Genomic DNA, 58,487 nt, shown 5'->3' with positions numbered 1-58,487 from the left:
GGCCTGGTAAGTACTTGGATGGGAGACTGCCTGGGAAAACCAGGTGATGTAAGGTTTTTGCGACGCTTTCAGCATATGGCGCCCTTTCCCCCTTTTGCTTTTGTCACAACGGCTATACCCACACAGCAGAAGACTCCTATACGGATCCACCTTCAAGTCGCCCAACCCGCGTTACTGTCACATTCGTTTTGGCTCCACCTAGAGGATACAGCTCCGCCTCTGAAAATTGTACGGTCAGACAGCTGATCCTGAGCGGACTCGTGTCTGATTCGCATACGCGGACGCGACAAAGTAAACCGGCGTGCGCCGCCTAGAGTTATAGGCTCCGCCTACGCGCGCTGAACCGCAATGTCTGCACCCGCAGACGTGGACGCGCCTACTAGCGTGTACGCGCATGAGCCAAGATCATCATTTCTGGACTTTCTTTGCTGGAACACGAACGGAAGTATAGATTTATTGATTTATTGCTACATTCGCAGTAAATATCGGCCTTTGTGTTTCCATCATCATTTATGTATGATTGTAATGACGTTGTTTGATATTAGGACTAGCAGTAAAACTTTATATTCTGTAAAAAAAAAGGCTATTTCCAGCGCCGCCTCCCAGAATGCTTTGCATGGGGACGTGCGTCTGACGTCACATATCCAGAAAATTCGAAATGGCTGCAGGTGAGGCCCGAGCGAAGAAAAGTGGAAAAGAGTGTTATTCGTCAAAAAACCCACACAACGACGGTCATTTTTTCGCCGTGCTATTGTAAAATTGTCTTTTATCTGTGTTTTGTGTTCCAGAATTTGAAAGTTTCCCGCGTGAAGCCGGTGAGTATGAACGTTTCAAAAGTTCAATACAGTTAACTTAGGCCATCTTTTGTTAGAGGCTGTGAATGTGTGTAGGTTACATGCTATGATATTCCACATATTTCCAACTGGTTGAAACGAAAGCGTATTACTTTATTGTCAGTGTTGTTTAGGCCCAGGTCACTAACGTTACTTCGTTAGTCAACAACGTAACGTTAACAGAGTGGAAACAGCCGTTCTTTGCTATTAATATGAGTGTGTATTATTTTTTTCTTTGTTCTTTAGTGGAGCTCGAGATCCTGTTTACTGTGGACTAGCTGTGTGTGACGCCCTGTTGTTTTTGTTTCCATTCAAAAAAAAAGTCTATTATGTGTTTTTTGGCATAGTAAATTGTAGAAAAAAATATAAAATGAGGTGATGTGAGTGGGAAAAATTGCTGCACATATTAAGGATCCTTTTTGTTGATCTATATTTTTGTTATTTGCTGATGTATATATTTTATATACTGTTTTTTATTTAATTAATTTATTAGAGACTATTTTATGCTTTATTTACCTTTTTTTTAATTATTATTTTATTTACTATTATTATTTCCACATGTAAGCATAAATAATTGATCATATTAGTACATTGTTTGATTGCTTTGCTTAATCCATTCCATAATTTAATTCCACATACTGATATACTGAAGGTCTTAAGTGTTGTACGTGCGTACGAATGTTTTAAATTACATTTCTCTCTAAGATTATTTTTCTCCTCTTTTTTTGAGAAGAATTGTTGTATATTCTTGGGTAGCAGGTTATAGTTTGCTTTGTTTATAATTTGAGCTGTTTGCAAATTCACTATGTCGTGGAATTTCAGTATCTTTGATTCAATAAATAAAGGATTTGTGTGTTGTCTGTATCCAACATTATATATTATTCTAACTGATCTTTTTTGTAACACCGTTAATGAATGAAGTGTACTTTTGTAATTATTTCCCCATATTTCTACACAATAACTCAGATATGTAACACTAGTGAACAGTAGAGAATATGAAGTGATTTTTTGTCTGGAACATGTTTTGCTTTATTCATTATTGACGTGTTTCTTGCTACTTCATGTTGTATATTTTTTACTTGAGATTTCCAGTTCAATTTATCATCAATCATTATACCTAGAAATTTGGTTTCATTTACTCTTTCAATTTCTATTCCGTCTATTTGTATTTGTGTTTGACTTTCTTTTCTACTGTTACCAAATAGCATTATTTTAGTTTTACTGAGATTCAAAGATAGTCTGTTTTTGTCAAACCATCTTTTTAATTTGTTAATTTCTTCTGTTATTATTTGTATTATCTTCTGTGTGTTCTCTCCTGAACAAAACGCTGTTGTATCATCCGCAAATAATACTAACTATAAATATTTTGTAACTTTACAAATGTCATTTATCTAGACATTAAATAATTTAGGTCCTATATTGATCCCTGAGGTACACCACAGGATATATTTAGCGTTGTAGACGAAACCACCACATTAATATTAAAGATATGGTTAACATTCTTAGTGCTAAAGATATTCCCCTCTCCTTGTATCCCTTCTCCCAGCTCCACCGTCTCGCCGAGTGCCAGCAAGAGTCATGAGTACTTGTCAACTCGACTCCTCAACTGGAGATAACTTTCTAGGTAAAGACTGATCTCCAAAATAATATCTCAGCATCCAGTAACCATGGTTAACAGATCACAACCATTTAATACCAATTTATCTCCCTTAGCACCTCACCATGGGGAAGGATGTATTCATATGCCTTCACCAGCACCGGCATTAAACATGCAGAGAGTTACACAAGGTAGGGACTGATCTCTGTATACACTACACCCATAATTTCAAACCCTACTTTACGATTGAGCTGAAGTTCTGACTATTATGACCTGTACTTTTACCTTTCTTATAGTTCTTACCACCTTGGGGCACCATTCAGGTAAAATCTCAGCTCATCTTACTTGCTTATTTGTATACACTAACACTTGTGCATGCTTTTATCCACGTTGTTCCTTTGACGATGAATAAATACCCCTTTTCTTTCTTTCTACATTAAGGGTGCCTTTTCATCTGATTAAATTTATAATGAACAGGGACATTGCGGTTGTCCCAAGTGGATCGTATGATGATAGGATGGTTTTCTGGCCCAGCTATAAAAACACCGACAGAATTGAAAGGGCCACTTTAAATGAGGAGCAGCATGAGCCAAACTGGCCAAGATTTGACGTTTCTGTTGTCCGAACTTGTGGTATGCAAATTCATAATCTTCTTGTTTAAAAATAACGTCATAGTTGCTTCTCTTTATGCTTGGAATAACCTATGGTGTCTATGTTCTGACCAGGTCTCTTGTAAGAGAGAATCCTGATTTATCATCATCAATAATAATAATATTCTGTTCAGCTCTACAGCTAATTTGAAACTCATGTTCATTTTAACATATTCAATTTTAGACAACTACAAAGACGCATTAAAAATAATGCAACAATATGGAAAGGGCTGCGACACCTCAGACCTGCAATCTGAGGCAGAGAAAGAGGAGCTGCCAGAAAAAAGGAACAGGAAGCCAGTGTACGTGTGTTCCGTCTTATTTTTGTCATGTTTCTACAGTAATAGGAAGGTTATTTCCGGTAGCATTCAAAAATAGACCAGAGATGCTTGTACTATATGTATATTTGGCAATTTTGGTATTGCAATAATCCTAATGATATGGTTACCCAACAGCCATCGTCTCGGGGACTCAGATGATAGCGAAGAAGACCCGGGAAATAGTGACCTCGCATCTCTGGGGTTGGCAAGCCAATTGCACAGGCAGAGTAAGGAATAATCTCTTAACATCGAAAAAAACGAAACCACCACATTAATATTAAAGATATGGTTAACATTATTAGTGCTAAAGATATTCCCCTCTCCTTGTATCCCTTCTCCCAGCTCCACCGTCTCGCCGAGTGCCAGCAAGAGTCATGAGTACTTGTCAACTCGACTCCTCAACTGGAGATAACTTTCTAGGTAAAGACTGATCTCTGAAATAATATCTCAGCATCCAGTAACCATGGTTAACAGATCACAATCATTTAATACCAATTTATCTCCCTTAGCACCTCACCATGGGGAAGGACGCATTCATATGCCTTCACCAGCACCTGCATTAAACATGCAGAGAGTTACACAAGGTAGGGACTGATCTCTGAAATATTAGTGTATAGATAGGCCCCTTGGGTATTACCAGTCATGGTTAACTGATGGCTCTCTCACAATGCCCACCTCACTAGGAACGGCAGTCCCTCCTCGACTCCCTCCACCCCCCTCACCAGCAGCCCTCAACATGTGGCAGACAGAGGAGCCTGGATCCAGCCTGGCCTACAGGCCAACATGGCGAGGGGGAAGAATGGCCGACAACATTTCCTGCTCTGGTGAGCAATAACTGACAAATACCGGATGGTCATTCTGTGCCACAAATTTTGGAAAAAAATTCAAATTCACAAGCAATCACATATTTTCGTCAAACTTTGTCAACAACTTTTGTCATTAACTAAGGTCAATAGCTAATGTCAGGATTATGAGTAATGAGGATAAACACTGAAACATGTTAATTTTATACTGCTGTTTGTCAACAGCGCCTGAGGTAATCCAGATCCTTAGCCTGCTGGAACATATGAAGCACAACCAAGACCAGCTGATTGCGAAGGTAAACTTCTTAAGCCTTGAATAGGTCAATAATTCATAATGACATTGATTTTGATTCATTATTATTTTTTAAAGAAAGAAACAGCCTACATGGCAGCTTTGTGTGATTAGAGTAAACATTGTTACATTGTCTTGTTACATTTCACCTGTTTGCTCTTTAAATACCACTTTTAATGTTTTTTATTTATTTCGATCATATTTTTAAAAAATGTGCCCTGGGGCTGTTAAAAATGACCTGCAGGCCGCAAATGGCCCCCGGGCCGCACTTTGGACACCCCTGGCCTACACGAATACAAACATAGAATGATAGTACAAATATAATGAGAAAACAATGTCAACCTCACAAAGTTTGGTTATGGATATTTATTTATGCCCCCCACCCTCAACCCCCCGCCGCCGTCATCCAACAGAGCCAAACAAGTACTCTGATCAAGGAACCAAATAACGATATTGTTTAAACATTTTGGATGTCTTGCACACCTATACCCTGATCACAAATTCATAGTTTACGCACCTTATTTTAACCACCTCCAGTAACTTTAAGTGATGTTTTTTTTTTCAAATGTAATCTCCTTAATACCTATCACATATTTTGTATTGTGTAAGCATACTTGGCTTTGGATGCTACATACCATAAACATAAACGTATCTGTCTTGTAATCTTGTTTGATTACAGGTCCTGTGAGTAAAAATGTGTTGACAAGGTCAGCCACGGACGCTGAGGTCACCAAACACACCATCAGGTGGTTCAACTTGGCGGGGGATCGGGCAACGAGGAGAGGAGTCCCGCTTCCAACTTCTCAGGAGGAATAGAGATGTATATGTATAAATAAACAACCTTTTATTGGACTTCTTGTCATTCACCAGTTATTCATTTTCTGATATGTTAGCTGTGCATGGAGCAGCGTTTCCTTGAAGTTGTAGCCTAATAGATTAAATACGTATATTTACTTTTTATATATATATTTATATATTATATATTTACTTTATAGAGTGAATAGACCATTTTCTGTTTCTGCCTATTGACAATTTTGTTAGTTTAAAAATACAAGGCAATGCATATGTAAGCCTATATTGCTGTAGTAGGGCTTAGTGAATTTTTTAGTTTCCTATTTTATCCTACAGCAAGAACAGAAGGGATTTTGAAAATAAGATAAAGGGGTCCAAAACGGCCAGATGAGAGAGGGTTTTTATGAGTCCGTTGCTGGTCCGCGGCGGGAGGTTAGGCTTTGATCATGGGTGCGGAGCGGATGCAGTGCGCCGTCACGGCGCACCCGCCGCGGAAATAAGGCTTTGATCATGGGTGCGGAGCGGATTCAGCGCGCTGCCACGGCGGCGGGTCGCGGATCTGCCGGATCACGTTCCTGAGAGCAAGTGGACGCCGATGCGGGTCCGTTTCGCGGTTCCATTCCGGAAAGCGCGATACCTCCGCGGGGGATCCGCCGCGGAGTATTTTTGCTGTGTGGGTAGGTACTTGCCATACTTGTCAATACAGCTACATATTGCTCGTCCAAACAAAACGCTGCTCTCCCCCCAAAAGATGTTTGTTTAGTTTTGACTCAGTTTGAGATTGATAGCAAGATTTGCAGTATCGCCAACAGTGACACATGTGCCTCAAAGCATTTCAGTGCTAACAGTGGAGAAAAAGTCCAAAGAGTTAGACAGGCTGAGAAAAAGAGCAGTGATTTTTGTATCACACACGCGTTGCTCATTGCAGAAATGTCTTGTCAACCAGCTTGTCACAATTAAAAATCTGATTTTGAGGCTTATTTCTCGGCTTACGGCCATCCTACCCTGAGCACGCCCGATCTCGTCAGATCCCGGAAGCTAAGCCGAAATGGAACTGAGAATAGAAACAGGTCGGTAGTTGCCAGGTTCCAATTTGCTTCCTTTTTTAAAGAGGGGAGTTACTCTTGCTATCTTAAAATCTTTTGGTACTTGGCCTTGTGAAATTGAGAGGTTTATTATGTGCGTGATGATTGGGGAAATGGTGGAGGCAGAGTTCCTGAGAAATCTGGAGAAAGAGCCGCTCCATTGTCTTCATTATATGAGAGGTGAGAGCCACTGGTCTGTAGTCGTTCAGCTCACTGGGGCAGTTCTTTTTGGGAACTGGAACGATGCATGACGTCTTCCAGAGGGTGGGCACTCTCCCCAGCTGCCCGCTAAGGTTGAAGATCCGCTGGAGTGGTTCACCCAGTTCTGCAGCACAGGTCTTTAGGAGTCGGGGGCAAACCTTGTCTGGGCCTGTTGCTTTCCTAGGCTGTAGCTTCCTCAGTTGACCTCTGACCTGGTCCGCAGAGATGACTAATGTCTGTGTAGAGGTGGTGGAGGGGGGTGCTGCCATGGCTGGGGGGGAGGTGCGTTGAGGAGAAAAGAAGAGGGGGTGGCTGCGATGGGGAGTGGGGGGTGGAGAGGACACTGGCTGGTTGAACCGGTTGAAGAAGTTATTCATCTCATTGGCCCTCTTTATTGGCCCCCCAACAGCTCTGATCTTTGTCTTGTGGCCTGTGATGGTTTTCACACCTTCCCAGACCTCCCTCATGTTGTTCTGCTGCAGCTTCTGCTCCAGCTTCTTCCTGTAGCTGTCCTTAGCCTCCCTCATGCGTCGTTTCACCTCCCGCTGTGCTGCTCTCATAGCCTCCCTGTCTCCACTCCTGAAGGCAGCTTTCTTCTTGTTGAGGACAGCTTTAACCTCTTGTGTTACCCAGGGTTTGTTATTAGGGTAGCACCGAACAGTCTTAGCAGGGCAGATCACATCCACGTAGAAGTTGAGGTAATCCGTGAGACAGTGAGTCCGCCCATCAATGTCCTCACCCTGTGGAAGCAGCACGTCCCAGTCTGTGGTGTTGTAGGAGTCCCTGAGGGTATCTTCCATTTCAGGGGACCACCTCCTCACAGAGCAAGTGTTAACAGGCTGTCTTTGGACCAGGGGGTTGTATTTTGGCTGCAAATGAACAAGATTGTGGTCAGACTTCCCTAGTGGGGGGAGGGGTGTGACCTTGTATGCATCCCTGACATTAGCATACAGTAGGTCAATTGTCCTGTTGTTTCTTGTGGGACAATCCACAGCCTTGTAAAAAGCAGCTAACATTGAGTCCAAAGTAGCATGATTGAAGTCCCCAGAAATTATGAAAAAAGCCTCAGGATGTTTTGTCTGTAGCCTTGATGTGATGGTGTGGATCATCTCACATGCATTGGCTGCATCTGCCCTCGGGGGAATGTAAACACAGAAGGAGATCACGTGACTGAACTCCCTCGGTAGATAGTATGGCCGGAGGCTAACAGCTAGTAGCTACAGGTCCGGGCAACACAAGACTTTCTTCACGGAGATGTGTGCGGTTGTTAACGTATATGATGAGCCCCCACCTTTGCTTTTCCCACGTGCTTTAGTGTCTCTGTCAGCTCTCACTGCGGTGAATCCCTGCAGGTCCACGATAGCATCCGGTACCAGGTGGTTTAGCCACGTTTCCGTGAAGACAAACAGGCTGCTCTCTCGATACGCACGCTGGCTTTTTAGTCCATGAAGCTTGTCGATCTTGTTTGGCAGCGAGTTAACATTCCCCATGATGACGGAAGGAATGGATGGTTTGTAGTGCCGTCGATTTTCCTCTCGCTTAGCCTTTAGCTTAGCCCCTGCATTGCAGCCCCAAGGATTCTTCCTCAGCTCCACTGGAATGGAGTGTCGTACACCAGTACGCCCCATGGTTTTCAGAGTGAGCAGCTCCTCTCTCGAATAAGAAAGAAAGCTGGCTCCTGGTCTTTTAAAACTTCCAAAAGTATCCATTGGATATGTACAGGGATTCACTGTCTTCAAGGAAAACATAAAAATTATAAAAGACAAAAGATAAAAGATCAAATATAAGTTTATAAGATCTAATAAATAATAATAATAATTAAAGATAAAAGATAAAGATAAAAGCTAAGTTTAAAAGATCTAGAACTACAGAGCTACTGGAGGTGCAGCCGCCTTCCACAGCGCAAAAAATAAATACATTTAAAAATATATATATATATTGTATCTGTATACATGTTCAAAATAAACGCAAACCACAACAAACACAACCTGAACTAATCAATACACAGTATTATAAACACAGTAACACTACTCTGTTCTGAAGTATTTAGGGTTGTTTCAAAATCATCTCCATTTCCTGTTTCTTATTGTATATACATTTCCCACTGTACTTAAATAATTTTACAATGATTTTCTATAAGAAAGCTATTTCTTCCTGCTGGTGTTGCACTGGTTTAGCTCAGTGGTTACTTCGACCAGCATCAATTCTCTCAGAATTCGCTGCTTCTCAATCCCTACCTGGGATCAAACCACAGGTGATGTCCAGTATTTTTGTTTGTTTTTAATATGATACAGTAGGGCTGGGCGATATGGCCTTTTATTAATATCACGATATATATCTCAATATTTTGCCTTAGCTTTGAATTCACACTTGATGCATATAATCACACCAGGATGATGATTCTATGTGTCTATATTAAAACATTCTTGTTCATACTGCATTAATATATGCTAATTTTAAACTTTCATGCAGAGAGGGAAATCACAACGAAGTCAATTTACTAAAACTGTATTTATTAAGCAGTTATTAAGCAGTGGCATAAACATTCATGTAATTTCAAAACAGAAAGTGCAAGATTGTCAGAGACATTTTAAAACAAGCTATTTGTGCACTTTTGTGCATGATGTCACTAAGATGACATGTCAAAACAACACTAAATTAACATGCACTTTTTGTACAGAACGCCACTACAATATTTTAAAACAAATACAGTGCACTTTTGTGCATGATGTCACTCAAGATATTTCAATAACTGTCAAATAAAAATAGCTGCATAATAGGAAATCAAATAGTTTGTCCTGCACTATGTGGTAGGTTTGATTTTGATTAGATTTGTATTAAAGGCCTACTGAAATGAATTTTTTTTATTTAAACGGGGATAGCAGATCCATTCTATGTGTCATACTTGATCATTTCGCGATATTGCCATATTTTTGCTGAAAGGATTTAGTAGAGAACATCGACGTTAAAGTTGCAACTTTTGGTCGCTGATAAAAAAAGCCTTGCCTGTACCGGAAGTAGCGTGACATCAAAGGTTGAAAGGCTCCTCACATTTCCCCATTGTTTTCAATGCAGCTAGAGCGATTCGGACCGAGAAAGCGACGATTACCCCATTAATTTGAGCGAGGATGAAAGATTCGTGGATGAGGAACGTTAGAGTGAAGGACTAGAATGCAGTGCAAGACGTATCTACGCTCTGACCGTAACTTAGGTACAAGCTGGCTCGTTGGATTCCACACTCTCTCCTTTTTCTATTGTGGATCACGGATTTGTATTTTAAACCACCTCGGATACTATATCCTCTTGAAAATGAGAGTCGAGAACGCGAAATGGACATTCACAGTGACTTTTATCTCCACGACAATACATCGGCAAAACACTTTAGCTACAGAGCTAACGTGATAGCATCATGCTTAACTGCATATAGAAACAAAAGAAATTAAAGCTGCAAGCAGCGTTGGTCGGGTCCGCATTTTGGCAGGTGCTAGTAACAATTGTAGTATTATTATTAGTAGTAGTTATAGTATTACTATTGTTAATAGTAGTAGTAATTGTATTATTACTACTACGAGTAGTAGTAACTGTAGTATTATGATTAGTAGTCGTAGTATGACTGTTATTAACAGTAATTGTTATAGTAGTATCATTAGTAGTCGTAGTAATTGTAGTATTACTATTAGCAGTAATTGTAATAGTAGTATCATTAGTAGTAGCAAAAGTAATTGTATTTGTAGTATTAGTAACAGCAGCATTTGTAGTAGTAGTAATTGTAGTATTTGTAGTATTAGTAACAGTAGCATTTGTAGTAGTAGTAGTAAGTGTAGCATTGTGACTAGTAGGCGTAGTAATTGTAGTATTAGCACTTATTGTAATAGTAGTATTAGTAGCAGCAGCAGTTATTGTAGTAGTTTAATATAAGTAACAGCAGCATGTGTAGTAGTAGTAATTGTATTATTTGTAGTATTAGTAACAGTAGCATTTGTAGTAGTAAGTATAGCATTGTGACTAGTAGGCATAGTAATTGTAGTATTATTAGCACTTATTGTAATAGTAGTATTAGTAGCAGCAGCAGTTATTGTAGTATTTTAATAAGTAACAGCAGCATGTGTAGTAGTAGTAATTGTATTATTTGTAGTATTAGTAACTAGCATTTGTAGTAGTAGTAAGTGTAGCATTGGGACTAGTAGGTGTAGTAATTTTAGTATTATTATTAGCAGTAATTGTAATAGTATTATTAGAAGTAGCAGCAGTTATTGTAGTATTTTTAGTATTAGTAACAGCAGCATTAGTAGTAGCAATTGTAGTTTAATTATTAACAACCACAAATGTATTCGTAGTAGTCGTAGATGTAATATTATCAGTAGTAGTAGCAGCAGCAGCTATTGTAGTCTAATAATTATTATTAGTAACATTTGCAATTTTAATAGTAGTAATTGTAGTAGTAGTAAAATCAGCAATTGTAGCATTGGTAGTGATAGTAATTGTAGTAGTATTAGTAGTAGCAGCAGCAGCTATTGTGTATTATTATTAGTAGTAGTAGTAACAGCAGCTATTGTATTAAGTTATTATTAATATGTGTAGTAGAAATTGTAGTAGTAGAAGCAGCTGCAGTTATTATTGTATTAGTTGTAATTCTAGTATGTGACACGTCTTGTGCCGTGGGGTTCTTTCAGGTCCGACAGACTGAATGCCAGACGGCTTTTCCAGGTTTACTATCTTTTATTTCTCACAATGTCTTTTCTCCGTCAGAAAGTATTTCTTCTTTTTCTTTCTCACAAAGTCTTTCCTCGCTTTTCAGTTCTCTTCTGTGGTCACCAACGCTGCTAATAAAGAGACAGGTGATTAGATAACTCGCTCCAGCTGAGATATCCACTCACCTGTCATCTCCTGCACATGCCCCGCCCGAGGCGGCGCGTGGACCACGTCCCCTCCACATGGTAGTATTATATATATATATATATATATATATATATATATATATATATATATATATATATATATATATATATATATATATATATATATATATATATATGTCTTAAATAGATTATCCAAAAAAAATAGTGCTCGATACCGTGGTAGAGCGTAATATGTATGTGTGGGGAAAAAATCACAAGACTATTTCATCTCTAGATGAAATAGTCCTGTGATTTTTTCCCCACACATACATATAGTATATATATATATATATATATATATATATATATATATATATATATATATATATGTATATATATATATATATATATATATATATATATATATATATATATATATATATATATATATATATATATACCTATTTGCTCAACATCCTCGGGTCACGCTGGTCATTACCTGCACATTACCTACCTTCTCTGTATCCTGGTATCTGTACATTTAAACCCCATACAAACAAGACGTGCAAACAGTCCTTGAGAGAATATAAACATGTACAGGTAGGATCATTGGTTTCCCCAGGTGAACGTGGGTACTGACAGGGGACGCGACGTGAACGCTGATCCATTGTCCCCCAGGCATGCAAACTTCGAACACGGAACAAAGCGAGTACTTTGTTCCGGCATGCAAAGGAAAGTGGCGTGAAGGTAAGGGTGCAAAGGAAAGGCGCGCACAAGGCGGAGACAAATAAAACTAACACTTAGCGTCAACTATAGACATGAAACCAAAGTCGCTAACTGTGGCTATGAATAAACAAAAAAAACTTACTCGGTGAGGCATGCAGCATGAGAAGAGCAGAGGCATTGCATGAAACAGCATGAACAGAGCAGGAAAAAAATCGACGACACCAGAAGGACCAACAGAAAAACCAGGGACATAGCGAGGACTGGGGTTGAGGTATGTTATTCCGGCATGCAAAGGAAAGTGACAGGAGATGGCGTGAAGGTAAGGGTGCAAAGAAAAGGCGCGCATAAGGCGGAGACAAAAAAAGTAACACTTAGCCTCAACTATAGACATCAAACAAAAGTCACTAACTGTGGCTATGAATAAACCAAAAAAAAAACATACTTTGTAAGGCATGCAGCATGAGAAAAGCAGAGGTAATGCATGAAACAGCATGAACAGAGCAGGAAAAAATCAGCAAAGACACCAGAAGGACCAACAGAAAAACCAGGTGTAAATAATGACAGGTGTGTGAGTTCAAAACGTGAGACAGGTGAAACTAATGAGTTGACATGGAACCAAAAGAAGAGGGTGAAAAAACAGAAACCAGTGGCGTTGTAAAGAAGCAGAACTAAACAAAACATGCTCACAAAACATGCAAACACCAAACTAAAAGCTGTGGTCAGGTGTAAGCCTGGCTCAGGGAGGAGGACGCCCCTGCCATGCAGAGCCCCCAGGGATTGTACCAACTAGTCCTGTCAACAAATTCAAATTCTACATCAAATGTCTATGTAAAATCGTCTAAAACATTACAAAAGTAAATGTTTTGACTGTCAGTAGTGCAGGATAAAAAAGCAATAAGGTACATATATAAATAAATAAATATATAAAAATACTATATAATAAATATATATATAATAAATAAATAAATAGATTACTGCACAGATAAATATATTGCACTTTTTCACATGCATGTTAAAAATGTCTTGTTTATTCCAGCAAGTTAATCCATCTTGGGGGTTGAGATGATGTTTAGGGACCCTCTTCATCAGCAAAATGCTCTGCAAACAACAACTCCAAATTAAACGTATCGCCTTCATCTTGACCACGAAAACCACACAGGATGGCTTCGTGGTCACTGAAATAAGTGGACAGCACTGCACAATCCACAGCATACTGCGTTGTTTTGACCTAAACATGGTCAATTAATGTCCCATTCTCTGTAGTCTCTTGTGTTACATGCTGAGAAAATCCATTTTGGCACATTAATTTACAAATTGATGTATGTTTGAGAAGGTCTTCATTAAAATCTCCCATTATAACAATTGTGTTACTGATTGGATTGACCCAATCAAGTAATTTAACCAGATTGGATTTAAAAAGTGAATTTGGATAAAATGGCGGACGATAAATTACTGCCATCAAAATGTTTTCTTTGGTAAACAGGCACACCAAACACTCCAGATTTAAATCGGGCACCTGCAGAATCTCACAGTCCGAATTATTTACAACATATAAACCTACTCCGCCATGTTGTAAATCTCTAATCTCAGCTAATTTGACATCATTGCTGCTGTAACACAAGGCTCGAGGACGACTGTGGAAAGTGTATCCCTGTATTTGGACAGTCTGTTGAGGATTGTGCACTGAGCCACGTCTCTGTGACAGCAATACAGGTAGGCTGTAAATGCTGCGTACAAGACATCAAATGAGCGGCGTGGCAAGGTAAACTTTGGACGTTAAGTAAATACACCGAGAAACTGTGGGTTTCTAACGAGGGCTGTGGCTGTTCAATTAGAAATGGGGGCATGCTATCCAATGCCTCCTTGACGGCGTCCTTGCAGTAAATGGCCTTTTCCCGAAAGTCAGTAATGACAAGGCCGGATATATCCCTAACACGGCTGAGGGCGACAAACGCCTGCCCAGCTGCAAAAACCTTGTGTAAACACACGACAGCCTCATCTACAGTTAGACTCTGCACTTTGTGAACAGTGCAGGCCCACGCGAGTTTAAGAGGAAACTGACGACGCAAACCGCCGCGTTTTGTCGCCGAATCCTCCTTGGGATCAATGGCGGTAGAATGCGGGCATTCTACAGCAGCATGGGAACGTTCCTTTCTCCTTTGTGAGCCTATTTTAGGATCATCAAATTTCACATAAACTGTGAGGGGGAAGTCTTTATCGGCTCCAAATTGAATATAAGTGACCGTTCCACATGCGCCATTAACCAGACCGTCTGCCACGGCAACGTTTTTGCAAAGCATTACACGTGCGTTCGGAGCCAAACACAAACTCTTGGCCAAACACGTGTACGACGTTTTAGCGTGATGATCAGCCACGCGCTCTAATTTACCCGTCTTCCTACTGTTAATAAAATCTTGGGCCTCGATTGTAACATAATCTGGACAGATTGCGAATAACCTCTCCAGATTATGGTGGCTGGTTTGCATATTCGTGGGATAAATATGCAAAGCTGCCCTCTCTTCCCCCTTGAGGATATCGACATCGCTTTTCAATAAGGGGGTTCCCTTCGACCGAACTCTAAGCCTATTTAGCAGCTCAGAAAAGACACTATCTTTTTGCCTCACAACTGTTGTTAGTGCTACTTTTGTAAAATGACACCAGAGGTCCACACCCACCTGACTGGTGTACAGCGGCCTCCCTTTAACGGGCGGCAACTGATAAAAGTCACCGACAGCTACAACACTAACGTTGCCAAATGGAGAAAAGTCCCCCGTGTGCTTCATTTGCCTTAACCGGCCATGCACATAGGCTAAAAGATGGTGATCTACCATACTGATTTTGTCAATGATTAGAATTTGTAGAAGCAAATTGAGCCCTCAAGGAGTTTATCTTATCTTCCCCCAGAGGGATATACGGTAAACTAACCTGTATGCCAATACTGAAGGTGTGGTGAATTGTGGCTGCATGTAAACTGTATGCAGCTATGCCTGTGGGAGCAGTTAAGAGTACGCAGGTTTCATCTGGTTGGTACAGACGCGACAATAGTCTCCCTGCCTCGTACTGGATAGCTCTAATCAAATGGCTTTTTCCAGTACCTGCCCCACCAGTTACGAACACATGGAAAGGTTCCGGGTTTTTCCCCCTCACCTTTTCTAGGCACCATTTCCTAATCCTATCCAAAATGCTCCTCTGCGTCTCATTGAGAGAATGGACCAGAGCTAAACCCTCCCTTCTAGACAAAATGTTGGTGTTTCTCTCAATCGTAGCTACTTGCTTACCACCAACAAACAAATCGGGGACATTTTCCTCCGATTGAACTAGCTGCTCGTCACTAATTTCCCCCTGCTGCTGCTGCCGCCTCTCCTCTAAACACTCCATGTGTTTGATTTCCTGTTCAGGACGAAGGTCCCCCCACGCATCCTCATCGACATTAGGACCTAACAGATCCGCAAGCTCCTGCGCATGCTCTAATCGAGGACAGTCCACTTCAAACTTTGCCCTGTTTTCATTGACGACGTCTCGCACTGGCCGCGCGGTCCCGCCAGCCAACGTCACATTACCTTCGTCGTGGAACTGTTTGTAGAAGTCAAAGCCTTCCGGCTTGAGTTCCAAATCAGTTCTATAAGGAAGGAACAACTGCAGCAAACTCTGAAAGTGGGCTTCCTCCTGTTTTTCTAATTTAAACCGCATGTAGCGAACGACGGCAAACTGAGTTCGTGTTCTCCGCAAGATGAACCCTAAACCCCCTTGAAGTGCAATTTTATTGTCCGAGTTTTTATTCTGGCTGAGAACACGATACTCCGAACAAAACATGGCTATGCACATATCGTCAAATACGACACCGTCGGGCCTGTTCTGATACCTCTCGACAACACTCGTCATCCACATGTTTTCTGACCTAAGACCCTCTGAGGAAGCCCTTTGCAACAACACACTGAGGGGTAAACTCATCCGCACAATGTTATTCCCTGTTGGAATAAACACCACCTTCCTGGAACATTCTTTCAAATGCATGCTCATTAGCCTATATACTGCCTCCTGAGCGCAGACATCTCTGTTGTGTAAATATACACTGCCCAGTTTATTTAAAGCCTCTTTAGCAGAGAGATTTCCTAGTTTATTTGCTTCTTTAAGGGCATTGCTCAATAACAGACCAATTTCATTCTCTGCTTTTGTGATGTACTTTATTATGTATATGATGACTGCGTAGGCGTCAGTGACAAAGCTAATGTCCATGTTAGCGTTCCAACACTTCAATAAATTCCTATTATACTGGTTAACCCAGGTGTCGTTTACCCCTCGCCTATAAACCACCTTATTGTTAGTCTCCAGCCGCAAATAAGCGAGCTCAAAGACTTCCTGGTTGATGCCCACACTGGCAAACAACTCTTCTACGCTACCAAAAGGCTCCTCCCTCTCCATGGCATCCATTACTCTCTCCATAAACATCTGCGCAACCTCCTTTCGCATCTTCTTGTCCTTATCCAAACAGGTGCACTTTGGCTTGTCTTCTGAAACGCTATCACCCTCTGTCCCCGTTCCCTTTTTAGGACAAACACATTCTGGGATTTTGCAGATGAACGTGCGTGCAGAGATGGGTTTGGGAAAATTGAAACAGCATTTGGTTTTATTTTTACGACACGACTTTGAATGCCGTTTTGAATGCGTTTGAACCGATGACACAACTTCCGATAGTGTGTCATCGGCAGAGGGTAGCTCACATGTCACATATTTATCAATAAACTCTGCAACTTCTAAATCGGTGTTTTTATAAAATTGGGGAGCTCCCTCAATCCAAAACAGCGCATGAACATGGGGGGACCCACGCTGCTGGAACTCAATGCGATAAAAGTGATCTGAAATATTGCCAATTGGGTTAGACGGGGACATGAGTACTTCCTTCAAAAAACAGTGCCACCTGTACTCAAACATCCTCGCGGCTGTGACCGGGTTGCGACGCAACAGCTCGCACCTATCGGCCCACTCTAACTGCTCTACTGTCTGCTGTCTGCCTTCCTGTCTCAGGATGCTGGCAAGGAGATTCTGCCAGCGCAAATCAGCAGACGAAAAGGAGCAGAACCATGTTGGAATCCCCAATTGGCGGACACAAGCCAAAAGGTCTTTCTGAACGGAAGACCAAAAAGCTGGCGTCCCGCTAATGGGCCGAAGGAAACGAAAACCGTCATCGAACTGTAGCAATCGCTTCAGAGACTCGTCGTCTTTGAGCATGTCCGGCAAAATCCGCTGAGAATGCTGACCCCCCTTACCTTTACGCATGGCGACCGAAATGCTACTTATGACTTGGTTCAATTCGGACATATACTGGCTAAAGAATATGTATTCCACGTCGACGGCCGTCAGCATGCATTACCCGGTTATTAAAATAGCGCGACAATGTTATACGATGCGCGCGGTCGGTGTGGAATGTATTTCTGCTGGTGGGAAACAGCGCAGGGAAACACTTGGCCTCATTTAATTTGTCAGAAAGCATTCTAACCGGACTATTACCTTCCGCGGGGGCCAGACATACAACATCCTTAAAATAGTGATCTAATGCTTCCTGACCGATATCAACGGGCATAAGACAAGTGTCCTGAAACATGCAGTGCTGTTGTCTGTCATGTAACATTTCATCTTGCACAATGTCTTCGGATTCCTCTTATGGGCCCCCTTTCTGCTCTACAGCCTCATCCTCACTGGACTGTGGGTCAACAACAACCTGGTCACCCTGACCAGCCTGACCATCCTCTACAACAACCTGGTCACCCTGACCAGCCTGACCATCCTCTACAACAACCTCTTCCTCCCTACAAAAATCATTTGACCATTCCTCGTTGAACTCAATGTCTTTATACAAGACATTGGTTCTCTTTAAGTACTCTATAGCACGCCTGAATTGATACTCGTAGTGTCCTTTGTAAGTCAACTTCCGCTTTAACTTCACTTGAAGCAGAGACCCCTCCATACTGGACCGCGGAAACACATTGGTGGTTTGTACAATGTTGGCCGGAACACAAGTAACGGGCCCATGTACATCAAGGGCTATATAAATAAACATTGATTGATTGATTGATTCTGACCACCCTTCGGCAACGCCACCGCCTCATAAAAGGGATGCGTAAAGCAATCAGGTGCTGCTCTAAGCTATTCAGACAGCCCAGATCTGGAGGAATGGGGTGTACAGCTATGTTGTTGCTCCAACATTCAGCTGGGATTTGACCTTTACTGATCTTACTATGACAACTAAAGCAAATCCACAACTGACCTCTGGACACAACAATGGGACAGGGCTCAACACACTTATCATCACAACTATGCAGATAATGCTCACTAATGCAATCATTTGCAATGCCAGCCGTTGCTAAACGTGCTGCATATACTTCCCTCTCACAGTGCAGCACCTGATATTTAAACAGCAGCCTATGACAAACACTACACACGAAATCCGGTCCGTGTCTAACCTTATCCAAAAAACTATCCATGACAAAACCAAAATCTACAGAGCTCTCCAGCCTCCGCTTCCGACTCACCTGTACACTAGCTTTCACTTGCTGCCTATGTTTTAAACTAACACTATACTGTCTTTTGCTGCCTAGTTTAACCCTGTTTCTGTGTTCTAAATGATCTCTGTACTTTCCTACACTGCGTGCTTTCACCCTGTGTCTGTGTTCAATATTTTCCCTGTATTTTATTTCACTCGTCACTTTACTCCCCAATTTAACCCTTTCCCTGTGCTCAAAGCTATATCTGTATTTCTCTACACTTCGTGATGTGCAGCTCTCCCTGAAGTTCAAGTCCTCACCATACATTTTCCTATAAAGCAGGGCACGTCTCTCTCGACGTCTAACATTCATTTTATCTTGCAGTCCTTGCCGTCTTTCCTTACGCTTTAAATACTTTGTCACACTAGAATCCCTACTTACTGTACTGCCCTCTACAACCTCTATAACATCTTTACCTGAATCTAGACAATCTATCCCATCTTTCACTGAAGACCTAGTGCACCTGCCTATATCCCAGCCTAATTTACAATAACCATGACAACTTGCAGTCCAGGCTTTAAAACACAAACAACGTAGTCAAAATGCTGGCCCCCGACATTCTCCAAGTAAATGCAGTCCGCTGACAAACACTTACTGCTGCAACGATACTTTAGCCAACGACCATCATGAAATGTAAAAATGTCAATGCCTAAATAATCAGCATTGGCCTGGATTTCTACCTCTGTGGCCCAAGTCTTGACACACTTCATCCTGGACTGCTTGATGTACTCTAAAAGTGATATATCACTCCTCAAAAGACCCCGATACCTAGCCTCATTCTTTTCGAGCTCTCTACAGGCTGCCAGTCTAATCTTACGATGGTTCCTCTGTGAACCACTGACAGCCTGAGAAACAGCTCTGAAAAAGCAGTTCCCATCCGGAACAATTTTCTCCCTAAGGCAGGGAACACCTAAGTAGCCCACCTCTCTATGCACTTGACCACCGACTTTCATAAAATCTACTTTTAATTGACTACACAAAGCCCTACAAACGTCATCACCGAGGGGACGGAAAAACAGTTTTTCACTCTCTGATGCAGCGATAAACACTACATCAGAGTTTACTGTGACTAAAGGCTTTTCTCTACACACATAAGCGTATGTGTGTAGGGGTCCCTACACACATACACTTATGCAGACAGCAGCATAATTGTCTGGTTACAGAGTGTTAAAAAGTGTACACAGTGACGTCCTATTCAGTACAAAGTCAGTTTAAAGAACAGTACTAGGACTTTCTATAAGAAAGCAATTTCTCCTAGTAGGTATTGCACTGGTTTAGCTCAGTGGTTACTTCGCCTAGTAACAATTCACTTAGAATTTGCTGCTTCTCAATCCCTACCTGGGATCAGTGTTTTTGTTTGTTTTTAACATGTTACAGCCTGGAAGGAAAGTCACTATTGTTTTATATATTCGTCTGAATTAGTCAGTATACTCCAGGGGTAGGGAACCTATGGCTCTCGAGCCATATGTGGCTCTTTTGATGACTGCATCTGGCTCTCAGATAAATCTTAGCTGACAATACTTAACACGATAAGTAATGGATAATTCCGCTGGTAATCACAGTGTTAAAAATAACGTTCAAAATATAAAACATTCTCATGCATTTTAATGGTAAGAAGTAATTTATTTATTATTGACAACGTTATTAAAAAGAATAACAGATGTATTATACTCTAAAAATGTTGGTCGTACTTAAAAATGCACACATTTAGTTGTATTCAGTGGTAAAAAATATTATATGGCTCTCACGGAAACACATTTTAAAATATTTGGCTTTCATGGCTCTCTTAGCCAAAAAGGTTCCCGACCCCTGGTATACTCTAATACAGTGGTCACCAACATTTCCAGCCCAATAAAATGCAATTACATCATCACTGAAGTTGTCTATACCAGTGGTCCCCAACCTTTTTGTAGCTGCGGACCGGTCAACGCTTGAAAATTTGGGGGGGGGGGGGAATGGTTTTTTTTTTTGTTTTTTTTTTTGTCATAAAGAAATACAATCATGTGTGCTTACGGACTGTATCCCTGCAGACTGTATTGATCTATATTGATATATGATGTATATATATTGTGTTTTTTATGCAGTCTGATAGTTTATACATCAATGATGAAATCTTAACATTGCAACACAGGCCAATACGGCCGGGTTAACTTATAAAGTGCAATTTTAAATACCCCGGGGAACTTCCGGTTGAAAACGTCTAGATATGATGACGTTTGCGCGTGACATCAATGGTTGAAACGGAAGTATTCGGACACCATTGTATTCAATACAAAAAGCTCTGTTTTAATCGCAAAATTCCACAGTATTCTGGACATCTGTGTTGGTGAATCTTTTGCAATTTGTTTAATGAACAATGAAGACTGCAAAGAAGAAAGCTGTAGGTGGGATCTGTGTATTAGCGGCTGGCTGCAGCAACACAACCAGGAGGACTTTGATTTGGATAGCAGATGCGCTATCTGACGCTAGCCGCCGACCGCATCGGTGTTCGGGTGAAGTCCTTCGTAGCGCCGTCGATCGCTGGAACGCAGGTGAGCACGGGTGTTGATGAGCAGATGAAGGCTGGCGTAGGTGGATAGCTATTGTTTTTAGCATAGCTCCATGAGGTCCCGTAGCTAAGTTAGCTTCAATGGCGTTGTTAGCAACAGCATTGTTAAGCTTCGCCAGACTGGAAAGCATTAACCGTGTTGTTACAGGTCCAGGGTTTAATAGTATTGTTGATTTTCTGTCTATCCTTCCAGTCAGGGGCTTATTTCTTTTGTTTCTATATGCAGTTAAGCCCGATGCTATCACGTTAGCGCCGTAGCTAAAGTGTTTCGCCGATGTATTGTCGTGGAGATAAAAGTCACTGTGAATGTCCATTTCGCGTTCTCGACTCTCATTTTCAAGAGGATATAGTATCCGAGGTGGTTTAAAATACAAATCCGTGATCCACAATAGAAAAAGGCGAAAGTGTGGAATCCAATGAACCCTTGTACCTACCTAAATTACGGTCAGAGCGAAAAAAGTGCACTCTAGTCCTTCACTCTAACGTTCCTCATCCACGAATCTTTCGTCCTCGCTCAAATTAATGGGGTAATCGTCGCTTTCTCGGTCCAAATTGCTCTCGCTGCATTGAAAACAATGGGGAAATGTGAGGAGCCTTTCAACCTGTGACGTCACGCTACTTCCGGTACAGGCAAGGCTTTTTTTATCAGCGACCAAAAGTTGCAACTTTATCGTCGATGTTCTCTACTAAATCCTTTCAGCAAAAATATGGCAATATTGCAAAATGATCAAGTATGACACATAGAATTTAAATAAAAAAAATTCATTTCAGTAGGCCTTTAATTAAGAAAAAAAAATATATATATATATATTTTTTTTTTTTCAATTTCTTGTGCGGCCCAGTACCCATCAGTCCACGGACCGGTGGTTGGGGACCACAGGTCTATACAACAACAATTTACCTCTGAGGAGTCTCTTCTTGTATGGTTAAATACATGATAAATGGGTTGTACTTGTATAGCACTTTTCTACCTTCAAGGTACTCAAAGCGCTTTGACAGTATTTCCACATTCACACACACATTCACACACTGATGGCGGGAGCTGCCATGCAAGGCGCTAACCAGCAGCCATCAGAGGCAAAGGGTGAAGTGTCTTGCCCAAGGACACAACGGACGTGACTAGGAAGGTAGAAGGTGGGAATTGAACCCCAGTAACCAGCAACACTCCGATTGCTGGCACAGCCACTCTACCAACTTCGCCACGCCGTCCCATGGTTCAGTGGTAAGATCGCCTAGCACCAAACTCATGTACATTTTAGTTTTTCACTATGCTGCCCCAAGTGGAGGAGTTCAAGTACCACTCTTCCCTCACGAGTGAGGGAAGAGTGGATCGTGAGATCGACAGGCGGATCGGTGCGGCGTCTTCAGTAATGCAGACTCTGTATCGATCCGTTGTGGTGAAGAAGGAGCTGAGCCGGAAGGCAAAGCTCTCAATTTACCGGTCGATCTACGTTCCCATCCTCACCTATGGTCATGAGCTTTGGGTTATGACCGAAAGGACAAGATCACGGGTACAAGCGGCCGAAATTAGTTTCCTCCGCCGGGTGGCGGGGCTCTCCCTTAGAGATAGGGTGAGAAGCTCTGCCATCCGGGGGGAGCTCAAAGTAAAGCCGCTGCTCCTCCACATGGAGAGGAGCCAGATGAGGTGGTTGGGGCATCTGGTCAGGATGCCACCCGAACGCCTCCCTAGGGAGGTGTTTAGGGCACGTCCGACCGGTAGGAGGCCGCGGGGAAGATCCAGGACACGTTGGGAAGACTATGTCTCCCGGCTGGCCTGGGAACGCCTCGGGATCCCCCGGGAGGAGCTGGACGAAGTGGCTGGGGAGAGGGAAGTCTGGGTTTCCCTGCTTAGGCTGCTGCCCCCGCGACCCGACCTCGGATAAGTGGAAGAAGATGGATGGATGGATGGATGGATGTATCGACCCATGGATATGGTCCTATATGATATTGTATCCTACTTTTTTCGATTTGGTACTAAATACACAGCTTAGTATACCAGTGCAGTATCTCTATTTTGTTTACATTGAAGTGAATGTTGGGTGTTATAGGCTCACTTCAACATATGCTGTACCAGCATATGTTGAAACTGAGCTGAAACTGGTTTATTTTACTAAATCATCCATACCTGAACTTTTTATTAATACACTGACTGCCATGTGATCAGTCATTGTAAAAGTTGCTGTTTCTCAATCCCTACCTGGGATCAAACCACGGGTGATGTCCAGTGTTTTGTTGGTTTTTAATATGATACAAGTAAGAAGGAAAGTCACTATTGTTTGATATATTCTTCTGAATTAGTCAGTATACTCTAATATTCTCTAATATCCCTGGGTTTGTTTTTACTGGTTTAGCTCAGTGGTTACTTCGACTAGTATCGAGTCTTTCAGAATTCGCTGTTTCTCAATCCCTACCTGGGATCAAACCACGGGTGATGTCCAGTGTTTTTGTTTGTTTTTAATATGATACAGCTATGTTGTTGTTTTGTTGGCTACAAATGCAAAATATGTAGATTATATGAAGTATCATAATGTATCTGTACACATGTTCAAAATAAACGTAAACCATAACAAACACAACCTGAACCAATCAATACACAGTATAATAAACACAGTAACACTACTCCGTTCTGAAGTATTTAGGGTTGTTTAAAAATCATCTCCATTTCCTGTTTCTTATTATACATAATATTTCCCACTGTGCTTAAATAATTTTACGACAATTTTCTATAAGAAAGCAATTTATCCTTTCCGGTATTGCACTGGTTTAGCTCAGTGGTTACTTCGAATAGTATCAATTCTCTCAGAATTCGCTGCTTCTCAATCCCTTCATGGGTTCAAACCACGGGTGATGTCCAGTGTTTTTGTTTGATTTTAATATGATACAAATAAGAAGGAAAGTCACTATTGTTTGATATATTCTTCTGAATTTGTCAGTATACTCTAATACAGTGGTAACCAATCTTTCGAGCCCAATCAAAGCAATTACATCATCACTGAACTTTCAACAATGGAGCCTTGAGTCATGGCCTTATGCCAATACTGATCCGATATGAGCACAAATCATAAATGCTTTTATGATTTTGTAGTGTGGAATGTTAGAAATGGCTTGATCAACTGAAATTACTCAAGAGAAAAATAATAGGTAGAAAAAACACTAACCTATTTGTTATTAACCATCTGGAATTGACATATGCCATCTTTATTTAATTTGAAGTGGAGTTGGAATTGTTTTTTGGGGGACACCTAGTGGCCACAATAATTAATTGAGTTAAGATCATGACTCAGTAAGTTGAATGATGCGGACACATTTGTTACAGGACACGTTTTAATAGGTTTATGCATTGGAGACTTTGTATCTGTAAGTACAGTAGTATGACCCTATAATTATTTGATACTTGTTTATATTGACAAATGACGTGTTTTAGACTGCAGTATGTTTCCATTAAAGACACTTATTACCTACTGTATGTGTAGCTAGTGTGCTATTGTGTGCTTAGCTGTTGTGTAACTGCTTGCTCTGTAGCCTATAGCCTACCATGTTTACCTTTTGAAAATGACCAACCTCATGTGCTTATTGGGGGACATTTAGCTTTTGACTGACTGTTTACTTTTGCATAAGGAAACCAATATAATCTGATACATTTTATTTTTCGCTGGTATCAGATCGATATCTAATATGAATATAAGATCAGGACACCCCGAGTCAATGTATGCTAAGCTATTAGAACAACCACATAGCTTAGATAACTTAGCATCATTGTTTCCTATAAAGTTGTTAAAAAAAACACCAACCTTGTGTGCGGAGGATATTTACATGTTAACTGGCTTTCTTTTTTAGCTTAGATACAAACCAATATAATCTGATACTTGGTTTTTTTGCTGATCTTGGACTGATGTCACTACTGGATCGGGACACCCCAAGTGTGTATAACACACTGACTACTAGTAACAATTAGGTTAAAGTGCTTATTTATTTCCATCCAGTTTATTTAGGATAGCCCCTTGAGATGTAGCATCTCCTTTTCAAGAGGGTCCCTACACACATACACTTATGCAGACAGCAGCATAATTGTCTGGTTACAGAGTGTTAAAAAGTGCACACAGTGACTTCCTGTTCAGTACAAAGTAAGTTTAAAGAACATTACTAAGACTTTCTATAAGAAAGCAATTCCTCCTTCAAGGTATTGCACTGGTTTAGCTCAGTGGTTACATCGCCTAATAACAGTTTACTTGGGATTTGATGCTTCTCAATCCCTACCTGGGATCAAACCACGGGTGATGTCCAGTGTTTTTGTTTGTTTTTAATATGATACAGTCAGGAAGGAAAGTCACTACTGTTTCATATATTCATCTGAATTAGTCAGTATACTCTAATACAGTGGTCACCAACATTTCCAGCCCAATAAAATGCAATTACATCATCACTGAAGTTGTCTATACAACAACAATTTACCTCTGAGGCGTCTCTTCTTGTATGGTTCAGTGGTAAGATCGCCTAGCAACAAACTCATATACATATTAGTTTTTCACTATGCTGTATCGACCCATGGACATGGTCCTATATGATATTGTATCCTACTTTTTTTGATTTGGTACTAAATACACATTGTTGGATACCAGTACAGTATCTCTATTTTGTTTACATTGAAGTGAATGTTGGGTGTTATAGGCTCACTTCAACATATGCTGTACCCAGGGGCGCCGCTAGGGATTTTGGGCTCCATGAAAATAATCTTTACAGGGCCCCCTGTATTATAATTTCATCATCATTAGGGGCCTCTCTGGGCCCCCCTCCATCATGGGCCCCTAGAATCTGTCTCCTTTACCCCCCCTTTTCGGCGCCCCTGGCTGTACCAGCTAAGACATATGCAGTCTTCTAAAATTATTTCTGAAACTGGTTTATTGTACAAAATCATCCATACCTGAACTTCTTATTAATACACAGACTGCCATGTGATCAGCCATTGTCAAAGTTGGTTTGGTTATCATTAATTAATTGACGATTAAATGCGCTATAAACAAGATAAACAAGACATTAAAGCCATAACTCAGAAGTGATTCAGCAGTGACTTCTACTGGTTATTATATAAACTACATCAATATTTTACTTTTACTTGTCAGAACAATACTTTATTATTATTATTATTATTATTATTATTATTATTATTATTATCATCACAACAAGATAATGCGTCAAACTGTTTCCAAGTAAATACAGTCAGGGCCAAATATTTGGGGAAAGAAGCAGGAGGGCTGTAAACCCTCTTGTGTACATTAAGGACTTATTTCCCGAGTTTGTAAACAATATCACAATACACACAGTAAATAAAAAAATATAAACAATGTAAAATATGAACATTAAAACATCAACAAAAACAGATTTTTGTGAAAGAAGCGATGTAAGAAATATCAACCTCATGAAGCTCATATCAAGCCGATGCTGATACAAACCTTTGAATCAATATTATTGATAATTGGATGCACATGTACAGACAATTTAAAGCAGAGGTGTCCAAACTTTTTTCTGTCGAGGGCCACATACAGAAAAGTAAAGAATGTGGTGGACACTTATATTTTATTTACATGTATTAATTTTATTTTGTATTAAACACACTACTGCAGTGCATATATTGTTTTAATTAGGTTAAATGTATTTGAGGAAACAACTAATACATATATATATATATATATATATATATATATATATATATATATATATATATATATATATATATATATATATATATATATATATATATATATATATATATATATATATATATATATATATATATATATATACACAGCCCTCGCAAAAATGACTAATGATCTATTGCTAACGATGGATTCTGATGCGTCATCTATGTTGCTGCTTCTTGATCTTACCGCTGCTTTCGAAACCGTCGATCATAATATTTTATTAGAGCGTATCAAAACGCGTAATGGGATGTCAGACTTAGCCTTGTCTTGGTTTAACTCTTATCTTACTGACAGGATGCAGTGTGTCTCCCATAACAATGTGACCTCGGACTATTTTAAGGTAACGTGCGGAGTTCCCCAGGGTTCGGTTCTTGGCCCTGCACTCTTTAGTACTTACATGCTGCCGCTAGGTGACATCATACGCAAATACGGTGTTAGCTTTCACTGTTATGCGGATGACACCCAACTCTACATGCCCCTAAAGCTGACCAACACGGCGGATTGTAGTCAGCTGGAGGCGTGTCTTAATGAAATTAAACAATGGATGTCCGCTAATTTTTTGCAACTCAACGCCAAGAAAACGGAAATGCTGATTATCGGTCCTGCTAGACACCGATATTTATTTAATAATAGCACCTTAACATTTGACAACCAAACAATTACACAAGGCGACTCGGTAAAGAATCTGGGTATTATTTTCGACCCAACTCTCTCGTTTGAGTCACACATTAAGAGTGTTACTAAAACAGCCATCTTTCATCTCCGTAATATCGCTAAAATTCGTTCCATTTTGTCCACTAGCGACGCTGAGATCATTATTCATGCGTTCGTTACGTCTCGTCTCGATTACTGTAACGTATTATTTTCGGGTCTCCCTATGTCTAGCATTAAAAGATTACAGTTGGTACAAAATGCGGCTGCTAGACTTTTGACAAGAACAAGAAAGTTTGATCATATTACGCCTATACTGGCTCACCTGCACAGGCTTCCTGTGCACTTAAGACATGGGTGTCAAACTCTGGCCCGCGGGCCAAATTTGGCCCGCCATGTAATTTCATTTGGCCCTTGAGGCAATATCAAATTAACAATAGAGCTGGCCCGCCGGTATTATACAGCGGCGGTGCCGCTGTAACACCGCATTCACCGCTAACATACTTGCCAACCCTCCCAATTTCCTGCGAGACTCATCTATATTGAGGACGTGCCTTAAAGGCATTGCCTTTAGTATCCTCTACAACCTGTCGTCTTGTTCGCTTTTCCCCCATACAAACAGCGTGCCGGCCCAGTCACACAATTTGTGCGGCTTTTACCCACACACACACACACACAAATGAATACAAGACATACTTGGTCAACAGCCATACAGATCACACTGAGGGTGGCCGTATAAACATTTTTGATACTGTTACAAATATGCGCCACACTGTGAACCCACACCAAACAAGAATGACAAACACATTTCGGGAGAACATCTGCACCGTAACACAGCATAAACACAACAGAACAAATACCCAGAACCCTTTGCAGCACTAACTCTTCCGGGACGCTACAATATACACCCCCGCTACCACCAAACCGACCCATTAATGAGGGAGAGTTTGTTAAAAAGTGCATGCTGAAAGTTTGTGACCAAGTGTGCCCAGAGAAAAAGCAGGCATTTTCAAACGTAAGCCTGAGCAGGAACACAATAGCTGAGCGCACATGTGATCTTGCCACCAATCTGCATGACCAGCTGATGGAAAAGGGGAAAGATTTTGTTTCTTTTTCCCTTGCTGTGGACGAGAGCACTGACGCGTCTGATACTGCGCAGCTGTCAGTCTTCATCCGCGGTGTCGACTCAAATATGTGTGTTACGAAGGAGCTTTTGGGATTTAAATCCATGCATGGCACAACCACAGGGAAGGAAATATTTGAGGATGTTTGCAAATGTGAAATAAACCTGTCGTGGGATAAACTCGTGGGATTAACCACTGATGGTGCGCCAGCGATGAGTGGTAAAAAGAATGGACTGGTGGGCAGGATTCGTGAAAAGATGCGGGAAGAGAACTGTGCAGGTGAGCTATGTGTTTATCATTGCATCATACATCAAGAGTCACTGTGTGCTAAAGCCCTAAAGATGGAACATGTTATGACCACAGTAACACAAGTTGTTAACTTTATAAGAGCCTAAGGTCTGAATCACCGCCAGTTTAAGTCTTTTCTGGACGAGTTTGGTTCGGAACAGACAGACGTGCCGTATCACACAGAGCTGAGATGGTTAAGATGGAAAAGTACTAAACAGATTTTTCGAGCTGCGTGAAGAAATATGTCAGTTTCTGCAAAGCAAAGGGAAGGACACAGCAGACCTCCGGGAAAAAAAAGTTTCTGTGTGAGCAGGCCTTTCTGTGTGACATCTCAAGCCATCTTGATGCACTGAACCTGCAGCTACAGGGGCGGGGCCGCATCATCACAGTTATGTACTCGTCAGTGAGAGCTTTTAAAACTAAACTGCCTGAGAGAATCAGCTGCTGCAAGGAAACCTTGGCCATTTCCCCTGCTATCAAACCATAAAAACACAGATCTCTACCGCCGTGTGCGCACATTTTGGTGAAAAACTCAGTGTACTCGGCGCTGAGTTTAGCCGGCGATTTAGCGACTTTGATGGTCAGAAGTGTAAATTTTAACTGCTTAGTATTCCCTTCGCAGTTGATGTGGAAAAAGCACCAACTAACCTCCAAATGGAGCTGATTGAACTCCAGTGTGATGACACGCTGAAGACAAAGTATGATGCTGTTGGCGCCGCACACTTTCCACAATTCATCCCTGACACAATGCCTCAGCTCCGCACCCAAGCTGCTCAATTCCTCTCCATGTTCGGCAGCACGTATCTATGTGAGCAACTTTTCTCCTCAATGAAGATGACGAAAACGTCTCACAGGATACTTCTGACTGATGAACACCTTCTGTCGATAATGAAGGTCGCCTCAGCTCAAAGCCTGAGCCCCGACATTAATAAACTAGCATCGAAGAAAAGATGCCAGGTATCTGGCTTGGGCACATCAGATTAGTGTTGCAAACTGAGCAGTTTAAAGTCCTGAATGGTTGATTTATTCATTGTTTCATTTCAAATTTATTAGCCTGTGGAAAAAGTTCATGTTGATATTTACCTCAGAAGGCTGCAAATCGAAAAGAGGCATTACATGTTTTATTTAAATTGTATTTAATATGCCATTGATGTTTTTTCGTTTGTTTTTTGAAAGTTGATTTTGCACTATTAAGTTATATAAGCGTTGCTCGTTCCATATTCAGTGTTAAAATCAGTGTGGAGGTATAGGATAGGCAAATATACGCTTTGGTTTCAGCCTATTCCTTTTTCGGTCATTCTTTTTCTTTTATTTTCTTTTTGTGTGTAAATGTGTATCTGTACTGTTAAACTGGTCACACAAAATGGTTAATGGTTGATGGTTGATTATATGACCGAAATAAACTTATTTAATTCATTCATTCATTCATTCATTCCTTGTTCCATATTCAGTGTTAAAGCAAATCAGTGTAGCAAACTGAGCAATAATTAACGTTTTATTCATGCACTTTCTCTTGCTACTTCAAGGCTTGAATGTTTGATTCATTCATTATTATTTTATTTCAAATGTATTATTAGCCTGTGGAAAAAGTTTATTTTCATATTTACCTCAGAAGGCTGCACATAGAAAAGAGGCATTAAATTTTTATTAAAATGTTATTTGATATGCCATTGATATTTTTTAATTATTATAATTATTATTTGAAACTTGATTTTGCATGTCACTATAAAGTTATATAAGCCTTCAATATTCAATGCATAACTTGTTTGGGTCCCTATTAAAAGGTTAATTTTTTCAACCTTGGCCCGCGGCTTTGTTCAGTTTTAAATTTTGGCCCACTCTGTATTTGAGTTTGACACCCCTAACTTAAGATGTGACTTTAAGGTTTTACTACTTACGTATAAAATACTACACGGTCTAGCTCCAGCCTATCTTGCAGATTGTATTGTACCATATGTCTCGGCAAGAAATCTGCATTCAAAGAACTCCGGCTTATTAGTGATTCCCAGAGCCCAAAAAAAGTCTGCGGGCTATAGAGCTTTTTCTATTTGGGCTCCAGCACTATGGAATGCCCTCCCGGTAACAGTTAGAGATGCTACCTCAGTAGAAGCATTTAAAGGCCTACTGAAATGAATTTTTTAAATTTAAACGGGAATAGCAGATCCATTCTATGTGTCATACTTGATCCTTTCGCGATATTGCCATATTTTTGCTGAAAGGATTTAGTAGAGAAAATCGACAATAAAGTTCGCAACTTTTGCTCGCTGATAAAAAAAGCCTTGCCTGTACCGGAAGTAGCGTGACTTCACAAGCGGTAGTGCTGCTCACAATTCCCGTTGTTTACAATGGAGTGAGAGAGATTCGGACCGAGAAAGTGACGATTACACCATTAATTTGAGCAAGGATGAAAGATTCGTAGATGAGGAACGTTACAGTGAAGGACTTGAAAGGCAGTGATGGACGTATCTTTTTTCGCGCTCTGACCGTAACTTAGGTAAAAGCTGGCTCATTGGATTCCACACTCTCTCCTTTTTCTATTGTGTATCACAGATTTGTATTTTAAACCATTTTAGATACTATATCCTCTTGAAAATGAGAGTCGAGAACGCGAAATGGACATTCACAGTGACTGAACATGTAAATACACGATTAATAATTCAGCTTTGCGAAGCTAAAAAAATAGTAGCTAACCTAGCTACGTAGCCAACTTGATAGCAGCAGTCTCAAATGCAGATAGAAACTAAATTAAAAAAAAACCTGACTGGATGGATAGACAGAAGATCAATAATACTATTAAACCATGAACATGTAAATACACGATTGATAATATTCCGCTTGGCGAAGCTAAAAAAAACAGAAGCTAACCTAGCAACGTAGCCAACGCGATAGCGCCAGTCTCAAATGCAGATAGAAACTAAAAAAAACAAAAACCCTGACTGGATGGATAGACAGAAGATCAATAATACTATTAAACCATGAACATGTAAATACACGATTAATAATATTCCGCTTGGCGAAGCCAAAACAACAGAAGCTAACCTAGCTACGTAGCCAACGCGATAGCGCCAGTCTCAAATGCAGATAGAAACTAAATTAAAAAAAACCCTGACTGGATGGATAGACAGAAGATCAATAATACTATTAAACCATGAACATGTAAATACACTATTAATAATATTCAGCTTGGCGAAGCTAAAAAAACAGAAGCTAACCTAGCTGCGTAGCTAACTTAGATGCGGCGGCGGGCGTTGTACGCTTTTGACGACACCCAAACCGCCATCAGAGTCGGCAAGAAACATATATTTCCCCGAAGTTACGTACGTCACATGCACATATCGACACGCACGTACGGGCAATCGATCAAATGTTTGGAAGCCAAAGCTAGACTCACCGTAGTGCGTCTGTTATCCTGCTCAAAACACAACACAACCTCCTGGTGTTGGTGTTGCTGTAATCCGCTGCTCCACCGGCTCCAACTTTCTTATTTGCAGTCTCCAGTGTCCATTAAACAAATTGCTCAATCGCTTTATTAACAAGCGGTAACTGGTTGTAGTTCAAAAAGTAACGCACACACATACACGAGCTGCTGTTAGCCAAAAGTCACGATCACACACACTCAAGTTCTCCGCCAACTCACTCGCGCATGCGCGTTCCCCAAACCCTTAAAGACACAGTACACTAATGCAAATATCACGGATATTACAGTATTGTACTTAGCCGCTAAGACACCGATCGATCCCACCTACAACGTTCTTCTTTGCAGTCTCCATTGTTCATTAAACAAATTGCAAAAGATTCAGAATACTGTGGAATTTTGTCAAAGAAAACAAGAGGCTTTTCTATCGGGTCCGATGGGGTCCAACCACTTCCGTTGCTTTTGTGACGTCACGCGCATAAATCATATCCAAAGGAGTTTTTCAACCGGAAGTGTGGCGGGAATTTTAAAATTGCACTTTATAAGTTAACCCGGCTGTATTGGCATGTGTTGCAATGTTAAGATTTCATCATTGATATATAAACTATCAGACTGCGTGGTTGGTAGTAGTGGCTTTCAGTAGGCCTTTAAGTCCCATCTTAAAACTCATTTGTATACTCTAGCCTTTAAATAGACCCCTTTTTAGACCAGTTGATCTGCCGTTTCTTTTCTTTTCTCCTCTACCCCCCTCTCCCTTGTGGAGGGGGGGTAGTGCTGGATGAAGTGCTGGCTGTCCAGAGTCCGGACCCGGGGTGGACCGCTCACCTGTGCATCGGTTGGGGACATCTCTGCGCTGCTGACCTGTCTCCGCTCGGGATGGTCTCCGGCTGGCCCCACTATGGACTGGACTCTCACTATTATGTTAGATCCACTATGGACTGGACTTTCACAATATTATACTAGACCAGGGGTCGGCAACCTTTACCACTCAAAGAGCCATTTTGGCAAGTTTCACAAATTAAAGAAAATGATGGGAGCCACAAAAAAAAAAATTAATTTAAAATGAAAAACACCGCATATAAAGCTTTAATTGCTTTGTGCTATGTTAACCAGGGGTCTCAGACACACGCACCGGCACACACTTTAATATGGAAAATTGATGTCAGTGCGGCCCGCGAGATTTGAATCAATGGCGCTTGATAGCGTCATACTTGCCAACCCTCTCATTATTTCCGGGAGGCTCCCGAATATCAGGGAGTGATGACACTGCTTATGGTGCCCTCTACAGCCTGCCCAAACAGTGTACCTGCTCGGCCACATGTAGAATGTAGCTTCAGCTTGCTCACGTAAGTGACAGCAAGGCGTACTAGGTCAGCAGCCACACAGCTTACACTCTTCCGCTCAACCGACGCACAACCGACGCACGGAGGGGGGGGGGGGGGTTTGATGTGTGGAGGGGTTTTGTGGTAGCGAGGGTGTATAATCTAGACTGGAAGAGTTAGGGCTGCATGGGATTCTGGGTATTGGTTGTGTTGTGTTTATGTTGTGTTACAGTGGGATGTCCTCCAGAAATGTGATTTTCATTCTTTTTTGGTGTTTGTTCACAGTGTGGCGCATATTTGTAACGTAACAGTGTTAAAGTTGTTTTATACGGTACGGCTACCGTCAGTGTAAGCTGTGTGGCTGATGACTAAGTATGCTTTGCTGTCTCCTACGTGTGCAAGTAAAAGCTACATACAACATGTGGCCGGGCTGGCACGCTGTTTATAAATGCTATAGAGGACAATTACTGCAGTGCAATTAGGGCACGCCCTTAATTTAGTAATTAGAGTGAAAATAGAATTATATTTGCCCTGGGAGTTATCTAGGAGAGGCACTGAGATCCATAAGTCTCCTGGTAAAATCAGGGGGGTCGGCAAGTATGCAGCGGAGCCGCATCAGAGTGGTCAAAGAGCCGCATGCGGCTCCGGAGCCGCGGGTTGCCGACCCCTGTACTAGACCCACTCAACGTCCATTGCATCCGGTCTCCCCTAGAGGAGCGGGGGGGTCCATCCAGGGGGGTCCACCCACATCTGCGGTCCTCTCCAAGGTTTCTCATAGTCATTCACATTGACGTCCCACTGGGTTGTGAGTTTTTCCTTGCCCTTATGTGGGCTCTGAACCGAGGATGTCGTTGTGGCTTGTGCAGCCCTTTGAGACACTTGTGGTTTAGGGCTATATAAATAAACATTGATTGATTGATTGATTGATACAAATACAGAACGGTAAGATACTATCACAATACTTGATTTATTTTGTTAAAAGCAAAAGTATTTAATAACAACATTATCAAATACTTTTTGGACCCATTTATCATATCATAATCTCATTATGATAAAGTTTTTATGAAAGCAAATAACTCCCTTCTTTTTCCTGTTACGATAATGTGCAACCTAAATCAACAATGATTAGAGCTGCAGATATGAATTTAAGTAAAAAAAAGAAGAAAAAAAACTCCAAAAGTATCTATGCCTCACCTGGTGTTTAGTTCACCGCACGTCACTGTAATACACACAGTAAATATACAAATATAAACAATGTCAAATATGAACATTAAAACATCAACAAAATCAGATTTTTGTGAAAGAAGCGATGTAAAAAATATCAACCTCATGAAGCTCATATCAAGCCAATGCTGATACAAACCTTTGAATCGATATTTTTGATAATACAGACAATTTATTGCAGAGGTGTCCAAACCTTTTCCAGGGTTTCCCGCAGCGCTTTGTTGTTAAGGCGGCCGTCTAACAACAAAGAGCCACCACCTTAAACTAAAGTCTTTAAAAAAAATAAAAAATAATAATAATATTTTTTTTGTCCTGTCCAGCTTCTCAGGCAAATCATATAGTTGATGTAGATGCCCATATCGGCTGTTCAGATTTACTTTACAAAAGAGAAGTGTAGGATACTTCTCTTGATGCCTTATTTGTATTTGACTTTATTAAATGTATTTATATTATCATTTGGTGCTAAACTAAAGTCTTAACAAGCTGCTACGCTTCGTACTGTCTCTGCCTCTGTCAGTACATCTCTGCAGCACCCAGCATTGTCCCACCCACACAACCATCTGATTGGTTACACGCAGAGCGGTAACAGCCAATCAGCAGTGCGTATTCAGAGCGCATGTAACAGCCAATCAGCAGTGCGTATTCAGAGCGCATGTAACAGCCAATCAGCAGTGCGTATTCAGAGCGCATGTAACAGCCAATCAGCAGTGCGTATTCAGAGCGGTAACAGCCAATCAGCAGTGAGTATTCAGAGCGCATGTAACAGCAAATCAGCAGTGAGTATTCAGAGCGCATGGAGTCAGTGCTCACGGCAGTGGCAGGCAGAGAGGAGAGACGGTGTGGGTTAGCAGAAAGGTGTTTAGCAGGTGAGCATAATGCAGCGGACTCTCCCCAAATTATAATAAACACCTCCCAGTCTACTACTAGTAACATCCCTATGAGCCCGTTGACGTTCTAGAAATATAAGCAGCAGCTCAGCTCGCTCGCAGTCCTTGAGGTGAAGGCTAATTAGCTTTTAGCGTAATGTTAGCTCATTTTGCGGTGTGTGCATGCGTGCGTGTGTTACGGACAGCAAAGCCCTGTCTGTCTGAGAGAAAGACAAGCATTATTGACCTACAGTTAACAACTAAGTTATTTCACTTCACCTTTTTCTGTGTTGAAGCAGCAAAAAAGGACATTATGTTAAATGAAGAGTTTATGTCTCTGATAGTTGATATAATAATGTAACTGTATCATAAAGCCCACATGAACTCCATGGTGTTCAGGGATGAATAGTCTCTCCTATTGCTATTGTACTATTTTTTCAGCTATAGTTACATTAATCATTAGTAATGTAGCAGCCTAGTTTTGAATGGCAGGGTCCCTGCTATCACATGTTGATAAAAATATAACATTTACAAAATAAAAATCAACTACAGGCTTCCCAAATGCTGTTATAAATTAAGCATGATGAGTTGAGCATATGTCAGCATGTGGCCCCACTTTTAACTCTTTCTTTCAAACGCTTATTGCAAACGCTTATTTACAGTAAGTCATTAATTTGACTTAGTCATTATTTTGTCTTAGTAAGTCAATATTTACTAAATCAAAATAATGACGTACGTAATAGCTCAGGTAACTAGGACTGTTTTGTGTTTTGTTTTTACTTTACGGAAAAAATATCGAGATATATATCGTATATTGCCATTCAGCATACGGAGCAGAAAAAACAACCAAAAATTGTAGGCTTCTTCACGCGACGAAGCCGGCCTACTTCACCACTGTCTGTAGTCTAGTCCCCAAGGCCAAATTACACTGTTCAAGCCCCTTTACCGTCCATCCGCCTGTCCCCCCACCTGCATTTGCACCTGCCATGGCCCTTTGTTTCTCCACAGCAAGCCGATCACGTCATACTAAACTGGTCGACACAGCCTTAAATGACACCTGCTGCATCATCACGGGATGCCTCATGCCCTGCGATGAGGTGGCGACTTGTCCACGGTGTACCCAGCCTTCCGGCCTAGTGCAGCTGGGATAGGCTCCAGCACCCCCTGCGACCTTGAAAGGGAAAAACGGTAGAAAATGGATGGATGGATCCTGGGAGCTGTTAGAAAACAAGCTGTGGGCAACAAATGGCTGCCAGGCCGCATTTGGGACACCTCTGATTTTGCGTCACAGTCGAACATGTCGAACGATACAACAGTTAGTGTTAACCACATTCTAACTATACATACTGTATGTGTAAAAAAAATCATGAAATACTTAGTAAAGTTAGTCATTTTGCTTGCAAAACTTTTTTTATAGTGTAAATTGATGGAAATTATGTGTTCCCTTGGTATGGTAGTTATACTGTAGCATTTTGTTTCACACATGAACAAATTATATTAAGTAACATTACAGTGTTACATTTTCAAGTAGATAATAGTTAATAAAATCATTAAATAATTAATTGAATTATGGAAAAAAATAACAAGATAGTGAAACAATAATAAAATAATTAAATAAATCTTTGAAATATGAAATAATGAAAACAATAATTAAAATAAAAGATTCAATAATAAAATACAAAATTACAATAAATACATTAACGACACATTTAATAACACTTGTATGTATTTAATTCCAATTTTAATTAATTAATGACACATTCAAGTAATTATTTAAATATTTATTTATTTAATTCTGTCCTATTTGACCCTCTATAAAAGGGTTGCAATGGAGAGATAGCTTATGCAGTATTACATCCATCCAGCCATCCATTTTTCTACCGCTTGTCCCTTTCGGGGTCGCGTGGGGTGCTGGAGCCTATTGAAGTATTACACACACTATCAAAAAGTGTTTCTACATACAATGTTTGTATTATTATCTACTGAACAGTGTATGCTAACAATTAAATTAAACATACTTTTACTTACTGTAATTTTACTGAATGTTTCTAACTTCTGTTATTTGTTGGAGGATAAATTGCAGAGTATTTTAGGAATGGTAGAAAGGACAGTGTTGTATGTGGGAGACAGGTGGTGTCGCTGAACACCTCCTCTGTTCAGGGATGGTTTTTCAACCTTGACATGGATGGCTTCCCTCACTCCTCTTTCGTACCATCCGTCCTCCCTGTCCACAATCTGTACATTTTTGTTTTCAAAGGAGTGCTGTTTCTCCCTGAGGTGCGGGTAGACTGAGTCTTGGCCTGAAGAGTTTGCCCGTCTATGCTGCGTAAGGCTGCAGCTAACGATTATTTTTCTATCGATTAATCTATAGATTTTTTTTTCTTCGATTAATCGGTTAATCTATAGATTATTTTTTCGATTAATCAATAGATTCTTTTTCCTTTTACCGATTATTTTTTTATTCAAAATGAAGATGAAAAAATAAATGTAGGCCCGTTTTTTCAAAAGGCATGGCTTTTATTTACAAAAAAAAAGAAATATGGCCACTCAGTCAACATTGACAACAACATGACTAAATATTCTGTAACAATGTAAACATTTAAAACTTTTAACATTTAACAAAATTAAAAGTAGCTTATTTGCTTTTTAATGTGCAAATATAAAAGTCAACATCCAGTGCAAATCTTAATATTCGGCAATAGTATAAGCATTTCAAAAGTAAAAGTATTGCTTATTTTGCTTTAAAATGTGCAAAAATAAAGATAAACATCCAATACAAAAAAGTGTAAAACGAAATATTCTGTAACAACAGTGTAAACATTTCAACAAAAGTGAAAGTATTGCTTATTTGCTAAAATGTGCAAAAATAAAGATAAACATCCAATACAAAAAAGTGCCAATCTAAATATTCTGGAGCACTGTAAACATTAAGTATTGCTTTTAAAATGTGCAAAATAAACATCCAGTCCAACACAGTACACAATAACCAATTCTACTCATTCCAGTGAGTGTCTAACAGTTGTAATGAAGAAAGGTTAGCATGTCTACATGCTTTGGTTCTTTTCTTGTTTACAATATTCCCAGCAGCTGAAAATAGGCGCTCAGAAGGGGTCGATGGCTGGAACTGAGAGCTAATTACCGGTAGCCTTCACCTCAAGCCAGGACTGCGAGTGAGCTGAGCTGCAGTTTAAGTTTCTAGAAGGTCAACGGGCTCATAGTGATGTTACTAGTAATTGACTGGGAGGTGTTTATTATTATTTGGGGAGAGTCCGCTGCCTGATGCTCACCTGCTAAACACATATCTGCTCCACGCTGAAGCGCTGACTACATGCGCTCTGAATACGCACTGCTGATTGGCTGACAATGCTTTGTGTGTACCAATCAGATGGTTGTGTGGGTGGGACAATGCTGCGTGCTGAGACAGAGGCAGACGGAGCAAAGCAGCTTGTTAAGACTTTAGCTTTAGCTTAGAAACTCGTTCGGTACACCCCCGTACCGAACCGAAAGCCCCGTACCGAAACGGTTCAATACAAAACACGTACCGTTACACCCCTAGCAGATACAAATGACACATTCATGTTTTTGTGTAATGATGACAACGTATGCTCGCGCGGACGATTGACTAGTTGATGGTTTTCTTTTCAAATGTTCGTTCATAGCCGTTGTGCTGCTATGATAGGCCATTTACGCTCGACACAGTGTGCATACAACAACATTATTAGGCCGTTTATTGAAATACTCCCACACTTTTGACCACTTTTGGCATGCTTTTCCCCCCTCGCTCGCACCGCTCGCATCGTCTTCTTTGATCGTCTGCTTTGCGCTTCGCCATGACGGTAGTGTGACGTAAATATGCGACGCGTCGACGCACAAAAACGGCGTCGACGTATTTACGTAACCGATGACGTTGACTACGTCGACGCGTCGTTTCAGCCTTAATGCTGTGCCATGCGTCGGCTTAGTGGTTGTTTTGTTTCCCCAACATATGAATCAGTGCATTCAACATTACACTGTATACACCAGATTATAAAAAATACTTCTTCCTTTGTTGATTTGCTTACATTTGCGGCCGCAACAACGGCTATGACAATTGATGACAGCTCCTCCTCGCCATTTTGTTGTGTAATGGTATGTTTTACGGATGTTCATTGAAACAACTGTGATGCTTTCTTCTGCTTCCTGGATACCGGGTGTTGATTGTTAGCACAATGCTTTACGTTACATAGAGGACATTAGGTCACATTGGTGAGTTTCACACAGAACAACTACGACTACATGTCCCAAAATCAATTGTAATATCTGGGGCCGTATTTATCAAGCTTCTTAGAATTACTCCTAAGAAGTCTGCTAAGAGTTGACTTAAGAGTAAATAAATTATTCGCTGAAAGCTGCACTTAAAAGTTAGTTATCAAGCGTCTTACTCACACTTTCAGCGAATTGTAGGACTGAATCTTAAGTGTCACACTCAGAGCTGAACTACGACATTACTATGTGCCGTAAACGGAATTTTAGGTGACGTCATTTTTGTGTCCATAGAAATGACCAATCACGGAAGGGAATCCCTTGTCTAAGAATAAAGAAATATCTTAGAAATATTTAAGTGGACAATGGGAGTGTATATTTTGACAATAAACTACAAAATAATACAAAACAAACTAGTCCCCGCTGGCACTCACGCTACCGCTCCCTCTCTTCTCTCGCCCACACACTTAGAGTCTTAGAGTGCCATTTTACACTTAAGTCCTGAGAATTTGCGAAATTTAGTCCTACTCTCAAACTTAAGAATACAAGCTTTTTATCAACTTTCTTAAGTCTAAGAATCACTCCTACTCTCCACGATATTTAAGAGACCTTCAGAGGTGTCTTAAGTGGTTAGGAGTTGCCAGCAGGGGATGGCACTGAGGCGAGAGAAACGTGCGCGAACGTTCAGGGGGCGGAACGATGTCCTGGATTTGTTTGATGACGAGCAGCTGATCAAACGGTATCGTTTAGACAGAGCGGGTATTATTTTTGTCACAGATTTAATAATTTTCGATTGCTTGTTGATTACTGCATGTGGCTGCAGTGGGCTAGTATATATAGAGCCACCCACACCAGTTTCAAATTAGTTGCCTAATTAATGAATTGGAAAGAAAATGTTTTGAGAGTAGCGTATGTGTGAGTTGAGTGACGTCAGTGAGTGTGTGGGCGAGAGAAGAGAGGGAGCGGTAGCGTGAGTGCGGGCGGGGACTAGTTTGTTTTGTATTATTTTGTAGTTTATTGTCAAAATATACACTCCCATTGTCCACTTAAATATTTCTAAGATATTTCTTTATTCTTAGACAAGGGATTCCCTTCCGTGATTGGTCATTTCTATGGACACAGAAATGACGTCACCTAAAATTCCGTTTACGGCACATTGTAATGTCGTAATTCAGCTCTGAGTGTGACACTTAAGATTCAGTCCTACACTTCGCTGAAAGTGTGAGTAAGACGCTTGATAACTAACTTTTAAGTGCAGCTTTCAGCGAAGAATTTATTTACTCTTAAGTCAACTCTTAGCAGACTTCTTAGGAGTAATTCTAAGAAGCTTGATAAATACGGCCCCTGGTCTACTTTCTAAATTACTTAAGTCGACGTATGATCAATTTCCTGTTTCTCATTTACTATTTCAAAAAGCATTTCGTTAACAGTACATCGTTGTCTATAAGAAATAGAATATTCTTGTGTTTGTTTTCACTGGTCTACTTCAGTGGTTACTTTACAGTTTGTCACACATGTTTGAATTTGCTAATTTTCTATCTCTACTGGGATCGAACCGAAATAAGATTAATCCATCACTTCAATACTAGGATGGCAAACGTTTTTACTTTTAAAACCCATCTTCGCTTCTTCCTACTCCTTTTTAAACATGTTGTAAAGAGAAATGAAAATATGTAGATTATATGATGTATCTTATTGTATCTGTAAACATGTTCAAAATAAACGTTAGCCAAAACAAACACAACCTGAACTAATCAATACACAGTATTATAAACACAGTAACACTACTCTGTTCTGAAGTATTTAGGGTTGTTTCAAAATCATCTCCATTTCCTGTTTCTTATTGTATATACAATTTCCCACTGTGCTTAAATAAATTTACAACGATTTTCTCTAAGAAAGCAATTTGTCCAAGTTGGCATTGCACTGGTTTAGCTCAGTGGTTACTTCGACGAGTATCAATTCTCTCAGAATTCACTGCTTCTCAATCCCTACCTGGGATCAAACCACGGGTGATGTCCAATGTTTTTGTTTGTTTTTAATATGATTCAAGTAAGAAGGAAAGCCACTATTTGATATATTCTTCTGAATGAGTCAGTATATTGTAATACAGTGGTTACCAATCTTTCGAGCCCAATGAAATGCAATTACATCATCACTGAACTTACAACAATGGATCCTTGAGCAATGGCCCTAAACCAATACTGATCCGATATGATATGAGCACGAATCATAAATGCTTTTATGATTTTGTAGTGTGGAATGTTAGAAATGGCTTGATCAACTGAAATTACTCAAGAGAAAAATAATAAGTAGGAAAAACACTAACCTATTTGTTATTAACCATCTGGAATGGACATATGCCGTCTTTATTTAATTTGAAGTGGAGTTGGAATTGTTTTTGGGGGACACCTTGTGGCCACAATATTTAATTGAGTTAAGCTCATGACTCAGTAAATTGAATGATGTGGGCATATTTGTTACTGGACACTTTTTAATAGGTTTATGCATTGGAGACTTTGTATCTGTCACACATGACCAGGATAGAGATGCACTTTCTTTTACACCTGTTGGGAGTGCATTCCATATTGATGTGGCATAGAAGGAGAATGAGTTAAGACCTTTGTTAGATTGGAATCTGGGTTTAACGTGGTTTGTGGAGCTCCCCCTGGTGTTGTGGTTATGGCGGTCATTTACGTTATGGAAGTAGTTTGACATGTACTTCGGTATCAGGGAGGTGTAGCGAATTTTATAGACAAGGCTCAGTGCAAGTTGTTTTACTCTGTCCTCCACCCTGAGCCAGCCCACTTTGGAGAAGTGGGTAGGAGTGAGGTGTGATCTGGGGTGGAGGTCTAGAAGTAACCTGATTAGCTTGTTCTGGGATGTTTGGAGTCTTGATTTGAGGGTTTTGGAGGTGCTGGGGTACCAGGAGATGCATTTGTAGTCGAAAAAGGGTTGAATGAGAGTTCCCGCTAGAATCTTCATGGTGCTTTTGTTGACCAGAGAGGAGATTCTGTAGAGAAATCTTTTTGATTACCTTGGTTGCCATTTTGTCACAGGAAAGATTAGCCTCTAGAATGGAACCTAGGTAGGTGACCTCATCTTTCCTGGTGATAACAATGTCACCCACTTTAATAGTGAAGTCACTGACTTTCTTAAGGTTGATTTGGGACCCAAATAGGATGGATTCTGTTTTACCTAAGTGTATGGATAGCTTACTGTATTGTCAGCGAGCCAGGTGCAAATTCTACAGAGTTCGGCACTGAGAATGTTTTCCACCAGTGATTTGTCCTTGCCGGATACCAGCAGGGCCGAGTCATCCGCAAACAGGAACAATTCACAGTCACATGCTGATGACATGTCGTTTACGTATATTAGGAACAGTAAAGGCCCTAATATACTGCCTTGGGGGACTCCACAGCGTACTGAGAGGGGAGGGGGGACAGGGTGCCATTCACCTCTACCACCTGTTTCCTCCCCTCCAAGTAAGATTGCATCCAGCTCGATGAGGTTTTATCAAATCCGATGGTCCTATATGATATTGTATCCTACTTTTTTCGATTTGGTACTAAATACACAGCGTTGGATACCAATACAGTATCTCTATTTTGTTTACATTGAAGTGAATGTTGGGTGTTATAGGCTCACTTCAACATATGCTGTTCCAGCATATGTTGAAACTGAGCTGAAACTAGTTTATTTTACTAAATCATCAATACCTGACTGATCGCAATACCTGTGATCAGTCATTGTCAAAGTTGTTTTGGTTATCATTAATGATTGATGATTAAATGCGCTATAAACAAGATATACAAGACATTAAAGCCATAACACAGAAGTGATTCAGCAGTGACTTCTACTGGTTATTATATAAACTACATCAATATTTTACTTTTACTTGTCAGAACAATGCAACAAGATAATGCGTCAAACTGTTTCCAAATAAATACAATCAGGGCCAAATATTTGGTGTACATTAAGGACTTACTTCCTGAGTTTGTAATCAATTTCACAATACACACAGTAAATATAAAAATATAAACAATGTAAAATATGAACATTAAAACATCAACAAAAACAGATTTTTGTGAAAGAAGCGTTTCAAGAAATATCAAGCTCATGAAACTCGTATCAAGCCGATGCTGATACAAACCTTTGAATCGATATTATTGATAATTGGATGCACATGTACAGACAATTTATAGCAGAGGTATCCAAACTTTTTTCTGTCGAGGGACACATACAGAAAACTAATGGATGTGGTGGACACTTACATTTTATTTACATGTATTCATTTTATTTTGTATTAAACGCACTACTGCAGTGTATAGATCGGTTTAATTAAGTTGAATGTTTTTAAGGAAACAACTATTATATATTTATATGTATATATGTATATATCCTGCGCAAACTAGGTCACTGCAAGTGGGGTGCAGGTCCACCAACATTCCATGCAACTACCATGGCCCTGTGTTTATCCACAGCAGAGTATGCCTGCTCAAGCTGGAGCCGATCACGTCATAATAAACTGGTAGACACGGCCTTTAATGACACCTGCCGCATCATCACAGGATGTCTCAAGACAACACCTGTCCTGTGCCTTTACGCGCTAGCTGGCATCTCATCCCTGCTCAAGACGACTCAGTATCGCTCAAGATGAACGGAGAACACAGGAGATAGACATCAGACAATCCTTACATGGCCATGCAGTACCCCCATGCAGGCTCCGATACAGAGACAGTTTTGTGCAGACAGTCTTGCCCCTCCGAACAACCAAGCAAGTAGCAAGGACCAACATTTGGGAAGATGAATGGCAAAGAAATGTCACACAAGCTCTTGAATGACTGGACAGAGGAATCCCACCAAGGGAAAGTCCCACTAGTGGCCACGACCTTGGCTGGACAATCTGGATGTCCCTTAACAGAGTGCATGTGGAACAAGGGAGGTTAAAGCACTGATGAAAGCCTGGAACTACACAGCAGACGACACATCCAGCTGTGGATCAGAGCAGACAATGTCCCACCTACTGCAATGTGCCGATGCCCCATGGTGCAGTCCAGAAGACCTGGCAGAATCTACCCCATCATCTGTGGCCTGTGCCCAATACTGGCAGAACAACATTGGAGACTGCTACGGACTGAAGAAGGAGATCCTGGGAGCCAATAGAAATCAAGCTGTGAGCTACAAATGGCTCCCTGGCTGCACTTTCGAGTCACAGTCAAACATGTTGAATGAATTACAGATAGTACAGTAAGTGTTAACCACATATACACCATACATTACAATTGTGTAAAAAAATATTAACAGTGAACTATTTGGTAAAATTTGTTATTTTGCTTGCAAAATATCTTTGTTATGGAGTAAATTAATGGAAACATTTTCCCTTTGGTATGGTATAAATAGCATGGTTTTTTTTGCTACCCTTAAAAGGATAGCTGTCAGGCTTGTCCCAGTTTGGTCAAGTTTTAGTTTTCCTCTGCGTTTGTCTTTGTTTCCTGTCCTTAGTTCCTGTCAGCACTCTTATTTTGGTTATTTCCTGATTGTCTCCCTGAGTGTTTTTTCCCCTCAGCTGTGGCTGATTGGCGCCGGGCCACACCTGGTGTCAATCAGCCAGCTGCTATTTAGACCTGCTTTTTCCTCCACTCTGCGCTGGATTATTGTGACTACTACCTGTCACAATACTTGTCGTTGTAGCTCTGTCTACTTTTGTTCACTCCGCTCATGTCATAGTTCCTTCGTGTCACAGTAAGTGTTTTTGTTTCTTGTCGACAGTTAGCCTTTGTGCTATTTAAGTTCATAGCCAAGTTTGTTCTCCGCCTTGTGCGCGCCTTTTGTTTGTACCCTTTTGTTAGTTGTTTTGCTATAGTGTTTAATAAAATCATGTTTTCCTGTTCAATGCCTGCCACCATCTCTGCATCTTGGGGTTCGTCACCTACAAACCCTGACAATAGCAATAGACAGACAGCTTTTGCAATAAAACAGACCCTTTTAAAAAGTGTGTTTCTACATACATTGAAGAAGAAAATTTAATATTAATTTTGTTTGTATCTTTATCTACTAAAGAGTGTATTTTAACAATCACACTAGATATACTTTTACTTACTTTACTTTTAAGATTGTGACGTCATGCAAGCGTCTACTTCTAAGACTGGCTGAACGTATTTTTGTTACACTGGTTTAGTTAAGTGGTTACTTCCTGCAACTTCAAAGCTCAACAAAGTTCGGGCAAGGGTCTCTGTGTAGTGTTTTTCTTTTTGTTATTAGTTTTTTTCCCCACAATTCATTCATGCATATGCTTTTGATGGAAATGTATGGTGGAATGTATCATGTAGGTGTGTTTTTTAATTCTGTATTTTTAGATGAACCACCCATTGCGCTGACAGAAAACACATTTTAAGTAATTTTATGTTTGATTAAACCAACTAGATGTATCTATGGTTGCACGGTAGCCTTAACTTTAAAATACATATGACAAATTTGGTTTGAATCTAAAGTTCTGTTCCATTCATTACTGAGTCAACAGTAAATTATATCAGTGGCATAATTGGCATTCAGAAGAGAAGTGGGCTGATTGATTCAAATATCAATAAAATAGATACCAGGTCATTGTTGGTATCAAATTATTACTAGCATGATGATATCAAAATTTTTCTGTCTGTGTCAAAGTGTTTAGTCTTATCTTATTCTGACGCATTTTTGAGATGTTAGATTTCCTGTGCTCTTAATTTGGCGATCTAGTCAGAGACATCATTTCAGTTCGGTTTTGAGTTGGGGGTTTTTCTGCGTGTGCTGTTCAAAAATATTGCATACATACTGTATATTGTTGATCAACACAGGGAATAAGTTATTGCACACAGCTGAGTGGCTTAAGGTCAAATGCAAGCCAATTGTAATTGTTTGCTTTTGTTGAGTTATTTTGTATTATTGACTTTATTTTGCTCAAACAATAGGGAATCATTGTGCTATTTTGTAAATATGATTGCACTGTTTTATATTATTCATGAATAACTATAGTGATGTTCTGTTTGTTTGCCTAAAATCATCAAATTATCTTGAAAATATTCAAGTAAAAGTATCGGTATCAACGATATTGGCCCTGCATTACATCTATAAACATTATTTTAAGTGTACATATTTAAGGTTAAAAGTAATTTTTTAAGAATATGAATGTGAGTGTGAATGGTTGTCTGTCTATTTGTGTTGACGCTGCGATGAGGTGGGGAATTGTCCACGGTGTACCCCGCCTGCCGCCCCAGTGCAGCTGGGATAGGCTCCAGCACCACCGGTGACCTCGAAAGGGACAAGCGGTAGGAAATGGATGGATGGATCCTGGGAGCTAATAGAAAACAAGCTGTGGGTTACAAATGGCTGCCAGGCCACACTTTAAACACCTCTGATTTTGCGTCACAGTCGAACGATACAACAGTTAGTGTTAACCACATTCTAACTATACACATGTGTAAAAAAAATCCTGAAATACTTGGTAAATTAGTCATTTTGCTTGCAAAACTTTTTTTATGGTGTCAATTGATGGAAATGATGTGTTCCCTTTGGTATGGTAGTTACACTGCTGCATTTTGTTTCAGACATGAACAAATTATATTAAGTAACATTACAGTGTTACATTTTCAAGTACATAATAGTTAATAAAATCATTAAATAATGAATTGAATTATGGTATAATTAACTATATAGTGAAACAAATAATGAAATAAATATTTGAAATATGAAACAATAAACAATCATTAAAATCAATGATTCAATAATAAAATATATACATATATAAATAAATTAACGACACATTCAATAACATTTGTATGTATTTAATTCCAATTTTAATAATTAATGACACATTCAAGTAATTATTTAAATATGTATTTATTTAGTTCTGTCTTATTTGACCCTCTATAAAATGGTTGCAATGGATAGATAGCCTATGCAGTATTACATCCATCCATCCATTTCCTACCGCTTGTCCCTTTCAGGGTCGCTTGGGGTGCTGGAGTCTATTGCAGTATTACAGACACTATCAAAAAGTGTTTCTACATACAATGACTCAGTAAAATTAATACAAACTGATACTTACCGTGTTTGTATTATTATCCACTGAACAGTGTACAAACCCCGTTTCCATATGAGTTGGGAAATTGTGTTAGATGTAAATATAAACGGAATACAATGATTTGCAAATCATTTTCAACCCATATTCAGTTGAATATGCTACAAAGACAACACATTTGATGTCAAACTGATGAACTTTTTTTTTTTTTTTGCAAATAATCATTAACTTTGGAATTTGATGCCAGCAACATGTGACAAAGAAGTTGGGAAAGGTGGCAATAAATACTGATAAAGTTGAGGAATGCTCATCAAACACTTATTTGGAACATCCCACAGGTGAACAGGCAAATTGGGAACAGGTGGGTGCCATGATTGGGTATAAAAGTAGATTCCATGAAATGCTCAGTCATTCACAAACAAGGATGGGGCGAGGGTCACCACTTTGTCAACAAATGCGTGAGCAAATTGTTGAACAGTTTAAGAAAAACCTTTCTCAACCAGCTATTGCAAGGAATTTAGGGATTTCACCATCTACGGTCCGTAATATCATCAAAGGGTTCAGAGAATCTGGAGAAATCACTGCACGTAAGCAGTTACGCACGTGACCTTCGATCCCTCAGGCTGTACGGCATCAACAAGCGACATCAGTGTGTAAAGGATATCACCTCATGGGCTCAGGAACACTTCAGAAACCCACTGTCAGTAACTACAGTTGGTCGCTACATCTGTAAGTGCACGTTAAAACCCTCCTATGCAAGGCGAAAACCGTTTATCAACAACACCCAGAAACGCAGTCGGCTTCGCTGGGCCTGAGCTCATCTAAGATGGACTGATACAAAGTGGAAAAGTGTTCTGTGGTCTGACGAGTCCACATTTCAAATTGTTTTTGGAAACTGTGGACGTTGTGTCCTCCGGACCAAAGAGGAAAAGAACCATTCGGATTGTTATAGGCGCAAAGTTGAAAAACCAGCATCTGTGATGGTATGGGAGTGTATTAGTGCCCAAGACATGGGTAACTTACACATCTGTGAAGGCGCCATTAATGCTGAAAGGTACATACAGGTTTTGGAGCAACATATGTTGCCATCCAAGCAACGTTACCATGGACGCCCCTGCTTATTTCAGCAAGACAATGCCAAGCCACGTGTTACATCAACATGGCTTCATAGTAAAAGAGTGCGGGAACTAGACTGGCCTGCCTGTAGTCCAGACCTGTCTCCCATTGAAAATGTGTGGCACATTATGAAACCTAAAATACCACAACGGAAACCCCCGGACTGTTAAACAACTTAAAGGCCTACTGAAATTTTTTTTAAAAATTTAAACGGGAATAGCAGATCCATTCTATGTGTCATACTTGATCATTTCGCGATATTGCCATATTTTTGTTGAAAGGATTTAGTAGAAAAAATCGACGATAAAGTTCGCAACTTTTGCTCGCTGATAAAAAAAGCCTTGCCTGTACCGGAAGTAGCGTGACGTCACAGGAGCTAGTATTCCTCACAATTCCCCATTGTTTACAATGGAGCGAGAGAGATTCGGACCGAGAAAGTGACGATTACCCCATTAATTTGAGCGAGGATGAAAGATTCGTAGATGAGGAACGTTACAGTGAAGGACTTGAGAGGCAGTGATGGACGTATCTTTTTTCGCTCTGACCGTAACTCAGGTACAAGTTAGCTCATTGGATTCCACACTCTCTCCTTTTTCTATTGTAAATCACAGATTTGTATTTTAAACCACCTCAGATACTATATCCTCTTGAAAATGAGAGTCGAGCACGCGAAATGGACATTTAAAGTGACTTTTATCTCCAAGACAATACATCGGTGACACACTTAGCTACTGAGCTAACGTGCTAGCATCGTTCTCAAATGAAGATAGAAACAACATAAATAAACCCCTGACTGGAAGGATAGACAGAAGAGCAAAAATACTATTAAACCATGTACATGTAACTACACGGTTAAAAGTTCTCAGCCTGGTAAGGCTTAACAATGCTGTTGCTAACGACACTAAGGCTAATTTAGCAACTTAGCAACCGGAACTCACAGAACTATGTACTCTCTCCTTTTTCTATTGTGTATCACGGATTTGTATTTCAAACCACCTCGGATACTATATCCTCTTGAAAATGAGAGTCGAGCACGCGAAATGGACATTCACAGTGACTTTTATCTCCAAGACAATACATCGGTGACACACTTAGCTACTGAGCTAACGTGCTAGCATCGTTCTCAAATGAAGATAGAAACAACATAAATAAACCCCTGACTGGAAGGATAGACAGAAGAGCAAAAATACTATTAAACCATGTACATGTAACTACACGGTTAAAAGTTCTCAGCCTGGTAAGGCTTAACAATGCTGTTGCTAACGACACTAAGGCTAATTTAGCAACTTAGCAACCGGAACTCACAGAACTATGTACTCTCTCCTTTTTCTATTGTGTATCACGGATTTGTATTTCAAACCACCTCGGATACTATATCCTCTTGAAAATGAGAGTCGAGCACGCGAAATGGACATTTAAAGTGACTTTTATCTCCAAGACAATACATCGGTGACACACTTAGCTACTGAGCTAACGTGCTAGCATCGTTCTCAAATGAAGATAGAAACAAAATAAATAAACCCCTGACTGGAAGGATAGACAGAAGAGCAAAAATATTATTAAACCATGTACATGTAACTACACGGTTAAAAATTCTCAGCCTGGTAAGGCTTAACAATGCTGTTGCTAACGACGCTAAGGCTAATTTAGCAACTTAGCAGCCGGAGCTCACAGAACTATGATAAAACATTAGCGCTCCACCTACGCCAGCCAGCCCTCATCTTCCCATCAACAGCCGTGCTCACCTGCGTTCCAGCGATTAACGGCGCGACGAAGGACTTCATCCGTGGGTTTGGCGGCAAGCATCGACTAGGCGTCTTCTATCAGTATAAGTAGTCCTTGTTGTGTTGCTGTAAATATTGTACTTAGCCGCTAAGACACCGATCGATCCCACCTACAACGTTCTTCTTTGCAGCCTCCATTGTTCATTAAACAAATTGCAAAAGATTCACCAACACAGATGTCCAGAATACTGTGGAATTTTGTCAAAGAAAACAGAGCTTTGTGTATTGTGTCCAATAGGGCCCAAACACTTCCGTGCATTTTATGACGTCACGCGCATAAATCATATCCAAAGGAGATTTTCAACCGGAAGTGTGGCGGGAATTTTAAAATTTCACTTTATAAGTTAACCCGGCCGTATTGGCATGTGTTTCAATGTTAAGATTTCATCATTGATATATAAACTATCAGACTGCGTGGTCGGTAGTAGTGGGTTTCAGTAGGCCTTTAAGCTGTACATCAAGCAAGAATGGGAAATAATTCCACCTGAGAAGCTTCAAAAATGTGTCTCCTCAGTTCCCAAATGTTTACTGAGTGTTGTTAAAAGTAAAGGCCATGTAACACAGTGGTGAACATGACCTTTCCCAACTACTTTGGCACGTGTTGCAGCCATGAAATTCTAAGTTAATTATTATTTGCAAAAAAAAAAAAAAAGTTTATGAGTTTGAACATCAAATATCTTGTCTTTGTAGTGCATTCAATTGAATATGGGTTGAAAAGGATTTGCAAATCATTTTATTCCGTTTATATTTACATCTAACACAATTTCCCAACTCATATGGAAACGGGGTTTGTAGAAAGAACAGTGTTGTATGTGGGAGACAGGTGGTGTCGCAGAACACCTCCTCTGTTCAGAGATGGTTTTTCAACCTTGACATGGATGACTTCCCTCACTCCTCTTTTATACCATCCATCCTCCCTATCCACAATCTGTACATTTTTGTTTTCAAAGGAGTGCTGTTTCTCCCTGAGGTGCAGGTAGACTGAGTCTTGGCCTGAAGAGTTTGCCGTCTATGCTGTGCCATGCGTCGGCTTAGTGGTTGTTTTGTTTCCCCAATACATCAATCAATCAAAGTTTATCTATATAGCCCTAAATCACGAGTGTCTCAAAGGGCTGCACAAGCCACAACGACATCCTTGGTTCAGATCCCACATCAGGGCAAGAAAAAACTCAACCCAATGGGATTACAATGAGAAACCTTGGAGGGGACCGCAGATGTGGGGACCCCCTGGGCGACCGGTGCAATGGACGTCGAGTGACTCTAGCACAATTGTGTGAGAGTTCAGTCCATAGTGGATCTAGCATAATAGTGTGAGAGTCCAGTCCATAGTGGGGCCAGCAGGAGATAATCTTGAGTGGGTACAGGTCAGCAGCGCAGAGACGTCCCCAACTGATGCACAGATGAGTGGTCCACCCTGGGTCCCGACTTTGGACAGCTAGCGTGTCATCTGTGGTTACCGAATCTGTGCCCCCCCTCCACGAAGGAGGGGGGGGCAGAGCAGAAAAGAGACGGCAGATCAACTGGTCTGTATGAATCAGTGCATTCATCGTTACACTGGATGCACCAGATTATAAAAAATACTTCTTCCTTTGTTGATTTGCTTACATTTGCGGCCGCAACAACGGCTATGACAATTGATGACAGCATCCTCCTCGCCATTTTGTTGTGTAATGGTATGTTTTACGGATATTCATTGAAACAACTGTGATGCTTTCTTCTGCTTCCTGGATACTGGGTGTTGATTGTTAGCACAATGCTTTACGTTACATAAAGGCAATCAGGTCACGTTGGTGTGTTTCACACAGAACAACTACGACTACATGTCCCAAAATAAATTGTAATATCTGGTCTACGTTCTCAATTACTTAAGTCGACGTATGATCCATTTCCTGTTTCTCATTTACTATTTCAAAAAGCATTTCGTTAACAGTACATAGTTGTCTATAAGAAAGAGAATATTCCTGTGTTTGCTTTCACTGGTCTTTTTCAGTGGTTACTTTACAGTTTGGCACACTAGTTTAAATTTGCTAATTTGCCATCCCCACTGGAATTGAACCTGGGGCACTGTCCTGTCTTTTTTATATTATATGTGATAAAAGAAATAAGATTAATCCATCACTTCAATACTTGGATGGCAAACGCTTTTTACTTTTAATACCCATCTTTGCTTCTTCCTACTTCTTTTTGAACATGTCATGAAGAGAAATGATAATATGTAGATTATATGATGTATCATATTGTATCTGTATACATGTTCAAAATAAACGCAAACCACAACAAACACAACCTGAACTAATCAATACACAGTATTATAAACACAGTAACACTACTCTGTTCTGAAGTATTTAGGGTTGTTTCAAAATCACCTCCATTTCCTGTTTCTTATTGTATATACATTTCCCACTGTATTTAAATAATTTTACAATGATTTTCTATAAGAAAGCAATTTCTCCTTGCTGGTATTGCACTGGTTTAGCTCAGTGGTTACTTCGACTAGTATCAATTCTCTCAGAATTCGTCGCTTCTCAATCCCTACCTGGGATCAAACCACGGGTGATGTCCAGTGTTTTTGTTTGTTTTTAATATGATACAGTAGGGTTGAGCGATATGGCCTTTTATTAATATCACAATATATATCTCGATATTTTGCCTTAGCCTTGAATTCACACTTGACTTCACAACTAAGTCAATTTACCAAAACTGTATTTATTAAGCAGTTATTAAGAAGCGGCACAAACATTCATGTAATTTCAAAACAGAAAGTGCAAGATTGTCAGAGACATTTTAAAACAAGCTATTTGTGCACTTTTGTGCATGATGTCACTAAGATGACATATCAAAACAACACTAAATTAAAGTGCACTTTTTGTACAGAGCGCCACCACAATATTTTAAAACAAATAAAGTGCACTTTTGTGCATGATGTCACACAAGATATTTCAATAACTGTCAAATAAAAATTAGCTGCATAATAGGAAATCAAATAGTGTATGTCCTTCGCTATGTGGTAGGTTTGATTTTGATTAGATTTTTATTAAGGATCCCCATTAGCTGGTTGCCACAACAACCCACTAGTCTTCCTGGGGTCCACAAACTCAATACAATTACAAGTAAAAGCATATAATTATAATTACACAATATAGAAACAAATAAAAATCAACAACAAGCAAACAATTTACAGTCTCAGAATATTAGTTACCATATAAATAAAAATACACAATACAAAACCAAACAAAAATCATCAACAAGCAAACTAATTTACAGACTCATATAAAATATTAGTTTCCTTTTAAAAACCTGTTTACTTTCAATGCCGGTGAGAATTCGAGGCAGGTTATTCCAGGGCAGTACGGATCTATAAATAAAAGATTTCCGCAATGCATTCTTCCTCGGACGAGGGAGTACAAAATGACCCTCACTAGACGCCATGGTATTAAGATTATGCACAGTGCTACTGTAAACTATTTGGGCCATGAGAAAAGCATGAATTTTACTACTGGTTACTGATTTGAACAATATTAGACTATTAGCTGACAACCTGTTCTGCACTGTTAGCCAGTAAAGAGAAGCATGCATTTGGTTAAAATTGATTCTTAGTGAGCAACCCAGAACCAGCCCTATTCTGGACAATCTGGAGCTTACTGTTCTCACCACTTGCAGCAAACGCCCAGACTGCAGAACAACAGTCCAGATGACACGAGACTAAACTCTTGACAATCTGACAAAGAAGAGGTCGATCAACAAAAGCAACACATTTCCTGGAGATACCAACAGCCCTTCCCATCTTTGTAACTATATCACTGATATGATTTGACCAGAATAGAGTGCAGTCCAGCATCACTCCAAGGAGCTTGGCACCTCTGACCTGTTGAACTGTTGAAATACCTAGCCTCAGATCCAACTTTGGGACACAAGATAACCCTTGCCTAGTCCCCAATACAATACTTTTTTTTTAGAGAAGTTTTGTATCATATTGTATCTGCATACATGTTCAAAATAAACGTAAACCATAAAAAACCCAACCTGAACTAATCAATACATCGTATTATAAACACAGTAACACTACTCTGTTCTGAAGTATTTAGGGTTGTTTCAAAATCTTCTCAATTTCCTGTTTCTTATTGTATATACATTTCCCACTGTGCTTGAATAATTTTACAAAGATCTTCTATAAGAAAGCAATTCCTCCTTGCGGGTATCACACTGGTTTAGCTCAGTGGTTACTTTCACTAGTGTCAATTCTCTCAGAATTCGCTGCTTCTCAATCCCTACCTGGGATCAAACCACGGGTGATGTCCAGTGTTTTTGATGGTTTTTAATATGATACAAGTAAGAAGGAAAGTCACTATTGTTTGATACATTCTCCTGAATTAGTCAGTATACTATAACATTATCTAATATTCTTGTGTTTGTTTTCACTGGTTTAGCTCAGTGGTTACTTCGACGAGCATCAATTCTCTCAGAATTCGCTGCTTCTCAATCCCTACCTGGGCTCAAACCACGGGTGATGCCAGTGTTTTTGTTTGTTTTTAATATGATACAGCTAAGTTGTTGTTTTGTTGGCTACAAATGCAAAATATGTAGATTGGATGATATATCATATTGTATCTGTATCCATGTTCAAAATAAACGTAAACCCACTGTGCTTAAAGAAATGTACAAAGATTTTCTATAAGAAAGCAATTTCTCCCTGCTGGTATTGCACTGGTTTAGCTCAGTGGTTACTTCGACTAGTATCGAGTCTGTCAAAATTTGCTGTTTCTCAATCCCAACCAGGTATCAAACCCTGGGTAATGTCCAGTGAATTTGTTTAGTTTTTAATATGATACAGCTATGTTGTTGTTCTGTTGGCTACAAATGCAAAATATGTAGATTATATGATGTATCATATTGTGTCTGTACACATGTTCAAAATAAACGTAAACCATAACAAACACAACCTGAACTAATCAGTACACAGTATAATAAACACAGTAACACTACTCCGTTCTGAAGTATTTAGGGTTGTTTCAAAATCATCTCCATTTCCTGTTTCTCATTATCTATAATATTTCCCACTGTGCTTAAATAATTTTACAAAGATTTTCTATAAGAAATCAATTTATCCTTTCCGGTATTGCACTGGTTTAGCTCAGTGGTTACTTCGAATAGTATCAATTCTCTCAGAATTCGCTGCTTCTCAATCCCTTCATGGGTTCAAACCACGGGTGATGTCCAGTGTTTTTGTTTGATTTTAATATAATACAAGAAAGAAGGAATGTCACTATTGTTTGATATATTCTTCTGAATTAGTCAGTATACTCTAATACAGTGGTCACCAATCTTTCGAGCCCAATCAAATACAATTACATCATCACTGAACTTTCAACAATGGATCCTTGAGTCATGGCCTTATGCCAATACTGATCCGATATGAGCACAAATCATAAATGCTTTTATGATTTTGTAGTGTGGAATGTTAGAAATGGCTTGATCAACTGAAATTACTCAAGAGAAAAATAATAGGTAGGAAAAACACTAACCTATTTGTTATTAACCATCTGGAATTGACATATGCCATCTTTATTTAATTTGAAGTGGAGTTGGGTTTTTTGAGTTTTTTGGGGGACACCTAGCGGCCACAATAATTAATTGAGTTAAGCTAGTATGACCCTACAATTATTTGATACTTGTTTATATTGACAAATGACCTGTTTTAGACTGCAATATTTTTCCATTAATGACACTTATTACCTATGTGTAGCTTGTGTGCTATTGTGTGCTTAGCTGTTGTGTAACTGCTTGCTCTGTAACCTATAGCCTACCATGTTTACCTTTTGAAAATGACCAACCTCATGTGCTTATTGGGGCACATTTAGCTTTTGACTGACTGTTTAGTTTTGCATAAGTAAACCAATATAATCTGATAATCTTTTTTTGTTGTTGCTGGTATCAGATTGATATCCAATATCAATATCAGATCAGGACAATGTATGCTAAGCTATTAGAACAAACACATAGCTTTGATAACTTAGCATCACTGTTTCCTATAAAGTTGTTAAAAAAACACCAACCTTGTGTGCGGAGGATATTTACATGTTAACTGGCTGTCTTTTTTAGCTTAGATAGAAGCCAATATAATCTGATACTTGTTTTTTTTGCTGATCTTGTACTGATGTCAATACTGGATCGGGACACCACAAGTGTGTATAACACACTGACTACTAGTAACAATTAGGTTAAGTGCTTATTTATTTCCATCCAGTTTATTTAGGATAGCCCCTTGAGATGTAGCATCTCCTTTTTCAAGAGGGTCCCTACACACATACACTTATGCCAGACCTGGGCATTCTGCGGCCCGCGGGCCGCATCCAGCCCTTTGTACGTCCCTGTCCGGCCCGCGTGAGGCCAATCATAAATTACAAAATAAATTTAAAAAAGTATCTATTTCGAGTGTGCAATACAACGGTGCTGCTTTTGTTTTGAAAAGCTTTATTTTTATTACTTCCGTGTGGACGTATGCTTGTGTGCGCAGCGGCAATCACAAATTACAAAATAAATTTAAAAAAACATCTATGTCGTGCGTGCAATACAACTGTGCTGCTTTTATTTTGGAAAGTGTTATTTATGGGCGTATGTCCTGTGAGTGAAGGCGCACAGCGACAAATGATGCCCGGTTATCCCCGAGACGCTAAAAAGAGAAAAGTTGATGACGAATGGCGTGTTTTCAACAAGACATGGACTGCACATGTTGCTGTGTTTAAAGAATATAGTGTAACGACCTGCTGAAGTTGATGTTGTGTTTTTGAGTTGCGTAAATGAGGACTGAGGATGGACGTGCGTAGGAGGGAACGAGATAAGTTGAGCTGTGTTAGTATAGGTTGCTCAATAACAGTTTAAAAAGAGCGTCAGACTTGGTGTGCACTTATTCTGGACGCTACATTTGGTATCATAAGTAAAACTTTGTGCATACTGCCGCTGCTTAATTGTGTGCGCATATTGCGCTGCTTGTGTGCTCAGCCTGCTACGTCATCGGGAGGTACGTGCCATGATGTTTCCTGGCGACTTTGTCAAGATGGAACGGGAGGGAAAGGACATTGAGTGGGGACTTATGGTGCCGGCAGCACTGCAGATGTCTGTGTGTATCCCGGACGTGAGAAGCTCTTCGCAAAAAGAGAGAGAAAGGGAGGAAGGAGAGAGGCAGCATCTACAGGTGCAGCGCACGCTGATTGGCATGGGGGAATTCCGCCCTCAATGAAGACTCCCAGGCTTGATGGCAAGGCGAACTGCGAGGCATTTCATCCCACTTCTGACACCGTAGCATCCAGAAGAAGTGCACACCAAGTCTGATGCTCTTTTTAAACTTTTATTGAGCAACCTATACTAGCAATCCTCAATTTATCTCGTTCTTTCCACACGCACGTCTATCCTCACTCCTCATTTCCGCAACAGCAACGCTTCCTCCTTCTTCGCCAATCACCTTACAAGGCG

General features: G+C 40.1%; 3 pseudogenes; 2 read left to right on the top strand and 1 right to left on the bottom strand.

The window, feature by feature from the left end:
* LOC133664061 (5S ribosomal RNA) overlaps positions 1 to 55 on the top strand; it is a 119-nt pseudogene extending 64 nt beyond the window's left edge.
* A 13,151-nt stretch (positions 56 to 13,206) lies between these two features.
* On the bottom strand, positions 13,207 to 18,102 carry LOC133663017 (uncharacterized; annotated as a pseudogene).
* A 1,119-nt stretch (positions 18,103 to 19,221) lies between these two features.
* LOC133663016 (general transcription factor II-I repeat domain-containing protein 2-like) lies at positions 19,222 to 55,525 on the top strand (annotated as a pseudogene).
* The last annotated feature ends 2,962 nt before the right edge of the window (positions 55,526 to 58,487 follow it).

The sequence above is a fragment of the Entelurus aequoreus genome, linkage group LG13, assembly GCF_033978785.1.
Source record: "Entelurus aequoreus isolate RoL-2023_Sb linkage group LG13, RoL_Eaeq_v1.1, whole genome shotgun sequence".
Taxonomy (NCBI): Eukaryota; Metazoa; Chordata; class Actinopteri; order Syngnathiformes; family Syngnathidae; genus Entelurus; species Entelurus aequoreus.
This window is presented reverse-complemented; position numbering and strand designations above follow the sequence as displayed.